Source organism: Phacochoerus africanus, chromosome 5 (genome assembly GCF_016906955.1).
Source record: "Phacochoerus africanus isolate WHEZ1 chromosome 5, ROS_Pafr_v1, whole genome shotgun sequence".
In the NCBI taxonomy this organism is placed as follows: Eukaryota; Metazoa; Chordata; class Mammalia; order Artiodactyla; family Suidae; genus Phacochoerus; species Phacochoerus africanus.
In genome coordinates this window covers 8,754,650-8,825,222 of record NC_062548.1, presented here as the reverse complement: position 1 = coordinate 8,825,222, position 70,573 = coordinate 8,754,650, and the positions used below count along the sequence as shown (strand labels likewise).

Here is a 70,573-nt window from a genome sequence, read left to right as displayed (position 1 = left end):
TAAGTCACCTAGTGTGTGGTATTCTGTTAGGGCAGCCCTAGGAAATTAATAGGGGCAGGGATGAGAGTGAGTGGTGCTGAGAGGTCATGGGGCAAATACCCCGCAACCTCTGCTACAGGGGCCACCTCAAGTCATCAGATTCTCAAGGGGGTGATGATCTCCCAAAGTTAGAGTCCCAACATAGAGATTTCATAATTCAGGGTGGAGAGAGAAAGGTAGCAAGTGCCCATTGCCCCAGCCTCTGAGGCTGCTCACCTGGACCCAGCGAGAGGAAGAGAACCCACTAGAGGTGGTGTGTGGGGCAGAGGCTGGACGGTAAGCAACCCAGGGGCTGCAATGTGAGGATGTGAGCGCATTTGGGAAGTAACTGCATAAAGGAAAACCCTAGGAGCCTTGATCGTCTGAGGCTGATCATGCGCTGTGTGTATTTGAGTTATCATGAACTTCATCTCCAGACTGGGAAGGGGAAAATGGAATAAAGCAAGGCTACCTGGGTGGGGGGGAGGGTAGTCTTCTCCTCTTCTGCCCCTTCTGGGGTCGCCAGGGCCATGGCGGAGCATCTGCCGAGGGGGCTTCAGGGAAAAAGTTCAGTTGGATTTCCTCGGTTTGGGCTGGCCGCCTGGGGTTTCTCCCTCTCTGCCTGCTCTTGGTATAAGAATGATCGAGAGCAGTTATTACCGCCCACGGGGAGAGTATGTCCACTTCCTGGAGCTCTCTTGCCATCGGGGATATTAATCCAGCCACCTGGGCTTCGTTCGATTCACGGGAACCCACGGATTTCCGGACACTCCAGCGGGAGGAGACCCCGCCCAGGTGAGCGCAGCCCGCCTGCACTTTTGTCTTTGGACCACAAGGAGGCGACGTGGGCTCCGCTGAAGCGCGTCCGAACGGTTGGCTTGGGAAGCGAGGCTGGTGAGAAGGATCGGAGGGTTTGCAGGCAGGGTCAGGCCAGGTGAGGAGAGGATGCTAAAAGTGGGGCGCGGTTGGGAACTTAGCCTGCAGCTCGGGAGAGAAGGAGAGAAGACAGAGGTCTGAGCTGTACGAGCGAGGAGGAGTGCAGAAAGGAATGGCATGCATTGGACTGGAGGCTGATTCTGGGAGGAGCTGCTCTGGGAACCCTAGCAATGACTAGTGGCACCGGAAATACCTTGGGGGTGGGTCGTCTTGATCACTCTTCCGCCGACAAGCAGGGAGTTGCTTTTTCTTACAACAGGGCCAGGGTCAGAATATCCCAGTCTCTCTGAAGCCACATGGCCTCCTGGTCCCGAGGACTGGGCTGTGGCTTTGTGTGGCAGCAGGAGGGGGCAGTGGAGGGCTGGGGGTGTATTGTGGAAACAGGACTCTCAGACTTGGTGATGTACTGGGATCACTGGGCAGGGAAAAGGCGAGCTTAGGAGAACGTTTAGATTCATGGCTTGGAAGAGATGTGTGGGCTGAACATATAAATCTGGGAGCTCTCAGTGCACTGATGGTTTCAGATCCATGGGAATGGAGTGAAAATTGTGGAAGAGGGTGGGCACAGAAAATAGAGGAGGGTCGCATGCATTAATCATGAAAGGCAAACTCAGTTACAAAAAACCCCTCTGCTTCTCAAAGGCTTAACAAAATGAAGGTGTGTTTCTCTTGCTTCACGATGATGGGAAAGGGAGGGGGACTCCACACCACACAGGTAGTTGGGGAGCCTAGAACCTTCTGCCGGGTGGTTCTGCCACTTTCTAGGTCCTGAGAGTCTTTTTCAGAAGATGAAGGAGGAGAAAGGGTGAGAATATGCAAGATTAATGGGGGGTGTTAGAGGCCAGGCCAGGACGTGGTGTATGTCACCTCCAGTCACAGGGCATTGGATGGATGGAGATGAGTGGATGGAGATGATGTCTAGCTTTGTCTAAATGCTGGGGGCCTGGGGAACATGGCCATCCTGTGTGTCTGTGTGGACAGTGGATTGGTTTGGTGGACACACAGCATTGTCTCTGCCATGGTCAGGACTGGGCTTCCATGGGAGGCGGCTGAGGCAGGAGGCCTGTGTGCACCGTGATGGACCACAGAGAAGGAAGCTGCAGACAGTGGCCCAGAGCAAAATCTTGGGATACAACCTTTAGTCATCCTTTTCCCCCACAGCAAACTCAGTGCTCACGGATCCATCAGCACATTCTGTGGGCTTGATCCTCAGAGTATGTCCTAACCTGGCTGCGTACTACCTTCTCTGCTGCTGCCGCTCCGGTCCAAGCCCTTTGCCGGGGCTTAGATCCAGTTTCCTTGTCCCCACCCTCTTGTCACTGTGGTCAGTTCACACAGCAGCCAAAGGGATATTTTAAAAATCAAATGTTTTAAATCAAATCGTACTGCCATCTTGGTTAAAAGCCACCGGGAGAAGCAAGAGAAACTCCTTCCCAAGGCCTGCAAAGCCCTGCCTGATCTGGCTTTTACCTGCCTTTTTTTCCCTTTTTTTCTTTTTCAGTTGCCCTGTGGGCATATGGAGCTCCTGGGCCAGGGATCAGCTCTGAGCCACAGTTTCCACCTACACTGCAGCTGTGGCAACACCAGATCCTTTAACCACTGTGTGTGGCTGGGGATCAAACCTGCATCCTGGTGCTGCAGAGACACCGCTGATCCTGTTGCATCACAGCAGGAACTCCTTACCTGCCTTTTCTTTTTTTCTTTTTGTCTTTTTAGGGCTGCACCTGTGGCATATGGAGGTTCCCAGACTAGGTGTCGAATTGGAGCTGTAGCAGCCAGCCTATACCACAGCTAGAGCAACACCAGTTCCAAGCCACATCTACACCGCAGCTCACGGCCACGCAGGACCCTTAACCCACTGAGCGAGGCCAGGGATCGAACCCGCAACCTCATGGTTCTTAGACGGATTCGTTTCCTCTGTGCCACGATGGGAACTCCCTCCCATCTTTGATGTCTTCGCTTTTCTTTCCCTTTCTTTTCACTTGGGAAGGAACAGACAAAGAGATTTGGGGATTGGTGGTCTGGGGTGGCTCGTGACATCCTGAGAGGGCATGGAGATTGGCTTCACTCAGATGTCTTCTTGAAATCTCCGCTGCTGTTTCAGCCTGAAAGAAATCTCAGCATGTAGAGTTCATGTTGGAATTGGTAATGGTGGAAGGAGGTGAGACCGGAGCTGTGTCCCAACAGTATGTACGGTTTCAGGAAGCAGAGTTGGGGGAACCTCCATGCAGGAAGGGGTTGATTCTCCTGGGTCTGCTGTGCTCAGCAGAGTCCCAAGCAGAACACAGCTACTCAATATATAATTCCTGAATGAATCCACCCATACGTGAGCCAACGAAATAGAAAACACTGACCGTGTCTGGTGAAACGATAAGGTCTGCTTGGCTGGAAGAGCAAGTTCTAGTGGGAAACAAGGTTGAAAACGCAGTGCTCAGCCAGACTTAGGAGGTCATTAGCAAAGAATATATTGAAGTCCCACATCCAGTTGGTGTCTCCTGTGTAATTGAGAACACGCTGCCCCTCCAGACTACCTGGTGAACGATTCCCAGAGGAATCCTCCACTGAGAGACAGGGTCGTTTTAAGGGGCTGAGGGCTTCAGAAGGAGATCACTTGCAGCATGAGCCCCTCTCACAGTGGGGAGCCCTCAGACTGCCCTTGACGTTGGTCCTGCTTGCAGGAGACTCTGCTGGGGGTTCCATGCTGGGAGGGCAGGAGGTGACCACAGAAGGACCCCCACTTGGCCCTCTGCCCCCCCCCACCCCACCCCCCCCCCGCCTCCTCCCTGGCCCAGCCCCACCCTCAGCTGCTTCCCTTGTCAGGACCTTGCAATCTTGACCTCTCACTGTCTCACACCCGATGGGTCAGGAACAAGCTTCTCGCCTCTTCTTGGCAAGCTGTCCTGGGCCTCCTTGGACATCTGAATCCCTCCAGGAAGTTCCTCTGGGTGTCTGAGTGGCTCTGTGCCCTGGCCCTGGCCCCATACCGGCCCAGCCCGGGACTCAGGTCTCTGGAGGCTCCCCCCAACCTTGCCCGCCCCCGTCCACACCACAGCCTCTTTCATGTTGTGGGCGAGGAGGACTCTCAGTCCAGCCTGGCCCAGGCCTGGCCTCTTCCCGTGGCTCTGGGGTTCCTCAGTGATCTGACTTCTCCCCTGGCACGTGTTAGTCTTTATTTGTTCACAGTCTCATAAGGTTTTGAAATATCAATTGCTGTATTTTTCCCTTTTGACTCTGGATTTTCTCTGTAGCCTCCTACTGGTCAGACAGGACTTTTTTTTTTTTGACACATAAAGAGGCTATTTCTTGGCTTTGATTTTTAAATTGGATCGGAGTATTAGAAAAAGTATGTGTGAGACAGTGATAATTTTAGGTTACCAAGAAAGCTGAGAGAGTCGTCTGGGAATTCTGAAGGCAGGGGACGCCATCTAAGGAGTAATGCAGAGTGAGAGGCTGAGGCTGGGATGTGAGAGAAGGTTTTAGGTAGGAAGGACAAACAGTCACAGGCAGGCGAGGCTTCATAAAAAGGTGACATGTGAGAGTTCTGCTCTGTCTTTGGGGCTTAAACCTGTGGGTGGGGATGGATGACACAACTGAAAAACACATTGGGAGTTCCCATCGTGGTGCAGCAGAAACAAATCCGACTAGGAACCATGAGGTGGCGGGTTCGATCCCTGTCCTTGCTCAGTGGGTTAAGGATCCGGTGTTGCTGTGAGCTGTGGTGTAGGTTGCAGACGTGGTTCGGATCCCCCGTTGCTGTGGCCGTGTTGTAGGCTGGCGGCTACAGCTCCGATTAGACCCCTAGCCTGGGGACCTCCATATGCTGTGGGTGCGGCCCTAAAAAGACAAAAGAAAAAAAAAAAGAAAAAGAAAAACAAAAACGCACTTGAATGAATTTGGAGGGAGTCTAAGAACATCAGAGCTGATCCCTGCTTCTTGGAAGCATATCTTGGAGTGTAGGGGAAGCTCAGGGAGCTGGGACCCAGGTGGGGCTGGTGTTTCACAGGGAGCTAGGGACTGCTGGGGAAACTGAGGTACAGCAGAGGCTTGGGTTTGTATTAAAGAGGCTGCAGAGTCCTCGGCCTCATGACCAAAGGGGACCGTGCCCAAGGAAACGGGTGGTCCAGGCCACCCTATGGTGGATGCCTCAGGTAAGATGCCTAGTAAACACTGCATCTAGCGGATACCAAGAATTTCAGGGGCATCCAAAGTTTGGGGGTCAGGACACATGATAAAACCTTACATTTCTACAGCATTTCACAGTTTAAAAAATACCTTTCTAGGGGTTCCCTGGTGGCCTAGTGGGTGAAGGACCCTGCATTGTCACTGCTGTGGCTCAGGTTTGATCCCTGGCCCAAGAACTACATGCTGCCAGTGCAGCCAAATAAAGATAAAACACAAAAAACCTTTACATACGGTGTTCTAGGCCATGCAATGACCGCTGATTGATTTTACTCATAGATAATGGGATTTGGGAAGGCAATTTAGCAGTGATGGTGCCCAGTGCTGGCACTCTTCTGGGAATCCACCCCCCGGCCCCCTGGGCCTGGCTGCTCACCTTGGCTGGCATTGCCAGAGTTCACATGGCTCCTGTCCCACAGCAAGGGTACCTACTGGGCCGGAGTCCCAATGTTGCCTCCCACCCTCAGTTCTTGCAGCCCCGCCCAAGGGACAGTGAGGGGCTGGGCCAGGCTGCTGTGTTCCACGTGGCAGGAGTGAGGGGCTCTGTCCTGAGGGGGGACCCCCACCACCACCCAGGACTGGTAAGAGCCGTTTCCACTAGGAAGAATGTCTCCCCCAGACTCAGCCTCTTGTGCTCCACCAGCGCCAGTCCAGCGCAGACCGATTCTTCCTGGGTAGAAGTCATAGGCCAGGCACTTGAGGGTCCCGTTCTGTCCTGGGGTCACGTGGCGGGTGATCGACACGGAGGGAGGGGCTGTGGGGGGACAGAGGTCGCTCAGCGCACGGCTCCCCATCCCCTCCCCACCCGGGGGTGTCAGGGCTGCGCAGGGCCTTGAGCTCCGCGTCCGCCTGCAGGGAAACCTCTGAGGCTCGGGGAAGGCAAGGGCCTCCCGCGACCTTCCCCGTCGGATCATGGGCCGACCTTCCCGTCGGATTATGGGCCGCCGGCCCCTTCCAGCATGTACTGACTTGCCACTGCCGCTGCCGAGAAACTGAGCGCCAAGCATTTTTCTATTTTCCCACCAACCTCTGACCCGGCCCGGGGGGTGGGGGGGGGCGACGGGGGAGGGGCTCCACTTCCCCCCATCAGCCCCGCCCCTTCGCTAGGCTGCCGCTGGGTCTGTCTGTCCGTCCATCAGACCCTTCCCTGCTCCGGGCCCCGCGACCCCTCCCTCAGAACCTCTCAAATTCAGTCTCAGCCTGTGCCACTCCATCCCGCCCGCCACCTGGTCACGCCAGTTTCCATCCTGGCAGGGCAGGCATTTCACACACACCTGCCTTCCCCCGACAGCCAAGCCAGGTGGCATCGTCACAGAGAGAAAGGACGACCGGATGTGCCTGAGCCGGTCCCCAAGCTCCCAGCCTGAGATCCCCTGGGTCTTTCTCAGCTGAGGGGGTGGGGGGAGGGCAGGAGGCGACCAGGGCGTAGGAAGCAGCGGGTACCTTGCCGGTCCAGGTGGCCCCTGCCGTGTTCCAGGTACCTCCGCAGCATCCCCGGACACTCCTCCTCCAGGTAGGCCTTGGCCCGCTGCAGGTAGACTGCTTCGGCCTCCCACTTCAGCTTGGTGTTCACGGCTGCTGGGTCCAGAGCCACCCAGGCTGGGATTTCTTTGTTGAACTCGATGAAGTCGCGACCGTCGTAGGCGTACCTCCAGAACGCTGCCTGGCGCTGGTCGTTCCGGAGCTCACAGCCAAACCTGCCCTGAAAGGTGTGCGACCCTGCAGCCTCCCCCGGCCCCCCGGAAGGCGGTCAGCCGGGGTCTTCTGAGCTCTGCCTCCCACGCAACCCGACAGCAAAAAAGGCCTTTGGAATCTACGCCTGCAATCCCTTTAGGGAGGCACATGGGGTCAGACACACTCAGAGAGTCCGACACGCCCCGGACGGAGAGGGGGACCCTAGGTGTGGTTTGGTGTTGGAGCCCAGGCTGAGAGGAGGTGACTCTTTCCACCTCGGGCATCTCTGAGAGCTGCAGGCCTGGGACAGATGTGCCAGCCCCTCTGCATCATTTCATGTAAGGACCTTTGTGTGAATATACGGTGAGCCCTGGACCCAGCCCCAGCCCCACTGAAATTCGTCTCCAAGTTAAGCAGAAACTGTTTGTAGTTTTACACGGGTTACAACATTTCTCCTTTTTTTTCTGAGTTCTCAGTACAGTCGATGTCAGCACCTGAGTAAACATACTTTGATCACCCCCTTTTCCTGTGCTTGAAAACCTTAGTAGGAATCTCTAAAGCCCCGCCTCCCTTCCCCAGGGAAGGGGGACACAAGCTCTTTGTTTTAACTATGAAAGCCGGTGTTTACTGGATACTGACCAGTGGCTCTGACCTCCGGCTATATGGGCTCCCATCCCAGGTCTCTCTCCACCCCTGCTGGGCTTGTTGCATGAATGGGAGCCATTGCCCTCTCTGTGCTTCAATTATGTCACCCCTGAAATGGCAATGGCAGCAGTGCTGTTGCAGAGGGTTGCTGTAAGCACTGCATGTGTTGGTACACGTGCCTGGGGCATAGTAAGTGCTCAATAAACGTTAGCTACTATGATTTCTAATACTCTGTGTTCCTCTCTTTATTCTTCCTTTTTTAAAAAGGTTTTTATGGTTTGGCTGTGCATGTGGCATGTGGAAATTCTTGGGCCAGGGATTGAACCTGCGTCATAGCAGTGACAATGCCAGACCCCTAACCTGCAAGGGCACTGGGAAACTCCCCTCTCTATGCCCATTATTCATAACTACTCTCATCAACATTTTTATGCCAGTCAATTGGAATGTCTCTCCATGTTCTTCCAGGCACATGTGCAGGATCTTTTCCTATTTCTTTTCTTTCTCTTTGTTTCTTTGCCTTTTTAATTTGTTATTTTAGGGCCTCACCTGTGGCATATGGAGGTTCCCAGGCTAGGGGTCGAACTGGAGTTACAGCTGCCGGCCTGCACCACAGCCACAGCAATGTGCTCTCCAAGCCATATTTGCGACCTGCACCACAACCCACGGCAATGCTGGATCCCCGACCCCCTGATTGAGGACAGGGATCGAACCCGCATCCTCATGGATATCACTCAGATTTGTTTTGGCTGCACCACAACAGGAACTCCTCTTTCTCTTTCTTAAAACATTTTTTCTTTTTTTTTCCCCCTCTGGGCACCTGTGCAGGACCGTTTCCTGTTTCTCTTCTTTCTTTCTTTTTTCTTTAAAAAATTTTTTTGGAGTTCCCACCATAGCTTAGTGGGTTAAGAACCTGACTATTATCCATGAGGATGTGGGTTTGATCCCTGGCCCTGTTCAGTGGATTAAGGATACCGTATTGGTGTGAGCTGTGGTGTAGGTTGCAGGCGTGGGTTGGATTCCGTGTTGCTGTGGCTGTGCTGTAGGCCTCAGCTACAGCTCCGATTCCCTATCCTGGGAACTTCCATATGCTGCAAGGAGGCCCTTCCTTTTCTTTCTTTCTTTCTTTTTTTGGCCATGGAATCAGTGGCTTGATGTGGAATCTCAGTTCCCAGACCAGGGACTGAACCTGGGCTGCAGTGGTAAAAAAGTGCTGGATACTAATGACGGGACCACCTTTCCAGAAATAGGAGACTCCCCTTTTCCTATTTCTGACACAGCCCAGGCCACCTTCCTTACCAGGGCTTCCCATCCCACCCACATCCTTCAGGATTCTGCATAACTCTTGCTTCCTTCTGCAAACTTGCAGATTCTACGTAGCTTCCCAGGCATTTCTGTACTCAGAAGGCCATCTTCTGACTCTCACCCTTTAGGGTGGGCAGTGGGGTTCAGGAGAAAGAGCACTAGGCTGGGAGACATGAGAAGTGGCCCCTGTGCTCAGCTCTGCACTGGCTCCTCATGCCACGAGCTCAGCTGACCCCTTGGAGTCTGCTCATTGTGGGCGGGGATGGGGGTGGGGGAGACCCCTGTGAGTCCCTGTGACTCTGACAGTCTCTGGTCTTGAATTCAGAGCTTTCTGAGCTCTGAGTATGGGCCACGGTCTATGCCAGGTGCCTCCTGTCAATCATCCTGCAAATTCCACATGAGCAAGTAGCACTGGCTGGCCTAGGTGATGGCGCTCTCGGGCAGAGCAAGACAGACTACGGTTCTAGCCTTTGTGGAATTTACTCAGGTAAGATTTACAGTCTCTTGGAGGCAGGTCTCAAGCCTCCCATTTTTGCAGATTCACACCGATAACTAAGAAATGTGTTCCCTGTCAAGTAGCAAGGGATTGGTGGAGCCACCATGTGAACCCAGGGCAGGCCAACTCCAAGGTTATCTCATTCTCCACCCGCATCCCTGGACAGGGGTGAGGCTCTCACCTTCTTCTTCTTCTTCTTCTTCTTTTTTTGTCTTTTTGCCTTTTCTAGGGCTGCTCCCGCAGCATATGAAGGTTCCCAGGCTGGGAGTCTAATCAGAGCTGTAGCTGCCGGCCTACACCAGAGCCACAGCAGCCAGATCCGAGCCACATCTGCAACCTACACCATGGCCCTCGGCAACGCCGGATCCTTAACCCACTGAGCAAGGCCAGGGATCGAACCTGCCACCTCGTGGTTCCTAGTCGGATTCGTTAACCACTGAGCCACGATGGGAACTCCTCTGTGTATTTCTACTTGTGCTTTTCTTTTTTTTTTCTTTGTTTCTTTTTTTGCCATGCCCACATCATGTGGAAGTTCCCAGGCCAGGGACTGAACCCACGCCATAGCAGTGAGCTGAGCCAAAGCAGCGACAGCGCTGGATCCTTAACCTCTAGACACCAGGGAGCTCTTCCCTGTGCTTCCCAGTCCTCCTTTGGGAGGGATTATTTCCATCCTGCTCACACCTGAGCTCTTGAGCTAAGACCCTCCACCCCGGCTTCCAGCGACCACTGACCTTCTCTGTCCTTGTAATAGTCCATGATGTCTCTCAGGGTCACCATGAAGATGTCCTCCCTGGCCTTCTGAAGCTCGCTCTCCTTTTCCCAGTCCTCCATTCCTTCCACCTGGCTCCAGGGGCCCAGGGGCTCAGCCTTCCTGCCCTCGCTCTCGTAGCGGAAGAAGGGCTGGTCATTGAGGTAGGCCATGGCCTGAAAGCTGGGGAAGCCTTTCCCGGGCCTGGACAGCCCGGTGTAGAGGAAGCTCAGAGTGTAAGGCCCTGCAAAAGGGGAGCAGACTCAGAGGAGTGGGGGTCCATTGCAGGCGAGTCTTCATGTGGGGCAGTAGGGGGCCTCGAGGGCAGGGAGAGGTCGCTGGGCTGCTTCTCCCTCAGCTGTCTCCACCCCGCTGTCAGCCTCAGGCCCCCTGAGCCTCCCCCGAGTGGAAGGGCTCTATGTCTCTGCTGGGCGTGATATTTCAGAGCCCATTCTGTGCCTTCACTACATCATGTCTTCTAGGCATTTAAGAAGAGAGAATTCTCAGCCTCCTTGTAGGTATATTGCAACCACGTGGTTGAGTTCTGTCAAGAGGAAATGTGAGTGAAGCGATGTCTTTCTTTTGCCGTGAGGCCCTACGAGCTCCTTTGCTCCATTTTTCTCTCTTCTCTTTAGGTGATGACTGTGGATATCACAGAATGAAAGAGAAGAATCCTGAGATGCACACAGCCTGGATTCCTGCGTCACCCCATGGAGGAGAGAAAAGTTGTCTGATCTGTATTCAACTTCACATGAGTAAGAAATAAATATTTGAGGGGTCAGGGCACCAAAAACTTTGTTCCTGGAGCATAGCCTAGTCTAACCTGACAAACATATACGTTTAGAAAGTATAGGAAGGAGAATTTGCGAGAAGACTCAGGAAATGACCTAGAACAGCTTGCCATAGGGTAAGGCCGGGATGGATCTCAGAATTTCCAGGGCTGTACCTTGCATTTTGGTAATGAGGCAGGGAGAGGTAATTTGATAAGTGGGAGACGGGGGCATATTCCCCAAATTCATAATTAATTCATCATATAACTCCCATGGGTATTTGCAGTGTTATGGGTCATACGGCTGATTCCTAGTTCAGGCAATGAAATTATTTTTGCTAATGAGTTTCTTTTTCCTTTTTTTTTTTTAAAGAATCTATTCTATAGGTAGTTATATTTATTTATTTTTTAAATGATTTTTATTTTTTCCATTATAGCTGGTTTACAGCATTCTGTCAATTTTCTACTGTACAGCAGAGACCCAGTCACACATACATATATACATTCTTTTGCTCACATTACCCTCCATCATGCTCCATCATAAGTGACTAGATATAGTTCCCAGTGCTATACAGCAGGATCTCATTGCTTATCAATTCCAAAGGCAATAGTTTGACATGAGTTTCTAAGTGTGATAGACATTTAACTCAGTAGACCTCAAGTAAAGCAGATTACCCTCTGTAATGTGGGTGGGCCTCGTCTAATCAGTGGAAGGACATAAGAGGAAAGACTGAGGTCCCCCCAAAGAAGGAATTCTGCCTCCAGATTGCTTTTGGATTCCAGACGGCAGCCTCAGCTCCTCTATGGTCTCCAGCCTGTTGACCTACCCTGCAGATTTCTGATTTGCCAGCCTAGACCCACGACTGTGTGAGCCAATTCCTTAAAATCAATATTTTTCTCTAATGTCCTATTAGTTCTGTTTCTCTGGAGAACCTAATACTGATTTTGGTGTAGGGTGCAATTAACATTCTAAATGTGATGAATTGTTATAAAACTAACAAACATATTTCTGACAGTTCACATGTAACAAATTTTAAGCTCGCACAGTTTGGCTTATGTTTCTTCATCCTGAAAATCTGTCTGCCAAGAGACAGCATCGTTTCCCTCTTCTAGAATTGGCCTGTGTTCTTCCCAAGCTTCTGCTGGCTTCTATCCTAGTCACTATCCTTCCAGGCTGAGTATAGTAATGTCTGACTCTGGAATGTGGAAATGAGTTTCCTTCTAGAACCATCTCTCCAGTTGACTTGCTTTCACATCTGCCTTCAAGTTCCCTGAAAGTCAGACAGGGACATCCAGTGGTTAGAAGGAGGGAAGGAATGAGAAATTCTGCTTGTGTGGTTTCTGCTCTGTCCTGGCTCTGTGACCCTAGGCAAGTCACTCTACCTCTCTGGGTCTTAGTTTTATTTATCTGTAAATTAAGAGTTTTGGATTCTGATTCTTTAAGGTCTTACTGTGCCTTAAAGTCCAGAGGCTCCCTGAGTACATCTAGAAGCGTGTGGGTTGAGTTAGTTGACAGCCTTGGCCATCCATTCCCACAGTACACTTGGGAATCCCAGCTGCATCTAGGCCCTCCTCCCAGCCTGTCTGTCCAGTTCCTTACCTCCCCCTCCCTTCTTCTCCAAACCCACCTCTTGCTTCCTACTTACCAGCTTGGGTCTCCTTGGGGACTGCAGGGCCCAAAAGGAGCAGCAGGGGCAGCAGGACAGGTGCCATTGTGCCCATGGTCCCTGGCTGGAAGGTTCCAGACTTCCCCAGAGCCTGGAGCTCGGAGCAGAGGATGTGGAGATCGAGCCAGGTGTAGTTATGGGAATGGCTGGGCTTTGAGCCCAGTCCAGGGGCGGTGAATCCACAGGCCAATGAGAGGTGCCCAGATGGCGGAGTCTGTGCTCAGTGAGTCTGCAGCTGATCTGCAAATTGAGAGCTGAACCAGCCGGTCTGGGGACTGGGACCGCTGCCTGCCCTGGGTGGAAGAATGCCAGGGAGCTGCGGGTATGTGGCAAGTGGCTGAGGCCTGGGATGTGGGTCACCCTTCCAGGCTATTGTGACATCCCCTCCCTGTGGTGAGTGGTGGGGTTTGGCTGTTGTCCAACCATACTTCACTTCTGCCCTCGAGAAAAGCTCACAACATGTCCAGAGGCTGGGCCCTGGCTAGGGTGCAACCCTCTATCTCCCACATGCTGCTCCACCAGAGTTCTGTCTGGGCACCATTCACATCTCTGCCTTCCTCCCATCTCTGCCTGGGGAATTTCCATCATGGAAGCGGATGGCCAGACACCCCTCTTGCAGCTTCCCCTGCAACAGAGCAGCCTCCCCTGCAAGAGAACAGGAGCACGCGGCTTGGGCTCAGTGAAGCAGATGCTTGTGTCTGCTGGACACCCGGACACTGAATCAGGCATCAGTGAAGCAAAGAAGCAGGTGCAGTGGACAACCCTTTCTGGTAGTCTTTGCAGCTTCTTGGGACAGTGGGGCAGATCTTACCTGGGGAGGGGGTGGGGGAGGCGCACCCAGCATCCCCTGGGTGGTGTCACTGGTCCACCGTGGCATCTGGTGTCCCTGGTAGCAGCAGATGTGTTTACAGGACTAGCTCTGTAGTTCAGCTCCTGGCAGAAAGAAGACAGCCTATAAACACGTAGAAAAACCAATCAGTGGATACATGAGCAAAGACCCAAAGAGATGGACTCAGACCGACTTGAGGCTCATTGAGGTCAACCTGGTGGAAATGGGGTTCAGGAAGAGAACTAAGGGGTTGGGCAGGTGGGATGGTAAATGCAAAAGGGAAGTTGGAGTCAGATTCGGGGCCCCTCCCATCCGATGAGCGCCCAAGATCCAACAAACGAGGCACATTCCAGCCCGTGTCTTTTCCTCCAGCCTGTGTTCTCTGCACTTCCCACCCCTCCAGGTCAGCAGGTCTTAGCTTTTTTTGCCATCTACTCCCTTGCCAGTTATTCTCAAAATCATTTTTATTTTTTAATTAAAAAAATGGATTTTTTTCTTTGGTTTTTTAGGGCCACACCTGCAGCATATGGATGTTTCCAGGCTAGGGGCTGAATTGAGCGGCAGCTGCCGGCCTACACCACAGCCACAGTGACGTGGGATCTCAGCCGCATCTGTGACCTACACCACAGCTCAGACCTCTCACTGTCTCACACCCGACGGGTCAGGAACAAGCTTCTCCCTTCTTCTTGGCAAGCTGTCCTGGGCCTCCTCGGACATCTGAATCCCTCCAGGAAGTTCCTCTGGGTGTCTGAGTGACTCTGTGCCCTGGCCCTGTCCGCATACCGGCCCAGCCTGGGACTCAGGTCTCTGGAGGCTCCACCACCGCCCCCACCCCCTCACCGCTCCCTTGCCCATCCCGCCGCATCCCTCCTATAGTTGGGGGCACGGAGCTCACAGTCCAGCCTGCCTCAGGCCTGGCCTCTTCCCGTGGCTCTGGGGTGTCCTCATTGATCTGACTTCTCCCCTGGCACGTGATTTTCTTGATTTATTCAAAGGTCAGAAGTTGCTTTGAAATTTTGCTGGCCGGATTATTTCGTTCTGAGTTATTTGGTTTTTCTTCCATGAAAACCCAACTAAATACTGAAGGCAGAATTTCCATGTATTGTTCACCTAATACAAAGCAAGAAAAAACCAAAATACTTGTATGAGAGAACTCTAGGACCATGGGGCCTGGCCAGGCCAGTGTCTCCCTGGGGAGCTTGGGGCAAGGACAGAGTCCACACTTAGGCTCTTTCCTTGAGTCTGAGGAGTGGGCTGGCAGTGTCCCTCCCTGTCCCCATCCTTGTCCTGAATCTGGAGCTTTTGAACCTGGTACTTCCAGTGGGTTAAGTAGGATTCTGAGGAGCACTAGTCCACACCTCTAAGCCTTCCTATCTCTCTTCCACTCAGTCGTCTACCCTTTCATGTCTCTTTTCCGCAAGGTTCCCAGGTTCTTCTCTTGCTCAGCACAGGTGAGTAGAATGTAAGGAGCCGTGGACACTTAGTCCAGGTGGCGGGCAAGCGCTCTGAGCATCTCAGGCCTCCAGACAGGCTTCCCCTAATTCCCTAGGTGCGATCTGCTTCCCACTTCCTTATTTTCTTTTATTTTTTTCTTTAGGGCCACACCCATGGCATACGGAAGCTGCCAGGCTAGGGGTCGAATCGGAGCTACAGTTGCTGGCCTATGCCACAGCCATAGCAATGCCAGATGAGAGCCATGTCTGTGACCCACACCACAGCTCAGGGCAACACTGGATCCTTGACCCACTGTGCGAGGCCAGGGGTCGAACCTGCATCTTCATGGATACTAGTTGGGTTCTTAACCTGCTACGCCACAGTGTGAACTCCCGGGCTTCCCACTTCTGATTGGCATCTAGGACGACAGGGCCCAAGGGGACCCAGGCTAGGATTGCTTTGCTGAGCCTGTCCGTTGTTGTTGGACCTCCAGAGTGCCGCCCTGCTTCGTGTTTTCACTCCAGAACTCTCGAGCCAGCATTCCCTGGAAGGTCTGAGACCCAGATGGTTTGGCCTTCTAGGCCCCACACACAGTCAGGCAGTCTGGCTTCATTGCTGGCTTCATTCATGGCATCATTTCATCTCTGTTTTCTTTGAGAAAAAAATTTCATTTAGCTGCACCTGTGGCATTTGTAAGTTTCCTGGTCAGGGATCGAACTGGCTGCTGCCCCCACTGCACTGGGGTGCCAGGGGACACTGCATACATTCTCCCCCCACCTCCAAACTCACACAGAAGGGTAGGTCAGGGGGCCACTATAGCCCAGAACCCTTCCTGTATCCCACATCTATGAGTCACCAAAGATCAGGGTAGGAGCACCTTTCTGATGCAGTCTTGTCCAGCGGGAATAATCAGCTTGTGAGTCATGGAGCTGGTGGGTCCCCACACAGAGATGGGGGTGGGGGAGGGGGGAAAGAGTGGGGGAAGGAGCCTTTGCCAGGGGCAGTGGGTCTTGGGTCTTGAACTCCCTGCATTTTCTGGGCTTGAGGAGAAGGTGAAGTCCTGTGTGGTGTTTCCTCAGGCCATTTCTCAGGGTACTATTGGCAGCACCCTCCAGGGATGAGGTGCTGATCCCTGGTGGAGAAAGACCAGGCTTGTGATGGCTTGCTCTCATTCCCCGAGCTCTATGTCTTTGATGGCACACCAAGCCTACTGCCTCTGTGGCATCCGCAGGGGTCCTTCGGAGCTACTGTCTGGGGTTTTAGGGGCCCAGCGGAACCCTGGCCATCGCGGTGTCCATGCTGCTTGCTGTGCCACGACCATCAGTTCTTTGTCTCTGTTCCAGAGCTGTCCTGTCTTCTGCCAGCATCCATGAAACAGTAACAGGATCGGCTGGCAAGTAGGGTTCAATTTCAGAGTCTGACAAGCACCTGCCTCAGGGGTTGGTCCCACACCCCTCCCCCTCCTCTGCCGGCACTTGATTCCCTGCTGGCAGAGGGACCTCTGTGTGCCAAGCACGTCAACCTGCCTGTGTGCTCCCCAGCCGTGGGGGAGTGGGGTTGAACAGTGAAGGTCCTTCTTGCATGGATATGCCAGTGCCCTTTTGGGAAACCAGGCCCACTGCTCCAAGGAAAAGAGTCAGGAAGGTCCAGCCCTTGCTGCCGCCTCCTGGGACTCTGAGGGTAACACCAGACGTGCTTGCTTCAACGGGGTCCAAGCCTGATATTTACACTTGGGTTGGTGTTTTTTCAGTCTTAGAGGTAATATCCCGTTTTGCCACAAGGGGGAGCCTGTCAGCGGGCTGGGAAAGCAAAGTCAGCTCTCCAGGCGCTCCCGAGTCGGTTGAATAGCACTTCTCTCTTTCCTGAAATGTCGTTAACGTACAATATTGTTAGTTTCAGCTGTACACAGAATGACTGTACACTTGCCTGCATTATTCAGTGATCGCAATAAAGCTAGTAACCTTCTGTCCCCGTGCAAAGTTATTACAATGTTATGGACTACATTCTTCTTTATGCCGTGTGTTATATCCCTGGACTTAGAACTGGAACTTTGTACCTCTTAATCCTCTTCACCTATTTTGCGAACTCCTGATCCCTTCCCTTCTGGCAACATTTGTTTATTCTCTGTATCTACGAATCCGTTTTTGCTTTGACTGTTGGTTTTCTTAGATTCCACTTATAAATGAAATCGTGGTATTTGTCTTTCTCTGACTTGTGTCACTTGGCACATCTTCTAGATCCATCCATGTTATCACAAATGTCAAGGTTTCTGTCTTTCTCTCTCTCTCTCTCTTTCTTTCTTTCCTTCTTTTTGTCTTTTTTAGGGCTGCACCCACAGCATAGGCATATGGAGGTTCCCAGGCTAGGGGTGGCAGCAGAGCTGTAGCCGCTGGCCTACGCCACAGCCACAGCAATGCTGGATCCAAGCCCCATCTGCAACCTACACCACAGCTCATGACAACTCTGGATCCTTAACCCGCTGAGCGAGGTCAGGGATCAAACCCGAAGCCTCATGGTTCCCAGTCAGATTCATTTCTGCTGCGCCACAACAGAAACTCCTCTTTCTTTTTAAATAGTGAGTAATATTCCATTTTTTTCCATTGTGTGTGTGTGTGAATAGACAATGACACCACATTTTCTTCGTCTATTCATCCGTCAATGGATCCTTAGATGTCTTCCATATTTTGGCTATTGCAAGTAAGGTTGCAATGCAAAGCAGAATGCAAATAGCTTTGTGGATTAGTTTTCATTTTCTTCAGGTAAATACCCAGCAGTGAAAAATCCTGGGTACTAAGGTAGTTCTATTTTTATTTTTCAGGGCCGTAACCATGGCGTGTGGAGGTTCCCAGGATAGGGGTCAAATTGGAGCTGTAGCCATCGGCCTACACCACAGCCACAGCAATGCAGGATCTGAGCCAAGTCTGTGACCTACACCGCAGCTCACTGCAATGCTGGATCCTTAACCCACTGAATGAGGCCAGGGATTGAACCTGCGTCCTTGTGGATGCTAGTCAGATTCGTTTCCACTGAGCCACGACGGGAACGCCTATTTTTAATTTTTTGAGGAAACGCCACAATGTTTTCTGCAGTGGCCGCACCAATTTCCATTCCCACCCACTGTGCATGAACGTTCCCTTCTGTCTATATCCTTGCCAACACTTGTTATTTGGTTTCTGTCTGATGACAGCCATTCTGACAGGTGTGGTGGATTCCTGTGGTTTCAATTTGCATTTCCCTGATGATGAGCAGTGTTGAAGAGCTCCTGTGAGAGCTGAGGCTTGGGATGAGGATGGCGGAAGCCACGGGGAAAGGAGGAAAGCTGATTCTGGGGGGTTGGGAGGATGGGGAATGCCTGTGTAACTCTGGGGGCTCTGGTATTTCCTTCCTGCTAACTCCCCTTGTCGTGCCTCCTTGGGACTGGCCCTTGAGCTTTGTGAAACCAGCATATTCCCACCTTCCACCCACGGCCCTCCATCCGCTGGCCTTTGTGTCCTTGGAATAGACCATGTGGTCTTTCAAGGTCGCCATGAAAACGGCCTCTCGGGTCTTCTGAACTTGGCTCTCCTCCCATCCTCCATCCACCCGACTGTAGGGTCTCAGGGGCTTCCTGCCTTCACCATTGTAGAGATAGAAGACCTGGTCAAGGGGGTGGGAAGTGGCCTAAAACTTGGGGAACACTTCACGGGCTCTGGAAAATCTGGTGTACAGAAAGTCACAGGGTAAGGACCCACAAACTGCAGAGAGCCTCGGAGTTCCTGCTGTGGCGCAGTGGATTAAGAACCGACTGCAGTGGCCCAGGTTGCTGAGGAGGTAGGGGTTCGATCACTGGCCTGGTGCAGCGGGTTAAAGGATCTGGTGTAGGTTGCAGCTGCAGCTCAGATTTGATCTGTGGCCTGGGAACTTCCATATGCCACCGGTGTGGCCATTAAAAAAAAAATAAAATTTAAAAAGTAGAGAGCCTTTGAGGTGTGGGTCTGCTATGAGTCCCCTGTGGGGCAGCAGGGGGTCAAAAGGAGGACCTGGTCATTGCGATCAGCAGCTGCCCAGAGCCTCTGGTCCCCCGCCTTTTCTTCCGGTCAGCCTCCCAGCATTGCCTGCTCACAGGAGCAAGGATTTGCCTTTATCTGGTAGAGAGTGCAGGAAAGAGAAATTCCCAGAAATCGAGGTAATAAGCCAGCTAGGACTGCTTCCGTATCACCAGTCCTTTGAGTTAAACTTGTTGCTAAGTTGAATCTTTGCCATATGGGTGGGAAACGCATTGGCTGACTCTCTGTACGTGTTACAGATTTTACACCTGCACAATCTGAGACATCATTGGTTTATATTTCTGTGTCCTCCAGATTTTCATGTGATGGTGGGCCCAGGATAGCTTATCTCCCTTCTCTCCACGTCGTGTAGTAACCCAGGCCTGGTGCCGTCAAACCCATGTCTCTGGGGAGACGTTTTCCTTGTTGTTCTGACTCTTTTTTTTTTTTCTTTTAGGGCAGCACAAGCAGCATATGGGAGTTCCTAGGCTAGGGGTCCAATCAGAGCGGCAGCTGCCGGCCTACACAGCAGCCACAGCAATGCGGGATGGGAGCTGCGTCTGCGACCTACACCACAGCTCACGGCAACGCCAGATCCTTAAGCTACTGAGTGAGGCCAGGGATCAAACCTGCAGCCTCATGGATACTATTGGGTTCATTATGGCTGAGCCATGACGGGAACTCCGGATTGTTCTGACTCTTTCCTTCTATTGACCCCCCTATTCTCAACTCTGGTTCCTGGTGGTCTCTCACTCTCCCTAAAACCAGATGAGGGAGGGAGCGAAGAAAGATTTCGCCTCGGTCGCTGTGCTGGTACCAAGTTGCCAGGGCTCCTGGCTTCTTCCCACTCCTCACCCTTGGGTGATCCCTGCGCCCTGGGTGCCCTGCTGCTCCAGGTCTTGGCACATTTCGACAACATCTGGCCGTGGGAGGAGGCGACACAAAGAGGGTGCTGTTTGGTGTAATGAGGAAGTGGGCCGAGCGTTCTCTTTACCCTGGGGGGCTTCGTTCCTGGCACCCGTCCTCAGCAACTTACTGTGAAAGAGAAGTTTGTCTTGGGGCTTTAGGGTCTGGGCAGAAGCTTAGAAATCATTAGGCAGAAACTCCTTCCCCCACAACCTCCAGCACCAACCTTAACCTCCTCCCTGATCCCCACGCTGACCCGGGCGCTGGGGACGTTTATAAATGGAGCCATTGAGGAAGCAGGAGAAATCCGGGCAACGCCTGAAAGATGTGCCTGTTCCCCGAGGCCCCGTGTGTCTCCCCACTTTCCGCCCCCGCTTCGCACATTTAAATGAGGTCTTTGGGTGTGCGTAGCCCTGAACGGCGGGCTCACAGTTCTCTGTCTCCCAGGATTGATCACAGCCATCAGCAAAGATGTGCGGAAGGCACCTGACTCCGTGTCTCCTCCTTGAGCAGCGGCTTAGCAGAGGGGGAAGGGTCGGACCCCGGAGACGCCCTCGTTCCCATCCTGCCTCTTCCACTCACTGCCTGAGGGACCTTTACAAATGCTCAACCTTTCAGAGCCTTAGTTTCCCTACTTATCACCTCTGATGTGAGCTCTGTCATTAGGTGTGGAAGTGTTTAGGATTTGATGAATTGACCCCTTTGTAATAATAGAATGACCCCTTTATTCCCGGTAATATTTTTGCTATGAAATTTCATTTCATTTGTGCGTGTGTGTGTGCATCTGAGGCAACCACAGCAGTGACAACACTGGATCCTTAACCCACTGAGCCACGAGGGAACTCCTAATTTGATATTAATATAGCCGCGCAGGCTTGCTTTCTTTTTGTCTGTCTGTCTGTCTGTCTTTCTAGGGCCATACCTGTGACATACGAAGGTTCCCAGGCTAGGGGTTGAATCAGAGCTACAGCTTCTGGCCTACACCACAGCCACAGCAACTCCAGAACTGAGCTGCATCTTTGACTTACAGCGCAGCTCACTGGTAATGCCAGATCTTGAACCCACTGAGTGAGGCCAGGGATTGAACCTGTATGCTCATACTAGTCAGATTCGTTTCCCCTGAGCCAGAACAGGAACTCCAAGCTTTCTTTTGATTAGTGTCAGCAGAGAATATTTTCTCATCATTTTAATTTTTTTTTCTTTTTGACCTCCCTGTGTCATATGGAATTCTCAGGCCAGGGACAAGATCTGAGCTGCAGTTGCAATCTACACTCCAGTTGCTGTAACACCAGATCCTTAACCCACTGTGACCTGCTGGGGATCGAACCTTCATCCCAGTGCTCCAGAGACACCACTGATCCCGTTGTGCGGCAGCGGAAACTCCCCATCCTTTTACCTTTCACCTGTTTGTATCTTCATACTTAGAGTGAGTTGTTTGTCGGGAGCATATAGTTAGATCTTCCTTTTTCACTCGGTCTGTTGCTCTGTCTATAAACTGGAGAGGTTTGAACACATATATTTGATGTGTGTATGTCTATGGTTAGATTTAAACTTCCCACGTTGCTATGTGTCTAATCTGCTTTATTTGTTCCCTTTTCTGCCTTCTTTTGGATGAAATGATCTTATGTTTATAATTCTATTTAGCCTCCTATTATTTTTGATTATTTTGTACTGTACATCTTTATCTTATCACAGTTTACCCTAAGTGATATCGTTCCATTTCACACACAGTGTAAGAATCTTACAAAACACACACCTATTTCTTTCCTTCTGGCCTTTATGGGGTCACAGCATATTCTACCATCCTCTCACCACAGGTGAAGGTCTTTTCTTACCAAAGCCAGTCTATAAGGTCTGGAAAAGGAGGGGACATGTCCAAACTCATTTCGCAAGGCCAGCATTACCCTGAAAACAAAGCTAGATGAGAATATTGCAAGAAGAGAAGACTCTAGGCCACTATCATTGATGAATATAGATGTACAAATTCTCAACAAAATACTAGCATCCTGAATTCAATTGCACCTTAAAAGGATTATACACTATCTGGAGTTCCCGTCGTGGCGCAGTGGTTAACGAATCCGACTAGGAACCATGAGGTTGCGGGTTCGGTCCCTGCCCTTGCTCAGTGGGTTAACGATCCGGCGTTGCCGTGAGCTGTGGTGAAGGTTGCAGACGCGGCTCGGATCCCGCGTTGCTGTGGCTCTGGCGTAGGCCGGTGGCTACAGCTCCGATTCAACCCCTAGCCTGGGAACCTCCATATGCCGCGGGAGCGGCCCAAGAAATAGCAACAACAACAACAACAACAATAACAACAACAACAAAAAGACAAAAAAAAAAGGATTATACACTATCATCAAGTGAGATTTATCCCTGGGATACAAGGATAATTTAACATGTGCAAATAAATAACTGTGATATAGCAGATTAATAGAATGAAAGAGATAAATGAGGATCATCTCAATAGATGCAGAAAAAGCCTTTGACCCCAAACTCAACATCCTTTAATGATAAGCACTCTTAACAAATGAAGTATAGAAGAAATATATCTCAATATAATAAAGGTCATATATGTCAACTCACAGCTAACATCATGCTCAATAGTGAAAGAGCGAAACTTTCCTTCTGAGATCAGGACTAAGACAAGAATGCCCACTCCCACCATTCCTATTCACATAATACTTGAAGTGGTAGTCAGAGCAAGTAGGCTATAAAACAAATAAAAGGCAAACAGATCAACGCGGAGCAAATGAAAGTGTCTGTGTTTGCTGATGACATGATCTTGTAAATAGAAAATCCTTAACACTATACCAAACAATTGGACAAATGAAATGGACGTACCAAAATCCATTGTATTTCTGTATAGTAACAACACATCTAAAAAAGAAATAAAGGAAACAATCTCACTTACAATGACATAAAAAACATCACACTTAGGAATACATTTAAACAAGGAGGTCAAAGATCTGTACACTGACAACTACAAGATACCAATGAAAAAGATTGAAGAAGGCACAAATAAATAAAAAGATATCCTGTGTTCATAGATTGGAAAAGGTAATGTTAAAATGCCCATATTATCTATATGTTCAGTGCAATCGCCATCAAAATTCCAATGGCATTTTGAAATTAGAAAAAACAATCTTAAAATTTGTATGGAACCACCAAAGACCCTGAATAGCTGAAACAATCCTGAGAAAGAACAAGGCTGGAGGCACCACACTTCTTCATTTCAAACTATATTACAAAGGTACAATAAGCAAAACTGTGTGGTACGGGCATAAAAGCACACACAGAGCAACAGAAAAGAAGTGAGAGCCCAGAAATAAACCCATGCATAGATGGTCAACTAATATCTGACAAGGGAGGCAAGCATACTCAAAGGGAAATGATGGTCTTTTCAATAAATGGTGTTGGGAAAGCTGCATATTCACCTGCAAAAGCATGAAATTAGACCCAGATTTTAACATCACTCACAAAGATTAACTTGAAATGGATTATGGCCTTAAATGGAAGACCTGAAATTGTAGAAATCCTAGGAGAAAACATAGGGAAAAATCTCCTTGACATTGGTCTTGGCAACAATTTTTTTTTTTTGGATGTGATACCAAAACCATGAGAAACAAAATCAAAATGAATAGGTGGGACCACATCAAACTCAAAAGTCTCTCCACAGCCAAAGAAAAAAAAATCAATAGAATGAATAGGTAAACTATGCAATGGGAGAAAACATTTTCAAATCATGTATCTGATATGGAGTTATTACCCAAAATATGTAAGGAGCTCATACAACTCAGCAGCAAGAAAATAAACAATATTCGTCCTACCAAAACAACAAAGTAGGTCTATCAGAAAACATATTTTGTGGAGTTTTAATTTAAATAAAAATTAATTATACTTAGATAAATTAAAATATCCAGTTCTTCAGTTGTACCAGCCCCATTTCAGATGCTTAATAGCCACATATGGCTGTGGTTACCATATTGGACAGTATAGACATAGTTCAAAGTACAAGAATAATCTACTGCTCCCATAGAGTACACTGTAATCAGTCATAAAGGAAAAAATATTATTTTTGAGCATACATGAAGTATATAAGAAGAGTGAACACATATTAGGCCCTAGAATAGGCCTCATTGAAATTAAAGAGTGGTACTACAGATTATCTTCTTTTGGACTATAATGCAATGAACGTAAAGAAAATAAGTAGAAAACTCCTGCACACACAAAAAAGAAAAATCCCATGTATTTGGAAATTTAAAAACATACTTCCAAAAAAAAAAAAAAAAACCTCTTTTCTGGGCTTTTTAAGGCCGCACCCGTGGCATATGGAGGTTCCCAGGCTGGGGGTCGAGTTGGAGCTGTAGCTGCTGGCCTGCGCCACAGACACAGCAACATCAGTTCTGAGCCTCATCTTCGACCTACACCACAACTTATGGCAATGCCGTAACCTTAACCCACTGAATGAAGCCAGAGATGGAACCTGCATCCTCATGGATGTTAGTCAGATTCATTTCTGCTGAGCCCCGATGGGAATTCCTGAAAATATACTTCCAAACATTTCATGAAACCCAGAAGAAATAATGATGGATATTTTAAAGTATTTTAAGCTGAATAATAAAAATTCTATAAATCAAAAATATCATAGCCAGATAGGGAAGCATATGTTAAGATACATAAAATACACAATATAGCCGGCAGCTGCAGCTCCAATTCAGTCCCTAGCCTGGGAACTTCCATAAGCCATGGGTGTGGCTAAAAAAAAATCTCCACAACAAGAGTGAAATCTGAAATCACTTAATGGAAGAAGGTATTTGTAAAATATATAACTGACCAAAGAGAGTACCCGTTGTGGCTCAGCAGGTTAGGAACCCAACTGGTAACCATGAGGATGCAGGTTTGATCCCTGGCTTTGCTCAGTGGGTTAAGGATTTGGTGTTGCTGTGAGCTGCGGTTAGGTTGCAGATGTGCCTTGGTTCTGGCATTGCTGTGGCTGTGGCATAGGCCTCAGCTGCAGCTCCAATTCAACTCCTAGCCTGGGAACTACCCTATGCCTTGGGTGTAGTCCTAAAAAGACAAAAATGCAGATATACATATATATCTGACCAAAGAAAAATATACGCAAAATATAGAAGACTCCTACAAATCCTTAAGTAAAAGAAAAGTCAAGAACAGGCACTCTATTGATTTCCTATTGCTGCTTTAACAAATTGCCATAGACTTAGTAGCTTAAAACAACACAAATGTGGAGTTCCTGTCGTGGCTCAGTGGTTAACGGATCCGACTAGGAACCATGAGGTTGTGGGTTCGATCCCTGGCCTTGCTCAGTGGGTTAAGGATCCCGAGTTGCCATGAGCTGTGGTGTAGGTTGCAGACGTGGCTTGGATCCCGAGTTGCTGTGGCTCTGGTGTAGGCCGGTGGCTACAGCTCTGATTCGACGACCCCTGGCCTGGGAACCTTCATATGCTGCGGGAGCAGCCCAAGAAATGGCAAAAAGACAAAAACAAACAAACAAAAAACCCCCAAAAACCCCACAAATGTATTCTTTTGCAGTTTTGTAAGTCAGAAGTTTAAAATCAAGGTGTTGGCAGGGCTGTGTTCCTTGTGAAGCTTTCGGGAGCAAGAATCTGTTTCTTTGCCTTTTCCTGTTTCTAGAGGCACCTGCATTCCATGCCTCATGGCCCCTTCCACGCATCACTCCAGATTCCTGCCTCTGCCATCCCACCTCCCACTGTACTGGTTCACCTCCTGCGTCTTTCTTCTAAAGAACTCTGTGATTGCACGGGGCACATCCAGACAATCCACGATAATGTCCTCATGGCAAGATCCTTAACTTAATTGTATCCACAAAGTCCCTTTTTCTTTTTGACTCCTTCCTTCCTTCTTCCCTCCCTTCCTTCCTTTCTTTTTTAAGCTATGCCTGTGGCATGTGGACCTTTCTGGGCCAGGAAGTGAACCTGAGCCACAGCAGTGACACGAGCCACAGCTGTGACAACGCCAGGTCCTTACCTGCTGAGCCACCAGGGAATTCCACATCCCCTTTTCACATAAGGCAACAGTCACAGGTTCTGGGGGTCGGGATGTGGATATCTTGGGGAGCCTTATCCAGTCTACTACAGGCAAGAAAAGGAAGCACAAATGACACCCACACATATGAAAAGTGGATCAACGGCATTAATACTCAGAAAAACACAACTTAAAATCCAAATGGGCGCAATCGCAGAAAGCTGTTGGATGATGCCTTATAGGCTTGGGTATATGCCAGCCAACATATAACGTACAGCCTAGAAATTCTTCAAAGATGAAAACTCTAAAGAAAACCTTGTACATTTCTGGCAGATGCAGAAATGTGTAAGAATAGTTATAACAACGTTGGTGAAACAGCAACACCCAGAAACCACCCAAGTATCTATCAATATGAGAACACACAGATAACTGCGGTAAATTTAAACAATGAAGGACTCCATAGCAGTGAAAATGAATGGGCTGCAACTGCAGGCATGAGCATTACTTATATTCATACCCATATTAACATGCATGAGTCTAAAAATATACAGCACAGAGGCAAATAGGAAGTCACAGAACTATATAATTCCACTACACATAAAAAAAGTAAAAGCAGGTAACATTGAAAAACATTTTTAACAAAGTAGATATGTGTTAAAAATATAAAGAAAAATAAAGGTATGATAAATACAAATTTTATGAAGATGGGTACTCTGGAAGGTTGGGAGAATAAAGTTTTTAAAAGACACAAAACAGAATCACTTAAGCTATTCCATTTATTAAGATCAGTGGTGAGTACATGAGTTTTCATCTTTAAAAATTATATTTGGCGTTCCCATCATGGCTCAGTGGAAACGAATCTGACTAGCACCCATGAGGATTCAGGTTCAATCCCTGGCCTCGCTCAGTGGGTTAAGGATCTGGTGTTATGGTGAGCTGTGGTGTAGGCCACAGATGTGGCTCGGATCTGGCACTGCTGTGGCGTAGGCTGGCAGCTACAGCTCTGATTAGACTCCCAGCCTGGGAACCTCCATATGCCGTGGGTGTGGCCCTAGAAAGGCAAAAGACAAAAAATAAATGAATAAAATATATAAAATAAAAATTATTCTTTAATTGTATATATAGGGAATTAATGCCTTTATAGATAGGAAATAAATGCCATCCAATTGCTTTCAAGTTAAAAGTAACAGATGTGACCATTGTAGGATATTTAAAAGCAAACTCATAACTAGACGTATTGCGATAAAAGTATAAATACCGAAGACAAAGATAAAAATTTGAAAGCAACTAGAGACGTAAATGACAATTGCATAAAGGATTGTCAATCAGACTTTACACCCACTAGAGAGTAGAAAGCAATTAAAGAATATCTTTAATGTTCTGAAGGAAAATAATTGTCAGCCTAGAATTTTATGCCCAATTAAATAACAATTCATGATTGAGGAGGAAATGAAAGCATTTTTTTTTTTTGCCTTTTTGCCATCTCTTGGGCCACTCCAGTGGCACATGGAGGTTTCCAGGCTAGGAATCCAATCGGAGCTGTAGCCACCAGCCTACACCACAGCCACAGCAACGCGGGATCTGAGCCGTGTCTGTGACCCACACCACAGCTCACAGCAACGCCAGATCCTTAACCCACTGAGCAAGGCCAGGGATCGAACCCACAACCTCATGGTTCCCAGTCGGATTTGTTCACCACTGCGCCACGACAGGAACTCCAAAATGAAAGCATTTTAAGATGACAGAGGATCACATGAGTTTACCCCTTGATACCGTACGTAAAAGTAAGTAGATTATAGATTAATCTATTTATATATTATTATATTAATCTATATAAATAGTAATAGATTAAAGTCCTAAATGTAAGACTGGAAACCATAAAACTCCTCAAAGAAAACACAGGTGAACACTCTTTGCCATAAATCATAGCAATATTCTTCAATCTGTCTCCTGAAACAAAGGGGAAAAAAAGCAAAAATAAACAAATTGGACCTAATTAAACACAAAAGCTTTTGCAGAGCAAAAGACATCATTGATAAAATGAAAAGACAACCTACTGAATGAGATCAAATAGTTGCAAATGATATAACCCATGAGGGGTTAATATCCAATATATATAAAGAGCTCATACAACTCAACATCAAAAAACCCCAAACAACCCGATTAGAGAATGGGCAGAAGACCTCAATAGAATTTTCCCAAAGAAGACATACAAGCAACAGCACATGAAAAGATGCTCAACATTGGTGGTCATCAGAAAATGCAAATCAACACCACAATATGATGTCACCTCACACCCATCAGAATGACTTTTCATCCAAAAGACCACAATTAACAATTGTTGGCAGGTATGCAGAGAAAAGGGAACCCTAGTAGCCCTAGAATAGAACTACGATATGACCCAGCATTTCTACTCCTCGGTATATACCTAAAAAAAAAATGAAAACTCTAATTTGAAAAGATACATGCACCTGAACATTCATAGCAGTATTATTTACACTGCCAAGAAAGGGAAGCCAACTAAGTGTCCACTGACAGATGAATAAATACAGAAGATGTGGTGTATACACAGACACACACGATGGAATACTACTCAGCCATAAAAAAGAATAAAATTTTGTAACAACATAGATGGACTTGGAGGGCATGATGCTAAGTGAAATAAGTCAGAGAAAGATAAATAGTAGATGATATCACTTATATGTGGAATTAAAAAAATACAACAAACTAGTGAATATAACAAAAAGGAAACAGACTTACAGACATAGAGGACAAATCAGTGGTTACCAGTGGGGAGAGGGAAGGGGGGAGGGCTAAAATAGGGGTAGGGAATTAAGAGGTACAAAATACTATGTACAAAGTAAATAAGCTACAAAGACATATTGTACAACACAGGGAATATAGCCAATTTTTTTTTTTTTGCCACACCCATAGCAGATGGTAGTTCCTGGGCCAGGGACTGAATCTGCGCTGCAGACACCATCTGTGTTGCAGCTGCAGCAATGCCAGATCCTTAACCTACTGTGCTACAGTAGGAACTCCAAGAGCCAATATTTTATAATAACTATAAATGAAATATAAGCTTTGAAAATTGTGAGTCATGGAGTTCCCTTGTGGCACAGCAGGTTAAGGATCTGGTGATGTAACTGCAGCAGCTTGGGTCACTGCTGTGGTGTGGGTTTGCTCTTTAGCTGCGGTGTGGCCAAAATGAAAAAAAATTGTGAATCACTATTTGTGCATTGTACACCTGAAACTTATATAATATTGTATATCAACTATATCTTAATAAAAAGAAGAGAAAGAGAGAGTTGACCCCTAACAGTTCCCAAATGAAGGTTGTATTTCAAGAAGAAAATTTAGCATGCCTGCGTTCATGGTGGCATTACTCACAATGGCCAAGAGGTGGAAGCCACCCAACTGTCCATCAATGGATGAATGGACACACAAAACGTGGCACCTATATGCACACAATGGAATATCAGTCAACCTTAAAAAGGAATAAAGTTCTGATAGATGCTACAACATGAAAGAACCTTGAAGTGATTCATTAGTCTGAGATGCAATCTTTCAAAGGAAACACCAAATAAATACCAGTTATGTCGCTCTGCAACTCCACACCCACACCTAAGGTGTAGGAAAGGGCAGAGGTGTTGGACATTAGAGGGACAGAGGATTAACTCTGGAGAGAAGATACGCTGTAGAGAGATGTGCTGGTAGTTCTCCCCAAGGGAAGGGGTGAGGAGGGGGCTGCCTCCTGCATCTCATGCCTATTGAGAGGGGCTCCGGCGTGCTGACTCCTGACTCAAAAAGGCAGGAGACAGGACATCCCGCAGATGAACAGGAGGTGTGGCTGCGCTGGAAACGGCCTGTCTGCCCCCAGCTAGCTGGCCCTAAGGGTACATCAGCATTTCCCGTGGACCAGATGTGCACATGCCCAGAGTGCCTGTGTGAGGTTATTTTACATCTTGCGGAGGAGTGTCCCCCAGAGGAGTGAACAGGCTTCAAAGGTAAAAAGAAAATCAAATCACTGGAGTTCCCTTTGTGGCTCACTGGGTTAAGGACCAGATGCTGTCTCTGTGAGGATTCAGGTTCAAGCCCTGGCCTCGCTCAGGAGGTTAAAGATCTGTGCTGCTGCCACCTGCAGCATAGGTCAGAGATGCAACACAGATCTGGATCCAGTGTTGCTGTGGCTGTGGCGCAGCCCTGCAGCTGCAGCTCAGACTGATTTGACGCCTACCCCTTCAATCTTAAAAAGGAAAAAAAAAAAAAAAAAAAGAGAGAGAAAAAAAAGATCAAATCACTTGCAAGGGGAAGACTGCCAATCTGGACTTGTTCTTCTCCACAACAATATTAAATGCGAGAAAATAGTGGCACCCGGATATCCTGGGGGGCAGTATCTGGTACTGATGCTCGCACCCCATCTCCTCCTTGAAGTTATAACATTGGCAGGGGAAGGGGGTTGTTGCAGTCAAGAGTCAATAGACCCTCAGCCCTTGCTGGTGAGTTACTCTCCCACCCTCCCAACCCCTGCTGGTCCAGCCCAGCCCCTCCCACTCTCTAAGGCTTCTCTGGGGGGTGGGGGGTGGATGGTTCTCACTGGGCCTGGTGGGGAGGGGCTGGGTTCCCTGGGTGGCTGAGGGAGCAGGGAGCAGAGGCCCGTTGTGCCGAGGGCAGATCCTTGATACTTCTTTTGTCTTTTTAGGGTTGCACCTGTTGCATATGGAAGCTCCCAGGCTGGAGGGTGAATTCGAGCTGCGGCTGCTGGCCTACGCCACAGCCACAATAAGACTGGATCCAAGCCAGGTCTGAGACCTATACCACAGTTCACGGCAATGCAATGCCGGATCCTAACCCACTGAGTAAAGCCAGGGATTGAATCTACGTCCTCATCCTCACGCATACGGGTCGAGTTCATTAGCGCTGAGCCACACTGGGAACTCCAGCCTGAGGGAATTCTATGTACTCTTGCCTGCAAGCCTCACCACTGGAAACAGAGGATCTAAAAGTGCACTCAGAAGACAAACCCCTCACCCTCCACAACAGGGCTATTCTCCAGAGCCCACTCTTCAGCCTCAAGGCTGCCTGCCCCTCTGGCTGCAGTTCTCTTCTCTGGCACTGAGGCTGCCAGGAATGAAAAGGGGAGGGGGAAGGAGTGGGAGGCAGGCCTGGGGGAGAGCTGGGACCCTGCAGGCTCCAGCCTGAGGACTCTCCTCTCGGCTTCTTTCCCCTGTTGTTGGTGCTTCTGCTCTGCCAGGTGAGTGCTGCTGCTGAGGAAAGCCGGGCTGGCTCGGGCCCTGGGGTGGTGGTGGTGGGGCTGCCCAAGGCTCTGGACTGGCATCTGCAGCTCTAAAGCACACACCCGTGCCCTGGGGTTACTATTAAAATTCAGACCTCATTTGCTAAGCCTGGGCTCTGCACACTTGGTGATGCCAGGGTGGCTGCACCATGGACCACACTTTGAGTGAAAGGTCTAGAATGGCTTCCAGGCCAGGGGGGTTGCGATGGGGGCAGGGAGTTGGGTCCAGCTCTGTCCTCAGTGGATATCCTTCCCTCACACCTTAACTCTCTGGGCTGGATTCTGCCACCAATGGGATCCTGAAAATTTTCTCCCAGAGAACAAGAGATGCTTAGAAAAATTCTTAATATCATGATAGAGTTAAAAAAATTTACATATTTGAAAATCCCCTCGAACTCTAGGCTTTCAGCATACGGAGATCCTAGGCCAGATATCAGATCTGAGCTGCAGTTGGGACCTACACTGTGGCTGGGGCAAGGTGACCTCTGGGCCTGGGATTGAACTTGGAGTCCCGGTGTTGCAGAGCGGCTGCTGATCCCAATCCCGTCGGGCCACAGCAGAAACTCTTTTCTCCCAACTCTTGAGCTTGTCGGGTATTGCTTCTAAAATCTTGACAGGGTGCAGGTCCTGCCAACTCCCTCCCAAACAAGTTGATTTGCAAACTATTTCTCTACTCCTAGAGTCAGAGCCTTGTCCCTTGAGCTTCCCCAACGACGCTGAGCCCTCTGCTCCCTTGGTCTTGAAGTTTGGCTTGGGGTCCTTGGCCCCCTGTGGGTAAAGCTGCAGATGCATTTGTGGGAAGAGGATGCGGGTCTCAGAGACTACAATGGGTGGCTTGGGGACAGCTGGGGCAGATGGGAGCCACCAGAGTGTCCCAGGGAAGCAGGAGATGAGGGAGGAGGGCCGGCCGTGCTTAGGCTCTGGATTATAGGAAACCCTGGCTGACTTGGGAGAGGAAGGCGGTATTTATTGTCTGTGCCCTCGAGGTCCTGCAATGTGTGTCGAATAAGCGCTGTTTTGTGATAACAGCTGAGGAGCAAAGGACACGGAGGGGAGCTCCAACCGCAGGGGTTCTCAGGCGAGCCCTCTTGTCCTGCTTTTTCCGCTGGCTCCCTTCCAAACCCCTGAAACTCTGCCACGAGCTCTGGAGACCTCAGCTTGGTTCTGAGCACCCCTCAGACAACTGCGTGTCTAGCTATGGGTCTGGGGTGGGCCCGAGAGAGAAGACTCAAGGGAGCGGGCCTCTGGAAGCCCCTCAAACTCCAAACCCTCAGAATTTGACAAGGCTGCTCTGAGTTAAAATCCAGGTCTGCTGGGGTCGCCCTGGCAACGCTTCTAGGGCGTGCTGGGCCTTCGCTTTGAAATGAGACGAGGCTGAGAGCAAGACTTGAGAATTTACCGAATTAGCCTTTAGTTTGGTGACTCACAGGAAAGCCAGGGCAGAAACCCACAGAGTGAGACGCCTCCCACCAGCCCCCGCCCCCGCAGCACAGGGACCCTTTAAACTTATGAGGCTGGAAGGGGACTGCAGGTGTCCTCAGAGTAGGATCTACAACCAGCATGGAAATGGGCTGATTATCACGCCCTACAGAATCCCTTTCCAAACGCTCTGGTACAGACGTCTTGCTTTACAGAGCTGGTAACTGAAGCCAAGAGTGGAGTGGGGACGGTCAAGTGCTACCCTAACCCCCTCAACCAGGGGTGAACTGAACACCCGTGGACTCTGAGCCACGTCTGGAGAGAGTTGTGGGAGGGGCGCAGTGTGCTACTGCCATCTAGTGGGTGGAGGCCAGGCATGCGGCTAAACATCTGGGCGCCCACAACAGCATCCCTCCTTCCCTCAAACCAAAATGATCCAGCCCTAAACGTCAGTAGTGCCCAGGCTGAGAAACCCAGGACCAGCCTTGAAACTTGACCTTTCTTTTGGTCCTCTGTGGAGCTCAATCTCTCACCAAGCAAAACGGAAACATTTATTGTGAAACCACTTCTTTCCCAGGCATTTAACTCATCCCAAAAGTAAACTAGTGATTTTGTTTTATTGTCTTGATTTTCCAAATTAGGAAACAGATTTTGTCCCTTATCTACTTACTTTTTATTATTATCAATTATTCATCTTCTTCCTTTGGATTCTGGAAGAATTACCCAATATGCCTTCTAGTGCCCTGACTTAATTTCCTCCAGAATCTGGCCTATTGCTTTCAAAGATCAAAATGGCGATCTGCCTCCTGCTCTATTTGTAATGAGTGTACACACGTAAAGATTCACTTACTCTCATTTTTGAGGCGTCTTGAGGATGAGAAGGGGTAAATCTTTATTTTCAATCTGTCATCTTTAAACATGGGACCAATTTTGCATATTTCTAGAGGATGGAAATAAATTTCTTGTAAACACTTTAACCCAATTTTAGAGAATAAAATTTCCAGCAGCCTGATATACTTTAGAGTTTTCACAGTCTATGATGAAGAGGAAACACAGGGACTGAGGGGCAGGCAGAGGTTCAGACTCTGATTCTTAGTGCCTCAAAATATGGTTTTTCACTGTTAGGGGACAGTGGTGACATAATTCTCTGGTTAACTGAGGCCCTTAGAACTGTCCCTTGGAAGCAGCTAAATCCATCCCTTTCAATTGCATGAAAGTGACACTTTTGCCTAAGTTTTGGCCCATGGCCTTTTTTTTTTGTTGTTGTGTTTTTGTGCTGTGGAAGTTCCTGGGCCAGGGCTAGAAACTGCACAATAGCAGTGACCCCAGCCGCTGCAGTGACAAGGCCAGATCCTTAACCTGCTGCACCACAAGAGAAATCAAACACTAATACCCATTTTAAATTGTTTTGTGCATCTCTCAGGTATTAAAATTGGGAAACTGATACAAGATAAATGAGCTGTCATGTTACCTTAGAAATTCAAGTTATTATTATTCGACTTAACAGGAAGAAACCTAAGCAAGTTCAAGGTCAGAGAGGAAACAAGAAGGGTCTGAATGACAGGCAAGGTAATTTGGGGGTCAAAGGCCTGAAGAAGTTGTAAAGAGCAACCCAGGACACAGATTTGAAAGGGAGCATGGCCTTGGAGAAGGGAAAAGATGCTTCTTTCCCTAAGCTGTAGAGTAGGAAGAGACTAAGAAGAGAAGAGAAGAAGTAGATGCAGGGTTTTACATGGAAGAATCTATTTTCTCTGGAGTGAGAGGTTTGCCTGGTCTTCTGAGAGTGAGGGGAAGCAGCCTGGAAGAGTCTGGGCTGTGGGGGGAGGGCCGGAAAGAGCAGCTGGGCACTGGGGAGGGCTGCTGAGCACAGGGATGGAGATGGTAACTGGGCTTGTAGCATCTGGCACTTTGTCCAGAGGGGTGAAGAATTTCTGAAGCCTGTCCTTGACCATGGGGACACAAGGGAGGACACTGCCCAGGGAGCAGTGACAAAGCAGAGTCCAATTTTGTATTTCTAGCCACTCAGCTCTGGCTTTGGCCCGCACCCCGTTACATGACATAGGGTAGATCCTGCGGGATTTTCTCCCAGGCACTCTCCTTTCCTAAGCTGGTTAGGTCTAAAGAACATAAGACTGAAGAAGCCTTGACACTCACTCTGCTCACTGGATCCCCATCCGGCCCCCCAACCCAACCTCATCTCGGTCTCACCTCTGTGATGGGAGCAGAGGCCAGACCGACACACCTGTGAGCGCCTGAGGGCCTGGAGGCGGAGAAGAGCAGGCAGACCAAAGAACACACATCCTTGCCAAGGTCAGCACTGATTTCCTTCAGGTGACAATGACTGTAGCACCAGACTGGGCAGCCATCACCGGAAGGAGCAACAGTTTTGGGGGCACTCTGGTCTCTGATTATTTAGCCTTTGGGAGGGAGGGAAAGAGACAGACAAAGACCAACCCTGAATGCCCCCCCCCCCCACCCAAATGCCTGGAGTTCCTCTCCACTTCAGCAGTGCAGAAGCAGGGACAGGTAAGACGGCCACGCCCATGTCCTATGAATATTTTACATAGATGATTCCATTAACTATAAAAAGGCACAAATTCTTGGTGTTTGATCCACCAGGTCCTAGGAGAGGAGGAAGGAAGCCTGCCTTACCCATCCTTGGATCAGGAGTGAGGAGGTGCCCCGGAGCTGCTAAAGGACAACGGCGGCTCGCCCACCCTCACCACTGCCCTCTGCTCACAGCAGGATGTGTGGCAGGTTCCTGAGGCGGCTGGTGGTGGAGGAGAGCCGGTACTCCACCCCTGTCGGGCGCCTCCTGCTGCCTGTGCTCCTGGCATTCCGCCTGGTGCTGCTGGCCGCCGCTGGGCCTGGGGTCTATGGCGACGAGCAGAGCGAATTCGTCTGTCACACCCAGCAGCAGGGCTGCAAGGCTGCCTGCTATGATGCCTTCCACCCTCTCTCCCCGCTGCGCTTCTGGGCCTTCCAGGTCACCCTGGTGGCTGTGCCCAGCGCCCTCTACATGGGGCTCCTTCTGTATCACGTGATCTGGCGCTGGGAAGAATCAGAAAAGGGGAAGAAGGAAGAGGAGACCCTGACCTGCCAAGCGGGGGAGAGGGGAGATGCCTTGGGGGCTGCAAGCCCCTGGCTGCTCTGGGCCTACCTGGCACAGCTGGGGGTGCGGCTGGCCCTGGAGGGGGCGGCCTTGGGGGGGCAGTACCATCTGTACGGGTTCAGGATGCCCAGCTCTGTCACCTGCCGGCGGGAGCCGTGTCTCGGCAGTATCAGCTGTACGCTGCCTCGCCCCTCTGAGAAGACCATCTTCCTAAGGACCATGTTTGGGACCACCGGGCTCTGTCTTCTGTTTACTCTTTGGGAGCTGGTGCTCCTGGGCCTGGGGAGATTGTGGAAGGCCTGGAAGCACAGGTCTCCCTCTTCTAACTACTCCCCAACTTCAGGGAGCTCCAAAAGGCACAAGGAACCAACTGGTACCTCCCCGGCAGTGGGGACAAAAGAACAGCCTCAAGAAGCAGGTGCAAGGGGCGCTGATGTGCCTCCTTCTACCTGCCCCTGACGAATCGGCCCTCATCCCCTCCCACGGCAGGTCCCTCGCTCTCGGGGAAGTTCAGGGCCCACGAGGTACAAAGTAGAAAACCAGGTTCCAGGCAGATGTGTTCTGACCACTGCTCCCAACCCATCTCCCCGCTGCTATCCCCGTCAACTTGAAGGTTCCTTCCAAGGAACCAGGACCAGAACGCTCCGTCGGTTGTACCTCTAGCCCTTCCATTTTGGTCTCTTCCCACTTAGAAAGTCTCAGCTTCGGCTTGATTCTCTATTTTGCAGAGTTACAAAGCCACCTGGCTCACCTCTGAAGGAAACCCAATGACTGGATCTTCTTCCCAGGGTCCAGTGGGTGGGAATTTATCTCCATGGCAACTTAGAGGCTGTTGAAGCATATCTAGGAGCCATGGGGGAGGCCATGCTGTCTGAAGCTTTTTCTTGGAGAGCTCCTGCTTGTGTCTTCTCACCAGCATCCCCTGGTGTCAGCATTGCAGTTTTCATGGTCTTGGTTCCAGCGTCAGCCAGCAAGCCTCTGTAAAACTGTACCTCTCGCGGTCTTGCGCAGTAAACACCGACCACTGTTGGTGACATTCCTATTGCTGAGGACAGCTTTCCTTCCTGTCTGAATGACTCCACTTATTTCTCCTGTTGTTCACATTTTCTGCTCCCTACCACCACCTTCCAAGTTCTGTAACCTAGGAATGCCCTCAGCCCCACAGCGTATGTTATTTTCAGAACTCTGGCCTTCCAGGCATATGGAACCCAGTGTCCTTGTATATAGAGAGTCAATGTATTCTAACACCCAGCTCCACTCTTTAGGGCGATTACTGTGCACTTAGAGGCTTACGACCACTGGACCACTGACAGTTCTGATTTTTGCTCAGTCCTCATTTTTTGCTTTGGGCATGGCAATGGCTCCACTGTTTCCAGCACAGAAGCAATTCATGTTGGGGAGGGGGAAAAAGTCCCTACTTTTTAAATTCATACCCCTCAATACCACACAGAAAAGACAGCAGAGTCCTACTGCTGATTCAGGGGCAACCGTAAGGGACAGTCATATCACAGTGTGATTCAGCAGAGGCTTCTCTTTTCTGGAGTCCCTCAGTCACTTCTCTCAAAGAGCATCCTCGCCTTCCACCTTTCCACGGAAACACCTCTCTTCCCAGTTCTTCCTTGCCCGCTTAAATGCTCAACAAAGAGCATTGCCTAGTTTTGTTTTCTCCTCTGAATCCCAAGTGAATGACGAAGGCCCATTCCCAAGGAAAGCTATTTGGTTCTCCAAGAAAAACAGGTAAAAAAATCATTTTTTCTTTCTGCTACCCAGAGTTTCTTAAAGAATCTCCTATCTGTCATTGCCAAGACCCAGACAAGTGACCAAGGACAGAAAAAAAGCAAATGGCATCATTCTGAGTTCCTCCTTGATGGCGTTGCTTTTTAAATAGCTTTATTGAGACATGGTTTACACAGCATATAATTCACCTACTTAAAGTATACAATCCGATGGCTTTTAGTACAGTCACAGAGTTTGTATCCGTTAGCATGAACAATTTTATTTTATTTTATTTATTTATTTTTGTCTTTTTGCCTTTTCTAGGGCTGCTCCTGCAGCATATGGAGGTTCCCAGGCTAGGGGTCCAATCGAAGCTATAGCCACCGGCCTACACCAGAGCCACAGCAACATGGGATCCTGCTGGAGGCCAGCTCCGGCGGCCAGGGAGCGTAGGCTTTTTCCCGAAGAAGATGGACGGACGTCAGCTTTTGTATCGGAGACAGCCCCTCTGTCCCTTCTTTCAGGGCGCTGGACTGCTCACACTTTATTGGCAACAGTGGTTGATTATATAGACAGTTTTTCACTACAGATTACATCACGGTGTTAAAAGTACATCGGTTAACTATTACATGGTATAGCAGCTATGCATCCTGTTTTAAGATCTCTATGTTAACTGAACTTAGTGAGTACTTTGAAGAGGCCATAAAACACAAGAATTTAGCATTTACAAACTTTGTTTGTAGACTGGTGCTTATCTCCAAAGCGTTATGGCAGGGAGACAGCGTAAGTAAATATAAACCAACTTAATTAAACTAGCTATCACTAAAAAGCTTTTAAAATCAAAGACAAAACTCACAGCTAGGTTTTTTGGATAAGATACGGCTAACTTCTATGGACCTCATTAAAATCCTAACTCTGAAGTTACTATATAACTAGTTAATAGATAAACACTGTGTTTTAACGAAGTTGGATTTAAATAGGGGAAAAGTCCTTCAGGATGAAATTTTTATTATACTATTGTTGTAATTTTGTTAAGTCACAAATCACCACAGAACAATAAGAATGGGAAATAAGAATAATAAGTAAATAATCGGGAAAGACTGAGAAAAACTGAATAACAAATAAAACAGCAGGAAAGACTTAGTCACCCGAGAAACAATCCATGTTCTCCAGTGCAAACATGGAAATTGCTTTCCCAGGAAAGCCCCAATTCTTTCCCATCAACATCAAAATGAGAGCTGTGTACCTGAGGCCTGCCCTCGGCTTGTACCGTGTAGGCAGGCTTTTATCCTGACCAGAGGCCCACCTTCGGCACGCACCGTTCAGGTGAGCTTTTTTCCTGACCAAAAGCCCACCTTCGGTTTGTACTGTTCGGGTGGGCTCCCCTTCTTGGTTAAGAACCTGCCTTCAGGTTTTCTGCTATCAGGCAAGGTCCTTTTTTTGAGTGCCTGCATTTTCTTGGCTCCCTGCAGGATCCAAGCCGCTTCTGCAACCTACACCACAGCTCACGGCAATGCCAGATCCTTAACCCACTGAGCATGGCCAGGGATCGAACCCACAACTTCATGGTTCCTAGTCGGGTTCGTTAACCACTGAGCCACGACGGGAACTCCAGCATGAACACTTTTAGAACATTTAATCAACTCAAAAGAAACCCTAACAATACTTAGCTATTACCCCTAATCCCCTATACCCCCAAAGAAAAGCAACCATGAATCTATTTTCTGTCTCAATAGATTTTCCGAGGCTGGGCTTTTCATACAAATGGAATCATACAATACGTGGTCTTTGGTGACTGGCTCTGTCACTGGGCATGATGTTTCTGAGGTTCATCCCTGTTGTGGCGCGTCAGTACTTTCCTCCTTTTATGAATGAATATTCCTAGTATTGCTCTTCCACATTGTATGGATTCATTTTTCAGTTGGACATTTGCATTATTTCCACTTTGGGGTTATTATGAAAAACGGTGCTATGAACACCAGCTCTTGTGTGAACATAGGTTTTCATTTCTCTTGGGTAGATACCTAGGAGTGAAATTTCTGGAGCACATACGGTAACACTTTAACTTTTTGAGCAAGTGCCACACCTTTTTTTCCCACAGCATTTGTACTAATTACTCCTTTACATTCCCAGGAGCAGTGTACAAATGGGTTCCAAGGTACCCACATTACCCACATTTTTCGTTTGACTTTTAAATTCTAGCCATCCTAGTGGGTGAAGTGATATTTCATTGTGGCTTTGATTTGCATTTCCCTAATGACTGATGACATTAGGCATCTTCTCATGTACTTATTGACTATCTGTATAGCTTCTTTGAAGAAACGTCTACTCAAATCCTTTGCCCATTTTTAAATTGGGCTGTTGGTATTTTTGTTGTCGAGTTCTTCATGCATTCTGGATACTAGATCCTCATCTGAGGTATGAGTCCAAATTTTTTCTCCTGTTCAGCGGATTGTCTTTGAGTTCATTAACGGTGTCCTCCAATGCACAAAAGTTTTACACTTTGATGAAACTGAATTTATTAATTTTTTTATTTCACTGCTTATGATTTTGGTGTTATAGTTATGAAATCATTGCATAATCCATGACTGTGAAGAATACACCCATTTTTCCAAGAGGTTTATAGTTTTAGCTTTACGTTAGGTCTTTGATTGAGTTTGAATGAACTTTTGTGCGTGGAATGATATAAAGGTCCAATTTCATTCTTTTGCATGTGGATGTCCAGTTGCATCGTTACCACTTGTTGAAAGGCTAATTTTCCCTACATATAACGGTTTTGGCACCGTTGCTGAAAACCAATTGCTTGTAGATGTACGGCACTGTTGCTGTACTCTCAATTTGATTTCCATTGATGTATATGTCTATTCTCATGGCAGCACTACATTTTAATTACTGTAGCTTTGTAATAATGTCTGAAATTGGGAAGTGCGTGTTCTCCTACTTTGTTCTTCTTTCTCAAGATTGGCCACTTGGCATCCCCTGAAATGCCGTATGAATTCCAAATGAATAAAGCTGTCAATTCAGGAGCCACAACATTTTCAGTAAAGAAGGATGTTCATTTCAGGAGTATGGCACCATTGAAGACAAACACATTAAGAAGATATACTTCAATACACAGGCAGACATATAAACATATAGACACTTGCATATAAAACATTCATGGGAAACATAAATAACCGATAAGAGTACCTCTTCCTGCTTGGTCTATATGAAGACTCAGATTTCTTCTCAGTATAGTATTCCAATTTACAAAGAAAACACAGCTATCAGATGCAGAATTTAAACATTTAAATATAGCCATTCTGTGGAACCTTCATCAAACCCCCAAAACAGTGACCCCGAGAGCTCCCGTTTCAAATCCCCTAATCAGCATATTATGGGAAAGGCAGTATCTGATTTGGGGACACAAGAAGAATTAAAAATTTCTTTCATAAGAAACAGAACAGAGTGCGAAGAATTTAAGAAAAAAAAAAAAAACCTCAGAAACACAAGATAAAAATCCATTGGAGAGAAACAGATAACACTGTGAAACAGGCAAGCATATTGTTTGTTGAAAGGCTCAATGGATGACACATGGGATGGCAAGTGGTTCAAGTTGAGTACCAAAAGACAATGCATCTACGCTTCTGAATCTTAAGCACTTCCACTTAAAACACCTGATTTCCTTCCCACCACTCTCAGAGTGTTGCTCTGACAACGTGGTCCTAGTCTTCTCAGGTAGGGGGATCAGGAACTGCTCCAGCACCACCAGCAGCAGCAGCTACAGGCTCTGCTTCTTCCCAGAATCTTAGACGACAGACACTCCTGGCAGATCACCCAGAGTCCTTTAGACCTCCTGGGCGCTGAACCGCTTAAATACTAGTGGGAAGTCTCAAACCTGAGGAAGACCGTCTAACCCTAGATTCTTCCCCCTAACTTAACTATTAGAACCTCTATCTACACTGGGCGAGTGTGCCCCATGGTGAGAATGGGCTGCCTCTATCTCCTACGCTATGGAAGAAAGAGAGGGAAATCAGGGTGGCAAGGCGATCAGAAAGCTCCCTACTACGTCGTGGGGGCTAAACATTCCTTTTCCTGCTCGCCCGCCTCCCGAAACTTAGCTGGCCTGTTCGCCCGGCTCCTCGAATCGCTGGAGAGTTGGTGGGCTTCGTGGGGGCATCAGGAAATCCTGCCTTTTTAGGAATTCAACTAGAACTCGGGGGTTCGAGGATGAGAACAGATTCCTTTCCTGGAGAATGAGGCTGAACAATAAAAGGGAGACTTCGGGAAGAGCCAGCCTAAGGGGAACGGCGCCTCCTTAGCCCCTGCCCCGGTCCAGGCTCAGGTGCACAGATGCCCCCGAATCCTCCTAATCCTTCAGGCCGTAGGCTGCACCTCGCCTAGAACTTCAGAACCTAAATCGTCCGGAGCGGCCGGCCAACACTGACCTCACCTCGCAAACCTGAAGGAACTAGCGAAGTTCACCAGCTCCTCCCCACGTTGCCCCACCAGCTACTGCTGCAGCTGCGCGGTCGCCTCACGGCCGCGCGCTCGGCAAACCTGAGGTCCTCGCCTCCTCTCTAGGCTTCCCGAGGGGGGGCTTCCGCATCTCTACTGTCCGCCCGGTGGGGGCGCGCCCTCCCGACATGCCCCGCGCGCCGCCGGGGCGCGGAAACCTGCCGTGCGCGCGCTCGGCCCCCTGCAGACGCGCCGGGAAGGGCCTCCTCCCCGTCCCCGGGCCCCGCCTGGATCCCGGTCCCAGGAAGAGATGGCACTTAGCCCTTCGGCGGGAGGCGGCGGCCGCAGGTCCGAAGGCCATCGGCCTCGGGGGCCCGCCTGCAGCCTGCCGGCCTTTCCTCCGACCCCGCCCCCGGATCGGGGGCAGAGGAGCAGCATGGAGGCCGAGGACCTCCAGGAGGAGCTGACCTGCTCCATCTGCCTGGACTATTTCGAGGACCCGGTGTCCATCGAGTGCGGCCACAACTTCTGCCGCGACTGCCTGCGCCGCGGTTTGGCTCCGGGCTGCAACCAGTTCCCCTGCCCCGAGTGCCGGCGGCCGTCGACGCCCTCTGCGCTGCGGCCCAACTGGGCCCTGGCCCGGCTGGCGCAGAAGGCGCGGCGCCGGCGCGAGGGCCCCGCGTCCCGCGGGCTGTGCGACCGTCACGGGGAGCCGCTGCGGCTCTTCTGCGAGGACGATCAGCGACTCATCTGCATGGTGTGCAGGGAGTCCCAGGAACACCAGGCCCACACCATGGCCCCCATGGACGAGGCCTTCGAGAGCTACCGGGTGAGCCGGCCGTTGCAGGGTTGCCGGAATTGCGTGGGCACTTGTACTGTTTACACTAGGTGGCCGCTTTTGCCGCTGGAAGCATGAAACGCCCCCGTGGCCCCCTCCCAGGCTCAAAAAAGTTAAGCTACTCACCGATCTCCGGGCTGGAGTTAAAACAGGGATTGGGAGGGGCGTGTAGTCCTCCTTGCAGAATTTTCAAGGGACTGGCCTCCTGGAGTTTAAGACAAACATTGTAGAAGGTTATATACCAGTGGTGTCCAATAGAAACAAAAAACACGAGCCACGCATGCTACTAAAGTGTTTTTCAGTGGTAAAAAGAGACAGGTGATGTTAATTTCAATATTTTTTTCAACTACATCAGTAACATTTTATTACTTAAGAGAATTTTTAAGATAAGCAGACGAAAAACCACGGGAAGAGCAATAAATAATATATTTTATTTAACCCTCTTTTTCCAAAATATTATCATTCGGTATTAACTGATAGGAAAAATTATCAGTGAGATCGTTTACTTTTTCTTTCATGGTAGGTTTTTGAAATCTGTGTTTGCTTCACGTTGACCGCACACACCAATTGGGACTAGCGGTATTTCAGATGCTCCCGTGGCTGAGGTCTGCTCTATTGGACGATATGGTTTATACCTACAAATATCATAGACCACGGAGGATTTGAGAAAAGCCTGGCTGAGGGGATGGATCAGGATTTTGTGAACTAACTTCTTTCATCAGTTGGGAAAATGAGTGTTAGAATTTGGAGATGATCTGTTCTTCCCATCTTAGGGGTTAAGAAGCTTCGCTTGAATAAATCAGTGTGTCATACGCTACTCCAGCCACATTGGCCTTCTTGCTTTTGTTTCAAGCCTGTTCTCTCTCTCTACCCATACTTCCCATCCTTTAGATCCTTTTAGAGTTTAGCTTGAAGACCTTCCTTGCGCATCCTTTCCAGAGTAGCCCCACCCCCTTCCGTTACTGACGGTGTCACTCCAGTGGTCTCCATCTGAATGGGTTTCTAGTAAGTACTTGCTGAATACACGAATTTCATGACAAGTTAAAGTGGATTGTAAACCGTCAAATGCTGTACAGTTTTTTTATCAACTGACTACAAACAGGAAACAGGTGCGGTTAGACTAGAAGGGGGACATTCGTTTCTTTAGTCAGTCATCTTTACTGATGCTTACTGTATGCGAGGCATTGTTTTAGAATCTTAACAGAAATGGATGAGAAAGACACGGGCCTTGTCTGGTAGGGGACTTAGGCAGGCAGACCAATAACTTCAGCGTGTGTGAGAGTTACCAAAGTTGGTACCAGCCCACAGAAGGTTTGAGGTTAGCGCGATCAGACAGGGGTGAGGCGAGGCTTCCCAGAGAAGTGAAACATGAGTTCACCCTTGAAGGATGTGAGCAGCAAGGTAGGGGAGAGGATTGTCAGGCCAAGGGAACAGCATATTCAGTGTGGAAGAGCATGTGATAAGTAAGGGAACCAGAGGATGTTTGGGAGTGGGGCCCACGGGAGAAAGGAGGGTAGGAGTTGAGGCTGCAGAAAGAGGCAAGGGCCGTGTCACGGAGGATCTTGTTCCACCACACTAAAAAGACCGAGCTTTCTCTTTCAGGGGATGGGGAGTCATGGAAGGATTTCCAGGCGGCGGGGAGGACATGAGCAGTTCTCTTGTTTTAGCTGAGAAGGCTTCTTGGAAGAGGTGGGATTTCAGGATTCACCAAAATGGGCCGGCAGGTAGGGAGAGCGTGGGTAAGGGTACCACTGGGGTGGGTGGAGTGTCATGAGGCTGACTGGCCAGGTGTTTAGAAGGCAGGTCATGAGGCAGAACTCCTCAGTATCTCACCTTTTCTGACCCTCCTCTGCTTCGTCACTGCTCTGTTTACCCACCTCCGCCTCCACCCCCACCCCAAGCTGGCCAGAAAAACAATAGGTTGCTCGGGGTGGAGCTACCGTTTCCACCATCCTGCTACCAGCACTTGCTTAGATGGGTGCACCATGTCTTAGACGTTTGGAGTTGCCTAAGTCCGTGGAAACCATCTCCCATCCTCTCCTCACACCCGAGCCCTGCAGACAGTGTGCTAGGTGCTTCCGCTTAGGATCTGGGCCCCTGAGCCGTGCATCCAGGAAACCTACTTTGATGCCTTCCCAGCCCACTCTCCTTGCTCTCTTGGGCCACACCAGGGATAAAGGACACATATTGGGACTACCTGGAAGCACTTTTAAGAAATATTATCCACTGCTCCCCCCCCCTCCGCCCCTGACCCGGGGTTTCGATTCAGTCTGTGGGGTTCTTGGCGTCAGCATTTTTCAGAGTTCACTAGGTGATTCGAATGTACAGATAGGATAGAGAACCATGGACCTGCATGCATCTTAAGACCTTCACAAAGGGAAATCTCAAAAAATCTTTCAGAGCAGAAGTTGTTTTCAACAGAGTCATTGGTGATGGGGAGAAAAAGAAAACAGAGAAAGAGAAATAGCTTCGTAAATTTCAGGGGGCAAATTGTTTGCCTGAAAAAGAGCTTCCTTCCCTCACGCCAGTGTGTAGTCTGCTGACTCTGGGAGCTGATCCCTGCATTGCTATTCGTTCCTTTAGCCAATATTTCTTGAGCCACCCGTTTTGTGTCAGACGGTGTTCTGCCGTACTAGACCCAGCACTGGGAATACCGTGGTGAAAAAGCCATGGAGCTTATCGTCTAGGCGAGCTGAAGGGTAGGAGGTAAACGATAGACCAAGAAATAAAATAATCGCAGTTGGCGACATGTGCCGTGAAAGAAATCAGCTGCCACGCCAGAGAAGTGACCAGGGCTTTAATAACAGGATCGCCTTCTCTGAGGAGATGACATTTCAGTTGAGACTTGATGGGTAAGGAGTCAGCCATCCGGCAACTGTGGAGAGAAGGTCACAGCCGGGACAGCAGATTCAAAGACCCTGAGGCTGAGACGAGCAGGACGTCTTTATGGAAGGGAAAGGTCTGTGTATCACGTGCAAGGGGAAAGGTGGCATGAGATGAGCTGGGAGATGCAGGCGAGAGCGGGGTTACGTTGGACTGTGTGTGTTTGCATTTTCCTGGTGGTGAGAAGAGCCAATGGAGAATCTTAAGCAGGGGACTGACATGAGTTGACTGGTTTTTAGAAGGTTATTCTGGCTGCTCTTTGGACATTGGCTGGGAGAAGGACCAGATTGGAAGTAGGGAGACTGGTCATGAGGTTGCTGTCATTGTCTAGGCAATGGGTGATGGTGGTTTGACCTAGGAGATGGTAGTGGGGACGGCAGGTAGGCAGATTTGATGTGTATTTTGGAGGCAGACCTACCTGCCTTGATTGGATGTGGAGGTTACAGCGACTGAAATTCACAGAACCTAAGAGCTGGGATGGTGTTTAAGAGACCATCCCATCCAGGTGTCATCTTCTAGGTAAGGAAACTGCCACCCAGGGGATGGGTGAGGCTGACTTAATCACAGATCCATAGCTAGTCTGTGAAGGTCTAGACTGAAACTCAGATCTGATTTGAAGTTTAATGTCATTTGAACTCCTTGATCACAAGTCAACAAACGTCTTCATTCTATAAGTGCACGCTCTTTTATTTTTGTTTTATATACACACAATTGTCTGTTAAATGAAGAGAAAGTGGTTTTTTTAAACTAGTACCCTAACCAGCTTTGAAATGCTCAGTGTTGCTCTCCTGCCACCTTGTGGTGACTTCTGTTACTGCAGGGAAGAAGAAGTTTTCTAATCTCCCAGGAGAGTTCCTAAATTTACTCAGGGGTCCTCTTAAGATGCTTACTATGGCAGGATACAAAAAGACTTAGATATGATGGAAAAGGATAATTCATACATACTGGAATTGTTAAGGGCTTTTAAAAGTTGGAAAGTTCTATTTAAAATACATTTATTTATTTATTTTTTGTCTTTTTGCCTTTTCTAGGGCCGCTCCCATGGCATATGGAGATTCCCAGGCTAGGGGTCTAATCGGAGCCGTAGCCACCTGCCTATGCCAGAGCCACAGCAATGAGGGATCTGAACCGCATCTGCGACCTACGCCACAGCTCACGGTGACGCCGGATCCTTAACCCACTGAGCAAGGCCAGGGGTCGATCCCGCAACCTCATGGTTCCTAGTCAGCTTCGTTAACCACTGCACCACGACGGGAACTCCAAAATACATTTATTTTTATTAGCAAACAAAGGTGAAAACTTAGAGCATTCAGAGGAACTGTTTATCTCATTATAGGCTTCACACATACATCAGATTTGACAGTGATATATTTAACCAGTCTGCCTCTGTCTCTAAGGTCATGCCTGACATTCTGCTATTTTTTTTTTTTCAGCTTTAAGAAATGTATTTTTTTATTGAAGGATAACATACATAGAGAAAAGTGCACAGATCTGAGCATAAGTGGGATATATTTTTACAAAGTGAGCATCCAGGATACCCCAGCAACCAGCTCAGGAAAGAGAACTTGCTAGTACCTGCAGATCTTTCCTCATGCCTTACCCCAATCTTGACACACTCCCACCTCAAATGTGACCCCTGCTCTGACTTCTGTAAGCATCGCTTATGTTTGCCTGTTACAGAAGCCAAGCAGAATGTTTTTGTTTTCTGTTTTTGGCTTGATTTCTTTTGTTTGGCCTTAGGTTGGTAAAATCCATCCATGTTGTTTGGGGTGGCACTGCTCTGGTCAGTCTTGTTGTGTGGTGGTCCAGCAGCTGTGTAGTGGTAGACACTCAAAAATGGCAGCCAAAAGGAGATGCAGGTGGCCCCTAGCAAAAGAAGCTGCCTGGACAGCTGTTATACATTCTGCTGTTAAGTGCTGCCCCTCTGCTGCCTACTTTGTTGATTCTAATGCACCCCTTTTTTTTTTTTTTGGCTTTTTAGGGCCACACCTGTGGCACATGGAGGTTCCCAGGCTAGGGGTCGGATTGGGGCTGTAACTCCTGGCCTATACCATAGCCACAGCCATATGGGATCTGAGCCTCGTCTGTGACCCACACCACAGCTCATGGCAACGCCGGATCCTTAACCCACTGAGCGAGGCCAGGTTTCAAACCTGTGTCCTTACGGATGCTAGTCAGGTTTGTTAACTGCTGAGCCAAGACGGGAACTCCTAATGGACTCAATTTTAAAAAATAACTTGTTTGGGTTTTTAAATTAAAAAAAGAATGTATTCCTCTTGTAGAAATTCTGACAAAACAGAAATTTATAGAATTTCTGGTTCTCCGCTTCCAACTTCCAAGCCATTCCCATCCCCCCGAAATAAGCAGTGCTCATACTCCTTAGGCACATATCCTTCCAGATTTTCTTCAGTTCAAATACAAACATGCAGACATGCACAGACATACGTATATTCTTTTCAAAACAGAATTCTGCAGTATATGTTGTTTTACAGCCCAGTTTTAATTTAGCATGTGAGTATACAGAGCGCTACCCGGGATTGAGGGAGCGTATCAGTATACCGTAATAAGTCCCCGCTGATGGATGATGAGTGATGCTGCAGTGAACATTCCTATACATTGTAGTTTTGCTAGTGCTTTGTTGGGTATTATTATCATAAATAGGATTATGCACATTTTAAATTTCGGTAAATCCCACCACTTGCTCTTCAAAAAGACAGGACCTTTTTTCTCTTCTACTCTTAATGCCTGTGCCAGGTAGATATAACGCTCGAAATAATTTCTAGCTTTTTCTCTACTTCATAGGCAAACTGTACATATTGTTTTGATGATTTGAGACCAGAATAGTTATGCACTGGCCTGAGGTCGTCTTCAGCATTTTCTTAACGTCAGCCTCTGTTTGGATTAGGTGACTTTTAGCTCTTGAACAAAGAAGATACTTGGAGATGATTTCTTGCTTAGATGTGTTTCTGCTGGCAGGGAAAACTTCTGGAGGCTCAGTGTCATCTGACGGCCAAGTTGGAGAAAGCCATTGGTTTGCAGGACTTGGAGAAGAAGAATACTGCAGAGTGGAAGGTAACAGTAGATGTGGTTGGGTATATCTTTTCTTCTCTCTCTCTTTTTTTGGTCGCACCTACAGCATGTCGAAGGTCCTGGGCCAGGGATTGAACTTGCACCACAGTAGTGACAATGCCAGATCCTTAACCTGGTGAGCTACCAGGGAGCTCCCAGTTGGGTATTTCTTGGGTTTTGCTGGGAGGAGCTTGCAGGGTCTCAGCAGCTGTCAGGCCCCTTGCAGATAAGTGGCTAGAAGAGGAGGTAACTCTCTGCTGACCTGTGGCTCTGGGCAACTTGAGTTCCGATACACTTCATCCTGTTACCTCACTTGGCTCCTTAGGTTGGAGTTGATTTGGGCCCATGGCATTGGGGAAAGCAAAGGGGACCTTGCTTCCAGAGATGCTAGTCTGGGTGGATGGCATGACATGGGCGCACACAAGCACATCTAAGACTTAACTAAATGGCTCTGTGGTAACAAACCTGACTAGTAGCCATGAGGATGCGGGTTCGATCCCTGACCTCGCTCAGTAGGTTAAGGATCTGGCGTTGCCGTGAGCTGTGGTGTAGGTCACAGGTGCGGCTTGGATCTTGCATTGCTGTGGCTGTAGGCCGGCAGCAGCTGTAGCTCCAATTCGACCTCCACCCTTAGCCTGGGAACTTCCATGTGCCACGGGTGCAGCCCTAAAAAAGCAAAAAAAGAGAAAGGCTTAACTAAATGATAGGTGTTGTGAGAGCTAAACGCAATAATAGATGTGCAGATGCATTTTAGTTTAAAAAGTATTCAAGCCTGAAGGGATCTGGGAAGGCTAACTAAGAACATGCCACCTGATGGCCGTATGTATGCAACGGGTCACTTTGCTCTGCAGGAGAAATTAGCAGAACATTGCAAATCACCTTTGCTTTAAATAAAAATGATAACAGGTAATTTCAAAATGTGTATAAACAAGGCATTGCTATCGGCAGTAGAGACTCAAATGTTAGGAAGAATGAAGTAAGACTCTGAAGACTAGGACAGAGATGTCAGGTCGGTATGGAGAAAGGAGAAGGGGAAATTTGTAGGGGGCGGGCAGGGGCTTTTCTGGAGGAGGCGATTGGGATGGAAGGATCTTGGAGTTGGGGGGAGTCGTGTGCACGGAATCTAGGCACCAGGGGCGGGCAGAGCAAGGACTGAGCACCTCTCCTGGGGCTGCAGGAGAAGATGAAGAATCAGCGCCTGAGACTCAGCGCGGAGTTTGCAAAGCTGCGTCTCTTCCTGACTGAGGAAGAGCAGTTGTTTCTTCAGAGACTGAGCCAAGAAGAAGAAGAGACGAAGAAGAAACAGAGTGAGAAGACGTTCAGGCTCAGTCAGATGGTCAGTGCCTTGAAGCAGCTCATCTCAGAGGTGAAGGAGAAGAGCCAGGGCCCCGAGCTGGAGCTGCTTCAGGTGAGAGGCTGGGAGACGGGGTCGCCAGCTTTGCGGGGTTTTCCTGGCCATCACTCCCCCAGCTCCCTCTTGTCTCTAGAGCTGCATGTCCTTCCTGGTGAGTGGGTTTAAGAGAAGGCATGGTTTCCCTCTGTTGCTGTTTGTGGTATCATTGCCATCACACAATTAAAGAGGCAGAGATTCACCATTCAAAGGCGATTAATGTGACACGCGATACTTAGATTCTCTTGGTCTAATAGTTTATCCAGGACACAAAGCACAGCTAAGACTCTTCCATTCATCTTATGTATATGTTTGTCATTCTTAGTTAAAACCACAAAACAAAGCAGACATAAAACCACAAAGTGGACAGTTGTATCAATGGTTTTTAAGAAATTTTTTTCTCTTTAATTTTCTTTAATCTGGAACACTTCCCTAGCCATTTTTTCTTACATGGATGAGTTTTAAAAATTTTTTAAATTTAAAAAATTTAAAAATTTTTTATCACTTAATGAATTTTACTACATTTACAGGTGTACACCAATCATCACAACCAAATTTTGCTGTGTCCAAAATTTTGTATCAGTGGTTTTTAAGAAATTTTTTGTCTTTCTTCTTCTTTTTTTGCTTTTTAGGGCTGTATCCAAGGGATAGGGAAGTTTCCAGGCTGGGGATCAAATTGGAGCTACAGCTGCCAGCTGTGCCACAGCCACAGCAATGTGGGATCTGAGCCACGTCTGCACAGCTCATGGCAATGCCGGATCCTTAACCCACTGAGCAAGGCCAGGGATTGAACCAGCAACCTTGTGGTTCCTAGTTGGGTTCGTTAACCACTGAGCCACGATGGAAACTCCCTACTTTCTTTTTTTTTTTTTTTTTCACATTATCCTCCATCATGTTCCATCACAAGTGATCAGTTATAGTTCCCTGTGCTATACAGCAAGATCTCATTGCTTATCCTCTCCAAAGCAATAGTTTGTGTCTACTAACCCCAAACTTCCAGTCCTTCCCACTTCCCTCTTGGCAACCACAAGTCTGTTTTCTGTGTCCCTGAGTTTGTTTCTTTTCTGTAGATAGGTTTGTTTGTGCTATATGTTAGATTCCAGATATATGTGACATCATGTGGTGTTTGTCTTTCTCTTTATTTTATTTTATTTTATTTTTGTCTTTTTGTCTTTTTGCTATTTCTTGGGCCACTCCCGCGGCATATGGAGTTCCCAGGTTAGGGGTCGAATCGGAGCTGTAGCCACCGGCCTACACCAGAGCCACAGCAACGCGGGATCCGAGCCGCGTCTGCGACCTACACCACAGCTCACGGCAGCGCCGGATCGTTAACCCACTGAGCAAGGGCAGGGGCCGAACCCGCAACCTCATGGTTCCTAGTCGGATTCGTTAACCACTGCGCCACGACGGGAACTCCGTCTTTCTCTTTCTTACTTCACTCAGTATGAGTCTCTAGTTCCATCCATGTTGCTGTAAATGGCATTATTTTGTTCTTTTTTATGGCTGAGTAGTATTCCATTGTGTATATGTACCACATCTTAATCCATTCATCTATCTTTGGACATTTAGGTTGTTTACATGTCTTGGCTGTTGTGAACAGTGCTGCAGTGAACATAGGGGTGCATGTATCTTTTTCAATGAAAGTTATGTCTGGATAAATGCTCAGGAGTGGGATTGCTGGGTCATATGGTAGTTCTAGATTTAGTTTTCTGATGCACCTCCATACTGTTCTCCATAGTGGTTGTACCAATTTACATTCCCACCAACAGTGCAGGAGGGTTCCCTTTTCTCCACACCCTTTCCAGCATTTGTTATCTGTAGTCTTACTAATGATGGCAGAAATTTTTGTAAAAAACATTTATTTATGTATTTTTTGTCTTTTCTAGGGCTGCTCCGGTGGCATATGGAGGTTCCCAGGCTAGGGATCCAATATGAGCTGTAGCTGCTGGCCTGCGCCACAGCCACAGCAACGCAGGATCTGAGCCGTGTCTTCAACCTACACCACAGCTCACGGCAACGCCAGATCCTTAACCCAGTGATTGAGGCCAGGGATCGAACCCTCAACCTCATGGTTCCTACTCAGATTTGTTAACCACTGAGCCATGACAAGAACTCCGAAATTTTTTTTCTTAATTTTTTTTTTTTTTTTTTTTGCTTTTAAGGGCTGTACCCACGGCATATGGCTAGCGGTTGTATCAAACCTGTAGCTGCTGGCCTATACCACAGCCATAGCAGTGCAGAATCCGAGGTTTGTCTTTGACCTAATAGGGGTCGAATCAGAGCCGCAGCCGCCAGCCTATGCCACAGGCACAGCAACATGGGATCCGAGCTGCATCTGCGACTTATACTGGTGCTTATGGTTGGGTGGATCCTTAACCCACTCAGCAAGGCCAGGGATCGAACCTGCATCCTTATGGATACTAGTTGGGTTTCTCAACCCACTGAGCCATGAAGAAAAGACGATGTTGTGTTAATCCATTGGCTTTGGCAACGTGAGATCATGTGTGACACTGACAGAAAAATGCCTGCTTACGGAGTGAGGGACACATCTCAAGGGGAAGGTATATGACTTACTTCTTTCTTTCTTCACAGAATCCAAAAGATGTGTTGACCAGGTACGCGCTCTTGCTTTCATCTGGAGGCCTGAGTAAATGGGGAGAGTGGAAACAGGGCCTGGGCTCAACCTGGGCCCTGGCGTGAGGGGCTGTGGATGGAGGAGGAATCCTACTCGTCGCTCTGGCCACAGGAGGAATGGGAGAGAAGCAGTCTGAGCTTTGGGCCTGGGACCTCCAGGTGGGAGTTGGGGGTCTTGGCGGTCCTAGTTGTCTCCTAAGAGCAGCCTTCTGGACTTTTCTTAGGTGTGAGAACCAGGACGTCAACTATTCCCTTGAAGTTCTGCATGTGAAGACTGTGTGTCAGCTTCCAATGGTGAAGGAGCTGCTGAAGCGATTCCAAGGTGAGCACAGTTCAGGCGGGTTGGAGCTCCCTAGACATCTTTCAAGTCAGAGAAGGAACAATGGGAGAAGTCTGGAAAGGAAAGAGAAAACAGGGCATGAGCTGACAGGAGGATGAGGAAAATGGTACCAACTCCTTAGGGATACGTGGATATAGCTTCATTCAAGAGACATCCGCTTAACACACACTGTGTGTTTGAAGGGAGTGGTGCAACAAAAAGAAAAAGGCTTAGGCTTCCCGAGAATACGTATGCAAATTGGAGAGACAGACACATGTCACTTACTGTACTAGAGTGGGATCCAGTGTTCTTTGTGCTGTGAGTAAAACAGTAATGGAAGAACAGAGGAGGGCCTCTGTTGGGGGTGAGGTGGGAAGGTTTTCACAGCAGAGGGGACAGTTGTTCAGGGATGTGAAGGATGAGTAGGGGTTTGCCAAGTGGAAAATGAGGGTATCCTCTTCCAGGCAGAGGCGGCAGCCTGAGCCAAGGTGTGGAGAAGGAGCGGGAGGGTGTCTGGTGTGACTCAGCCCTAAGGCGCCTGTGGGGAAAGGCAGGAACTGAGGTGTAGGACACACTGCAGATAAGCCTTGTGGATCTCGGGCAAGTGCCAAGGCCCATACAGGCTGTAAAGCTCTGCACTCAGCTCTCAGGTCCCATCCCTGCTTCGGAACCACGTGTGGACGTCCGCTTCCAGCTCAACTGAAGTGACAGCGACTGGATTTACTCTTTTGCCAGAGACTTCGTTGAGTTAAAAATAACCCCAAACACAAACCACACGAACCAACACTTTGTAAAACCCTGGCCTTCAGGCAGTGGGCCGTGACCCATGGGAAGTGTGAGGTGAGGTGAGCCCTGTGATGGTCCCAGCCCAAGAAGATTGATGGGAATTTAAAAAAAAAAAAAAAAAGAACATCCAGCAACGTTAAATCACAGTGTCTAGCGTACAGTGAAAGATTACCAGGCAGGCAAAAAGGAAAACACGACCCACGACGAGGAGACTCATCAACTGAAACCAACCCAGGATTGAGCTGGATGCTTAGAATAAGCACAGACGTACATAACAGTTATTATAATTATTTTGTCAAGAGGCCTATAGGGGCATGGAAGATATAAAAAAAAATCCCAGGTCCGACTTCTGGAGATGAAATCTGTGGTGACAGACGAAGAATGAACTGTTTGGGCTTAACAGGGGATGAGACAGTGTGTACAAGAAGAGCTTCGCGAACGTGAAAAGGTGGAGCACTGGAAACGATGCAGAATGAAACAGAGGAAGAAACCTGAACCAGTGGAAATGGCATCAGCGAGCTGCGGGACGACTGCCTGCAGCCTTCTGTGCTGGGCTCCCTGGAGAAGAGGAGTGGAATGGGGATGAGGCAGGAGAAACATTTAAGGAAGCAATGACCAGCGGCTTTCTAGATTTGATGGAAGGTATGAGTGCACAGATCCAAGAAACTCCAAGAATCCTCAGCACGAGAAAGATGATGAAAACGCCACCAAAACCAGTGATAAAGACAAATTTCAAATGCAACAAGTGTAAGAGGCTGTGTTACTTAACAGTGGAACCAAGATAATGATGCCACGTTACTCCCTGGAAGCTATGCAAATGGGCACAATCTTTAAAGGACTGAAGGCAAAAGCTGTTAATCCAGAATTTAATTCCTGGCAGACGTACCCTTCAAAAGTGAAACAAAGATGTTTGCTGATATCCAAAAACTGGAAGAGTTTATCAGACCAGCACTGCAAGAGATGTTACTGGAAGTCCTTCAAGCAGAAGGCAAGTGATACCAGATGGAAGTCAGGTCTATACAAAGGAGTAAAGGATCTTCTGAAATAGTAAAAAAGAAATACATATTTTTTCATTATTTAAATCTCATTAAAAGGTAATAGGGATTGTTAGTTTATGTGTTAATTTGACTGGGGCACCAGGTGTCCAGATTTTTGGCCAGACATCATTTTGGGTGTTGCTGCAAGAGTGTTTTTGGATAAGGTTACTATTTAAATCAGGAAACTTAAGTAAAGCAGCTTGCCCCCCGCCGCCCCCCGCAAAGCTGGTGGGCCTACTCTCATCAGTTACAGGCCTAACTAGAACAGAAGGCTGCCCTTCTCCTGATCAAGAGGGACCTCTACAGTAGACTGCCGGTAGAGGCAGTTGGACTCCATCTGCAGCTTTGGTTCTTTCTGCCTGGTGGCCTTTGAACCGGAACATCAGGGTTCCCTGGGTCTCGAGCCTGCTGTCACGTCAGTGGATCTGGACTTGCCAGTCACCATGATACATAAGCCAGTTCCTTCTACTCTCTCTCTGTACATATGCATACATCACATTCATTCTGTCTCCCTGGAGAATCCTGACGAACACCATAACTGATGTTTAAACACAGGAAATAACATATTTTTATGTTAGCAACATATTTACAAGTAAAATGCACAGTAATAGCATGATTGGTGGGGGGAGGAATGGAAGTCTCCTCTTCTACAGCTCTGACACGTGAAGAGGTATAGGAAGCACTGGAAGACAGGCTTTCAGGTTAAAGGTGTGTGTTAGAAACCTCACGGCAAACCGCCAAAAACATGACAGCTCGTAAGTCAACAGAGGAGATAAAGTGGAATCATAAAACTACGTACTTGGTTAATCAGAAAGAAGGCAAAAAAGAGGAAAAACGAATAGGACAAATGGAAAACCTAAGATGACAGAAGTCATACTAAGAATCATATTAAGTATAAATGGTCTGAATATCCTCCTCAAAAGGGAGAGATTGGTTAGACTGGGTTAAAAAAGCCAGACCAACTCTATGCTGCAAGAAACAGACCTTAAACATCAAGACCCGTGTGTGTGAAGAGTAAAACGGTGGAAAAAGATACGCCATGCAAACAGTGAAAAGAAATTTAGAGTGGTGTTATAAATATATAGATTTCAGAGCAAAGAATATCACCAGAGATAAAGTCAATTCCTAATGATAAAGGGGTCAGTTTATCAGGACATAACAGTGCCGCACATTTATACACCTAATAACAGAGCTTCAAAACGTATTAAGCAAAAACTAATAGAGCTGCAAGCAGAAATAGACAAATCCACAGTTATAGCTGGGATTTTCAGTGTCTTTTTAAAATAATTTTTATAACAAGTAGGCAGAAGAGCAGCAAGGATTATCGACTGAATAACACTATGAATCATCTTGGATAACACTGTCAACCGAAAACTTTCCTGGTGGCTCAGTCGGTTAAGGATCTAGCCTTATAACTACTGTGATGCAGGTTCAGTACCTGGCCTGGGACTTCCACATGCCAGGGGCATGGCCAAAACCCCCAAATTAAAATAACGCTGGCAACCAACTTGACCTCACCATTAACATGCCTACCCCACCCAACAGTAGCAGAATACACTTTTTTGAGTGTACAATGGAACATTTCCCCAGGTAGAACAGCGAGGGCCACGAGACATATCTCAGGCTTCAAGCCGTGCAGAATCTGTCCTCCGACCGCAGTGCCTTTGAATTGGAAGTCAGTAAACAAACAAATCTTTGAGAAATCCCCAAATGTTAGGAAGCTAAATAACACACTTGTCCATAACCCATGAATTGAAGGTGAAATCAATAGGGAAATTAAAAAGTACCTTGACCTGAATGAAAAGGAAAACACAGCATGTCAGACTTGTGGGCTACAGCTGAAGCAGTACTCGTGGGGAACCTTCTAATGCTAAGCACCTCATTGGAAAAGAAGAATGTTCTTAAATCCGTGACATCAGTTTCTGTCTTACGGCGCTGGAAAAAGAAGAGCAGATCCCCAGAGAAGCAGAAGAATGGAAGTAATAAGAATCAACATAAATCGTTGCAATAGAATATAGAAAGACAACAGAAAAAATGGTTGGAACCAAAAGCTGTTTCTTTGAGAATATCAGCTTTATCGCTGTGCTTTAAGCAGAGGGACCAGGAAAGAGAAGACATAAATGACTAGTATCAAGAGTGAGGGAGGCACCATCGCTGCAGCTTCTGGAGACATTAAAAGGATAGTAAGGGAATATTATGAGCAACTTCATGCCGATAAATCTGACAACATAGACCAAAGCTGACTCAGGAAAAAACAGATAACTGGAATAAGCTTATTTCTATTAAAGACATTCACATTATAGTTAGAAACCTTCCCAAATGGCTTCACTGGTGAATTCCCCAAACATTGAAGAAATACCTCTTCTGCAGAGTCTCTTAATAAGCTGTTGAAGAGCCTGTTCCCCATTTGTTCTATGAGGCCTGCATTAGCCTGATACCCAAAGCAGACAGAGATTCCAAGAGAAAAGAACTCCAGGTCGATATCGCTCATGAACAAAGAATTCTAAAGAAAATTTCAGCAAATCGAATTCGACAATGTGTAACACATCACAGCCAAATGGGATTTAGCACAGAAAATCAGACTTGGTTTAACATGTGCAAATCAGTGTAACAGGAGCAAATAAAAGAAAACTAATTGATCACTTCAGTAGATGCAGAAAAAAAAAAAAAAAAACCTTTGTCAAAACCAAAACACACAACAAACCAAAGAGCCATGGAGAGCATGGGAGGGGAGTGAATTCGGAGGCAGGAAGTGAGGTGCTGAAGATCTGAGCAAAGACAGGGGCGGTGAGAGGGCCGAGGGAGAACTTGAGTGGTGGCGGTTGGGCGGTGGACTGGGTGGGACTTGGTGGGTCATCAGCTGCCAGGGCCGGAGGGGGAGAAGGATCCAACAGCGCCAAGGTTTCCAGGTGTGTTTGGCTGGAGGGAGAGAACACAGAAAACCAGTCATCCGAGTGTGAGGGAGGATTAGTCCCGAGGGATGGAAGGGGATGCAGGATGCCCTGATTTACATGCTGAGTTACCTGCTGGGGGCTTTCGGACGTGCCTGGTGAAAGAACCAGTAAGGAGTCCTTGTTCATGCGACCTCTGCGTGCATCTGTAGGAAGCACCTGATTCAACAAGGCAGCGTCTCTTACGGGTTCTGTACATTTTATGCTGATAGTGAAGACGGGGGGCTGTGAAGTAATGGGCTCCCAACCTTCTGGGCCTCGGTCTTTTAGAGCAGCAGAGAAACGAAGATTTCAGGTTGCTGAAGGCCCTGCTCTGGTCTCTTGGGCCCAGCTGAGGATCAGCGGCGAGACCCGTCCCGAACAGCACTTGGTGGGACGAGAGGGGCGGCACTGAAGCCGGGAGGGCCGGGCATTTCTGGGGGAGGGTTGGTGGGAGGCTGTCACGGCTCAGCTCAGTTCGGCTCAGCTCTCATTTTCTCTGCAGTGCCTGTAAATCCCGCTCTGGACACAGCTCACCCCAAACTTGTCTTCTCCCAGGAAGGGAGATACATGAAAAATGGAGCAGCAGCAGCCGGCTCTTGGCCGTTGGCTACCGCCTGGAGCTACTTGGCTGGATGGAGGAGTCATCAGAAGACCGCAGGCTTTGTGGAGAGGTTTCGGCACCTGCCCTGTGTTTTGGGACAAAATGTTTTCACTTTGGGAAAATACTACTGGGAAGTCGAGAACCGAGGTGACCTGGAGGTCGCGGTGGGGGTGTGTCGGGAGGACGTCATGGAGGTGACGGAGGACTCCGAGATGTCCCCGCTTGTGGGCATCTGGGCCATCTGCTGGAGCTCTGCTGGCTTTCGGCCCCTCACAAGCCCCCCTGCGAGTCCCACCAAGCGGGAGCCAGCTCTCCACGGGGTGGGCGTTTTCCTAGATCAGGGGGCCGGGGAAGTCTCCTTCTACAGCGCCGCGGAGGGGGAGCACCTGCACACTTTCTCCTGCCCTGTCTCCAACCTCCGGCCGTTTTTTTGGTTGAGCCCATTAGCATCTTTAGTCATCCCACCGGTGACGGGTGGGAAGTGAGGCTGTCCTTCTCCGGCCCTCAGCTCCCACACATATGCACCCTCCGTGGTGCATCGGTGGTGTCCAGATTCCAGTTTCTTGTTTTGTTCAGCTCCCTGGACGTCCTGTGCCGACACAGATACGGGGACGCTGCCGGGCACCTTTCCAGGAGCCGCTGGCCCGCTTCTCACTTCTTCTGGTTCTTTCCAATTGAACTGCTCCCTGTACACTCTCTGGGTGCTTCAGGCCCATGTGATGTAGTTCCGGCCAACGAGTTACTGAGAAGGTCTCCCAGGGGCTTCTAGGGAAGGTCATGGAGCCCTTAGAAAGGGATGTCAGTGAGACACGGCCCCTCTCCTGCCGTCAGCAGCTCTGCTGAAACTGAGAGGAGCGCAGGGAGGATGAGAGGAAGGAGGCACGCGGGCAGTGTTGGCCGCATGAAACGGCTGGAGTGCCCAGATCCCAGATTTCTTACTGCGTGAGATTACTGCTCCCTTTTCGTAGAAGGCAGTTTTACTTGCGTTTTGATCACTTGCCGTCTGAAGTGTCCTGACCAGTGTTGCAGGCCCACAAGGTGGACAGCTCACTTTTTTCTGAAATTGGACAGACTGATAGCATTGCTTTTTTTCAGGCATGTAATTCCTCTTCTTTCCAGTAAGTACTGAGGTCCCTTCCTTGCCTGGGTTAGAGAATCATGGCAGACTTTCTTTACTCTTGCCTGTGCTGCTGCCCGACCATGTCTCTGCTCTCACGGGCTCGTCGTGTTCTGCCTTTGTCAAGTTCATGTATTGTGTGCCCGGGGCCATTAACACCAGGGCAGAAACGTTGGGAAACACTCAAGTATTCACCCGCTGTTAGCCTCTTCACATAATGCTTCTGCATGACTTCCAGTCGCCCAGTGAAGTGGACATTAAAATCCTGTCCTTACAAAGGAGAAAACAGACCTTTAGCATAACTCTAGCCGTACTGCCCAGCTGGGCTTGTTGAATCCAGGTCTGTCTGAGATGAGGGCCTCTGCTCTTTTCTCCTCCACGTGTACCTGTGAGCATTTGGAATGCTGACTCTCACTCACCAGCATCTGCATTTCGGGTTTTAACTCTGTTCCATGTTGTTATCCTGTGTATGTTTTTGCTCACCTTCCCGCTCTAGAACGTGTGCATTTAGAGGATTTTGACAGTCACTGGGTGGTTATTTAAAGATGGTGACTGTTTCTCTCTGGTTATAACGTCATGCACTTACTGTAGAAAATTTGGAACATGTAAAAAGTAAAGAAAATTAAGTTCCCAAAAATCCCCCCGCTACCAACCTGTTAATGTGCTTCCTCCCAGACATCCAGGAGACTTTCTGGCAGTAGTTTAACAAGGCTTCTTGGAAAACTTCTGGCACCTTTCCTGACCCCTCCTCCCCCTCCTGTGTCCCAGCCCATCCTGGGCTCACCTTCCTTTCGCCTGAGCAGTCGCCCTCATTCAGAGATTTCTGCTGAGTGCTTAATCTCCAAGATGCCTGCTGTTGGAGATGAATTCTGTCCTCCAAAGAAAAAGCTCTGTTGAAGTCCAGCAGGGGACGCTGACCTCACTCGGAAACTGAGATGTCGACCTTAGGATGGGGCCGCATCCAACGTGACGAGGAGCCTTATCCCCAGAGGGAATGCTGTCCGCACGCATACATGCACACGGAACTGCTGCGGGAGAGGTGCTGTCACAAGCCAAGAACCTCCTGATTTCAGACGTCTCGGCTCCAGAACTGTGAGACAACATCTCTCTCTTGCTTTCAGCCACCCAGTTCATGGTACTTTGTGATGGCAGCCCCAGGCGTTCCCTTCAGTACGGTGAGGTTAAACTCATATATGACGGCAAGACAAAAAGTTTAACAAAAATTTTTCCTGCCCTTTGGCCTCCTCTCTCCCTGCCCACTCTGTGCCTTGTGTATCTCGTGCATCAACCGAACCTTCCCTACCAGCAGGCACACCTGCTCAGCCGTAAAGGGCACCATTCCCCCAGCATCAGGCCAACTCCTTAAAGATAGCATTCCTTCTTGATAAGGAGTCACTTGGTGCTTCGATCTGGATTGTGTAAACGGTCAATAATACATCCTTTCATGTACAGCCTTCTGTCTCCAAAAACATAGACCTGCCTTCGCTTCTAACAGGCATCTCAGGCCTTTCTGAGATGCTCATCCCAGGTTATCCTCAAATTTGACTCAAATCAAATTTCCCACTTCTTAGATGGACCTGTTAATTTTTTGTTGGCAGTACCTATGTTGTTAATTTCCAGTCCTTGGGAAACTCACCAGTGCATTTCCTCTACTCTTCCGTCGTCGGGGGTGGAGGTGGGGGGGTGTTGAACCAGGTTGATTGGTTCCGCTACAGAGTCTTTGCTGTCTGACCTCGGGGAGGCTTTGTGAGCTGCTGGGTAAACAAAACTTGATCTTTTCAGCCTTGGCATTCCCTTTACGTTTTCTGTCATGGAAGTTGATTCCAAACCTTTCCCTCTTAAAGCAAAAGCCTTCATACTCCTGTAGGGGAGGTAAAAAAAGGTCCCTCCTACTTCCCTGAGATTTTTAGCTGGGATGCTAACAAAAAGGCAGATTAAATGAGAAAAACAGTTTTATCAATGCACATGGCACACATCACCCAGGAGAAACATACAATGAAGACTTAAAGCAGTGGTGAAGAGTTCTGGCTTTCCTTTGCATCTTCAACAAAGAACAATATAGGTGTGTGGAGAAGTGTGAGGACACAGGAAGGCAGTTTGAGGCTTCCAGGGGTTGCAGACTGGGAGGGGAAGTCTATGCAAGGAAAGCAGCAGGCTCTTCTGGCGCTGCCTCTGGGCTGAGTGTGTCTCCGGTGAAGGGGGAGTTTGTATTCTGCCTTTAGGATGTCTGGATTTGCTGCTTCATAAATGCCTTCAGCTCAAAATAATTTTTATATCAAAGAGGCATATTTTGAGGTGACATTCTGGTTTCCTTCACTGCTTCTTATTGCCAAGAACTTGCATCTGAGAAAAAAAATTTTTCTTCGCACTTTACCCATCTGCTTAATGCTTCTTTGCCTCTTTTAGGGGCTTGATATTGGACCCTCTCTCACCTCCTCAGGTATGGGGTGGGACCCAGGTGTCATATTTGTTAAAAATCAACTCCTCTAATACATCTGATGTACAAACGGGATTAAGAGATGTGTCATAGTTTCCTATTTTCCTTAGTTTCTCTGAATTTTTTACTCTGTTAGTGTGATAAAGAGTTTTTTATAGCTTTTCTCAAGTTTATTTCACCAGCAATGAAGACTCCCCAGGAGACAGTTTGGCAACCACTGTTTATCTTGCACTTTCTTTTTTATTTGTCTTTTTAGGGCCGCTCCCATAGCATATGGAGGTTCCCAGGCTAGGGGCCCAAGTGGAGCTATAGCCGCCGGTCTATGCCACCGCCACCGCAACTTGGGATCCGAGCCGCGTCTGCGACCTACACCACATCTCACTGCAACGCCGGATCCTTAACCCGCTGAGCGAGGCCAGGGATTGAACCTGCGTCCTCATGGTTTCTCGTCGGATTCGTTTCCACTGAGCCACGACGGGAACTCCTGCCTTGCACTTTCTTGAAGTGATCTTGACCGTCTCACATTTCAACCTAGATTTGGGCCCACAGCCCCCAAACTTGGTGGGCACATGCTTTAAGCCACCCGTTCTGTGTGGCCCTGGATTAGGTTCTGCTAAAGTCTCCTCCCCTGGAGACCAGGCTTTTGTTAAGGAAAACACAGGCACATTTTTTTTTTTTTTTCCTCAGGGTTTTCTATTCTTCCCCTCCCTGCCAGAGTCATAAGGTTTCTCAGCTTTTCACTCTGAGACTTTGGTGGGGTTCCTGGAGGTAAAACCCGTCAAACTATGCAACTCCCCCAATACTGAAGCCCCTCTAAGTTTCTTACTTTTAAGCTAGCCCACCCTCAACCTTCAGCAATTCATCACAACTACCGTTTAAGTATTTCAACTGGTTGTTGGCTCCAGTGGACTTGGCTTCCAAGTTGAGCAGACTCAGCTTCAACTCTGCGAATGTGCCTGTGTATCCAGATTTTTGGGTGGCAGTTTGTCATTAAACCTCAGTTCTCTGATGGGTCCAAGAAAAGCCACTGATTTTCAGTGATCTTTTTCTTGTAAGGATGTAAGTAAGTTATGATCTCCAGATTCTTTACATGTTGGAGCTGAAACTGGAAGTTTTCTTTTATAATATTAACATAGCTTTCTTACAGAGCTCTATAATGGTTAATTTCATGTGTCGATTTGACTGGATTAAGGAATGCCCAGAGAGCTGATAAAACACCTCTGGGTGTGTCTGTGCGGGGCTTTCCAGAAGAGGTTAACATTTGAATCCATTCCCTAGTGTGGGTACACGTCATGCAGTCTGTTGAGACCCTAAATAGAACAAAAAGGCAGAAGAAGGGCACATATGTTCTCTGTTTGAGCGAGGATATCCATCTTCTGCCTTTGGATTTCCGTGCTCCTGGTTCTTAGATCTTTAGGCTTGACTGGGACTTCCCCCATTGGTCTCCAATTTTGGGGCCTTTGGACCTCACCTGGAACTTACACCATCAGCTCCCCTGGTTCTCAGGCCTTTAGACTTGGCCTGAATTAAACCACCAGCTTTCCTGGTTCTCTAGCTCTCTGCGGATTGTGGAACTTCTTGGTCTCCGTGACCACATGAGCCAATGGCCAGTGACTCTTTTATTGATTCTGTTTCTCTGAAGAAGAAACTTGACTAATTTCACTTCATATAGTTGGGTCTTGGTTTTTTCCTGTACGGCCTGTAAATTCTGAACTGTTATTCTAAACCCACTCATCTTTAAAGTTACTGTTTGTGTAGTTGCATTAAAATATACTGTCTTGCTTGCTGTTTTCCATTAGCTTTATTTCTTGTGTCTTTTTTCCTTTTTCTGCCTTCTCTAGTTTTATTATTTAACAAGTAAAATTCATTTTATCTCATTTCCTTATTATTTACACTTCTTTTAAAAACTCTTGAGTCACTGCCCTAGAATTTACAATGTACATTTTGAGACATCGGAATCTACCTTCAAAGAGTATGTTATTTCATGTGGTAGGGAAAGACTTTCTAACACTCTGAGCTTGCTTCCCAGTCCTTATTCCATGGTTGTCAAACATTTCACCTAGGTATGCAGCAAACACCCAACACATGATTACTGTGAATGCTTTAAATACTTACTCGTATCTGGTGTGTTGAAAAATGTTAGGAAAGATAATTGTTATAGAATCCCCATGCCAATGACTTAGAAGCTATAGGCTACGTTCACATAGCCAAGAGACCTTCTGAGGAAAGAGAAAAAAATCAGAGTTTCTCTGGAGTCTGGATGCAGAGGGCTTAGCTTTTCATTCTGGGTAACCTGGGCCGTTTCCAGGGTTAAAAGCAAGCATGCAGGAGATGGGCGATTCTGAAGTGGGAAGGGTTTCCAGAGTCAAAGGGACGAAGGTCCTCTGAATAAACCTGAAAGTACAGCTTCTCTGTTCTTCCTCACAGTTGTACCATCACAGGTGTCATGGTGTAGACCTACAGAAGGCTCACCGATAGGTCATCTCATTTTTGTTTCTCAGCAGGGTACACACTTTCAGGTCTTGTTTCTTTTTCCCTTGTAAAAATCTCTGGCTTTAAATCTGAATCTACTTTCAGACAGTATATCACTTCATGTGTAGTGAAAGACTTTAGTCCATTTATACTTAATGTCATTGAGTTTAAATCTGTCAACTTGGTTTTTAAAAATTTGCCCTTTTTCTCTTCTATTACTCTTTTCCTACCTTCTTTTGATTTAATAAACTATTTAAAATTTTTATTTTATTTAAGCTATTGGATCTTTACAATGCTATGTGTCCTTTAAAAGTATTTATAAATTTGACATTTTGGTTAGCTATTCTTGAACAAAGGTGACAAGAATACACAGTGGGGGAAATTTACAAGGCTTTTCAATAAGTGGTTTTTGGAAAACTGGATCTCCACATGCAAAAGAATGATATCAAATCTGTATCACACACCATACACAAAAATCAACTCAAAATGGTTTAACTAATTAAAGGTAAGACCTGAAAGTATAAAACTCCCAGAAGAAAACATGGAGAAAAAGCTTGAAATTGGCCTTGGCAATGATTTCTTAAATATGACATCAAAAGCACAGGCAATAAAATTATGTCAAATGAAAAAGCTTCTGCACAGCAAAGGAAACAATCCACAAAATGAAAAGACACCCTATGGGATGGGAGAAAATATTTGCAAACCATCATCTGATAAAGGGTTAGTAACCAAAATATATAAGGAACTCCTATAATTCAATACCGAAAATTAAATGACCCCATTAAGAATGGGCAAAGGATCTGAATAGACATTTTTCCAAAGTAGACATAGAAATGGCCAACAGTTAGAAGAAAAGGTGCTCAGCATGACTAGTCATCAGGGAAATGCAAATCAAAGGCACAAAACTCACAGCTGTTTGGATGGCAGCATATGGAAGTTGGAAGTTCTCAGGCTAGGGGTCAAAGTGGAGCTGTAGCCGCCGGCGTACACCACAGTCACAGCAGTGCGGGATCTGAGATGCGAATGCGGCCTACACTACAGCTCACGGCAACGCTGGATCCTTATCCCACTGAGCGAGGCCAGGGATTGAACCTGCATCCTCATGGATACCAGTTGGATTCATTTTCTCTGCGCCATGACGGGAACTCCACCTCAGGGTGTTTTATACAAAATACTCTCTTGTTTTTCTTTTGATTTATCCTTTGACAATGGGTTATTTAGAAGTATGCTCTTTAGTTTCCATATAGTTGGGATTGTCCCATGTATTTGGAGGAGTTTCTCTTACGATTTCTAATTGTGTTCTGAGAAAATATTTTGCATGATTTAAATTCTTTCTAAATTTATTTATACTTTAGTATGGGCCAGAATATGGTCTGTCCGAATATGCACTTAAGAGTGTGTATTTTCTGGAGTGTTCTCTAAGTGTCAATTAGGTTTATTTAGTTAATAGTTTTCTATTATTTCCTCAAATATTTTCTCCATCTCTTCTGTCTCCTCTCTTTCAGTATTCCAGTTATATGTGTATATATTAGGACATTTGAGGCTGTCCTAAAGCTCACAGATACTGTTCATTAATTTTTTAGATTTTTTTTCCCCTATCTTTTCATTTTGGAAAGTTTCGATTGCTGTGTGTTCATGCCTCAGTATTTTCTTTTGCAGTGTTCAATCTGCTGCTCATTCCTCTAGGCTGTTTTTCACTTCAGACATTGTAGTTGTCAACTCTAGAAATACTTGTGTGTATGTGTGTTTGTATCTGTTTTATATTCTTTGTCTTTATTAACATGTTGGATCTTGCCTCTAGCACTGGGAACATGTGGTATATGTTGTAATACGTGTTTAATGTCTTTGTCTTCTGTCTGATCTCACCAACATAATCACTAAAATAGCTCACATTGTCTATTGAGTATCAGTTCTCAGTAGACTTCAAGTCACTGCTTTTTCTATTCATCATGGTTAATCGCATGCCTGGTTATTTTTTGTTGATTACTACACACAGTGCATTTTATCTTGTGTGTTGGATATTTGTGTTTTGTTTTGGCTACGCCTGTGGCATGCGGAATTTCCCAGGCCAGGCATCCAACCTGTGTCACAACGGTAACCAGAGCCACAGCAGTGACAGTGCTGGATCTTTCACCTGCTGTGCCATGAGGGAACTCCTGGATAATTTTATATTCCTGCAAATATTCATGTGCTTTATTCTGAAATGCAGTTATTGGGAATCTGATCCTTTTGGACTTTGCTTTTAGGATTTGTTAGGCAGAACCATAGCAGGGTTCAGTCTAGGTCTAATTCTTCCTCACTATTGAGGCAAGACTTCAGAGTATTACGGCCAGTCCTCCAGTTTGGGTTTTCCAGTTTGGCTGGTGGGAACAAGCACTGTTCCTGGCCTGACCCAGGTCCAGGTAGTTCTTTTCCTTAGCCTTGAGTGGTTTCATCAAGCACATGCGCTGATCAGTTCTCTGCTAACTACCTGGGGAGCTCCTGCATTCCTCTGGTTTCTCTCTCCGTGCAGATTTCTTTTCTTTTCTTTTTAATGTCTGCATACCTGGCCTATGGAAATCTCTGGGCCAGGGATTGAATCCAAGTTTCAGCTGCAACCCATGTGACAACACTGGATCCTTTAACCCTCTGCAGTGGGCCAGGGATTGTACCCATGCCTCTGCAGTGACCAGAGCTGCTGCAGTTGGGTTCTTAACACACTGTGCCACAGAGGAAACTCCTAAGCAGCTTTCTTTTCTTCACTATTCTGCCCTGCAAATTCTAGTAAGCTTGACCTTCGCAGATACTCAGCTTCCTCCTCAACCCAGGGAAGTGGTTTGGCTGTATCTGGCTTCTTTCTCCCAACGCTGCAGCCTGAAAACTCTAAAGATAAGAATATAAGACACTGTAGGGCTCATCTCATTTTCTCCCAAATTTCAGGTATCACTGTCCTATTCTGGTCTGATGTCTAGTGTCTTAAACTGTTATTTCATACATTTTGTGCAGTTTTTAAGTTGTTTTAGGCAGAAAGGAAAAATCTGTGCACACCCCCCCGCCCCATGTTACTCCATCTTGGTCAGAAAGCAGAAGTCCTTACATGTATGTTTTAAGTAATTAGAAAAGGATTTTTTTTCCTCCCACTCAAATCTTCTCCTTCCCTCTTGTTCTGATTCGATTTTCTCTGTACAGTATGTTTCATTTAATTGGAATTCCTGAGTACATGAATACTTGTCATATTCTATTTAAAGTACATAACTTTATTGTGTAACATACACCATTATAAAGTGAATTATGATGCGTCTCTATGATCAGAGGAATCTAAACAAATGTGTTCAACTTCTGGTCTGTTTCCTAACCATTCTTGGTAATGTGGTTATGTAAAGTTTCGTGTGGTCAGACAATTCAAATTTTGTTTAAGGCATTGCGAAGGTGTCAGTGAAGAAAAACACAAAAGAAGAAAACAAACCACTAGTCTCGTGGCGTGTACATTCTAGTGGATAAGACTGGCTTACTCTTACGTAAGGTAGCACTTACGGAGGCGTTATGGCACTACCTTGTGTGCTTGAAATATACTGACGCATCAGATTCACACAAAACCCTATGAAGTATACATTATTTTTGTTGTCATTTTAAACAGAGAACATAATCATAGGTGGTTGAAGTAACTTGCCTGAGATCACCTAGCCAGTAAGTAGTAGATTGGGGATTTGAACTCAGTGTCTATGGCCCTATAATCCTTTGCTTGCTTAATTATGCCAACACGTAGACCAATGAGAGGTATCTTACTGATTATGTTGGTTAGGTATCTCTTTCTTTTCAGTTGTTATGTTTTTGTCCACTTAAATCTTTCTTACACACAGAGAGGTATATTGAAGTTTTCTTCCTCCAATGAATTTCTGTTTCTCCTTATAGTTTCTATAATCTGCTTTATTCAATGTTCCTGCTGTGTCAGTGTTTACATTTTCATAACTGCTGTATCTTCATTATAGATTGCACCCATTTTTACAGTCTTGTATGGATTTTAGTTTTCACTATATACACTTTAGAGACTGTCCTTTTAGCATTATAATATTCCCTTGTCTTCCATGCATTTGAAATTAAATTCTAATTTTTCAGATGATGAGATAAAAGTCCTTTATTTTTTTTAACAATTTTCATTTAGCTCTATATTTTAATTTTTAGCATAATGAAAAAATTATGCTAAACTTTTAAAAAGGGATCCATTCTTTTATACTGTATCAAGTTCAATATTATTTGGTGACCTAATTTGAAAACCTCTTTCTGTGAGAAATGAGTTAAATCCATTTATATTTATTAATACTCAGGTTATCTTTGTCCCAAATTCTGCCATATTGTATTCATAGGCTTTCTGCTCTTATTTAAAAATATTTCTTTCCTTTTTTTTTTTTCTGTCTTTCTGCCATTTCTTGGGCGGCTCCCGTGGCATATGGAGGTTCCCAGGCTAGGGGTCTAATCGGAGCTGTAGATGCCAGCCTACGCCAGAGCCAGAGCAACACAGGATCCGAGCTGAGTCTGTGACCTACACCACAGCTCACGGCAACACCGGATCGTTAACCCGCTGAGCAAGCCCAGGGATCGAACCTGCAACCTCATGGTTCCTAGTCAGATTCGTTAACCACTGCGCCACGACGGGAACTCCTAAAAATATTTCTATATAAAAAATATTTCTATATGTAACTATTTTCTTTGCCTTTTAATAGTTCTGAAATTTAAGAAAGTTGTATATGTTTGTCCTTGAATCTTTCATAAATAATTTTACATGGTACTCTTAATCATCTGTTTTTATTAAAGCAGTTTTATTAGTTTCCTGTTATGAGATCCCCTTTTGCTCAATGTTTCATGTTGTATCAATCATTTGACTAGGTTAGTGACACCCTCCCAAAATGTCTTGAAATTATTCACTTCTACAATCAGTCCAAAACACTACTCTCTTTTCCTTGGATGGAGCAACAGCCTCATAATTGGCCACCTGGCCTCCACTGTTACCCAATAATATAAATCCACCAACATACATCATGTAGTGTGAGCTGTAAAACATGTAAATTTTATCATGATACTCTCTTACTTTTCTAAGAAATCACATTCTGTTTTGAATAAAATTTACTAGAACTTGCTCCTCTTCCTTCCTTCTTCCTCCATCTCCATTTCTTTCTTTTTTCCCATTTTCTTCCTTTCCTCCTTCCCTCCCTCCCTGTACTATGTTATAGTATATTTGTTTATTTACTCTATCTCTAGGTCTCCCAGAGGAAAGGACAATACTTGCTTGTTTGTCACTGGACACAATATGCTTGGCACGTAGCAGATGACCATCAAATATCGGTCAGAGTAATAATGCATTATGTAAATGCCGTAACTGCCTTAAATGGAGAGAGATTATATTCTGGCAAGAACAAGGGTACCAAGTAAATCACTAGACAGATGTTTTGAAGAAAATGAAGATGAAGTGAATCTACTCAAAGAATAAACAAGATAAACTCAGTGAAGTAAGACATTTTAGTATCCAAGTTGAGATCCAGAACCAAAGAATAGCTCAGGAGATCCTTTAATGGAGAGGAAGAGTAGGGTATGAGAAGGACATGGGAGTAAATAAGATGTACAGATACACCACTTTTTTTTACTTCTGTATCTGAAATCTTTTCACCTATCAGTGTAGTCTAGAAGATTGCAGTATGACCAACAGCAAGGATGGGTGATACTGGTGGTAATGGTTTGACTTCTTGTGTATGATATGGCACATGGGGAAACCCTCCACAGGCTCCTGTGGACCACAGAGATCAGATCTTTCTCAGACTGTCTTCCAAAAGGATAGATGGAAAGGAGCTAAATGCTGATGAAAAAAATCAAAGATAACACAAACAGATGGAAAGATACACCATGTTCTTAGATTGGAAGGATCAGTATTGTCAAAATGACTATACTACCCGAGGCAACCAAAAGATTCAGTGTAATCCCTATCAAACTTCCAACTTCTGCATTTTTCACAGAACTAGAACAAAAAATTTTTAAATTTGTATGGAAACACAAAAGACCACAAATAGCCAAGGCAATTTTGAGAAAGAAAAACAGAGGCTCCCTGACTTCAGACCATACTACAAAGCTACAGAAATCAACACAGTGTAGCAGTGTCACAGAAACAAATATAGATCAATGAAACTGGATAAAAAACCCAGAAAAACCCCATGCACCTATGGTCAATTAATCTATTACCAAGGAGGCAAGAATATACAATGGAGAAAAGGTGCTCTCTTCAATAATTGGTGCTGGGAAGACTGGACACAGCTATATGTAAAAGATGAAATTACAACTTTCACTAACACCATACACAAAAATAAACTCAAAGTGGATTAAAGACCTAAATGTAAAACCAGATACTACAAAACTCCTAGAGGAAAACATAGGCAGAACACTCTTTGACATAAATTGCAAGAATATCTTTCTTGATCCAC

The 70,573-nt window shown here is 47.2% G+C and overlaps 3 protein-coding genes across 4 annotated transcripts; 2 read left to right on the top strand and 1 right to left on the bottom strand.

The window, feature by feature from the left end:
* Nucleotides 1-5,364: 5,364 nt before the first annotated feature.
* On the bottom strand, nt 5,365-13,058 carry AZGP1 (alpha-2-glycoprotein 1, zinc-binding). Its single transcript, XM_047779624.1, has 4 exons — nt 12,414-13,058; nt 9,982-10,242; nt 6,577-6,852; nt 5,365-5,887 (listed from the first exon to the last, which is right to left on the bottom strand). Exons 1-4 carry the CDS (start codon nt 12,487-12,489, stop codon nt 5,562-5,564), a joined length of 939 nt encoding a protein of 312 aa, XP_047635580.1. The 5' UTR covers nt 12,490-13,058; the 3' UTR covers nt 5,365-5,561.
* Nucleotides 13,059-30,644: 17,586 nt separating this feature from the next.
* GJC3 (gap junction protein gamma 3) lies at nt 30,645-37,450 on the top strand. The gene is made up of 2 exons (XM_047779625.1): nt 30,645-30,885; nt 34,966-37,450. Exon 2 carries the CDS (start codon nt 35,093-35,095, stop codon nt 35,915-35,917), a length of 825 nt encoding a protein of 274 aa, XP_047635581.1. The 5' UTR covers nt 30,645-30,885; nt 34,966-35,092; the 3' UTR covers nt 35,918-37,450.
* Nucleotides 37,451-41,785: 4,335 nt separating this feature from the next.
* On the top strand, nt 41,786-61,965 carry TRIM4 (tripartite motif containing 4). Of its 2 annotated transcripts, none has more exons than XM_047779602.1 (6): nt 41,786-42,440; nt 48,309-48,404; nt 49,579-49,809; nt 52,384-52,406; nt 52,650-52,747; nt 58,056-58,401. In XM_047779602.1, the coding sequence occupies exons 1-6, from the start codon at nt 41,922-41,924 to the stop codon at nt 58,250-58,252; spliced, it is 1,164 nt and encodes a 387-aa protein (XP_047635558.1). In that variant the 5' UTR covers nt 41,786-41,921; the 3' UTR covers nt 58,253-58,401. The 2 variants fall into 2 exon arrangements, with proteins under 2 accessions (XP_047635558.1, XP_047635556.1); XM_047779600.1 differs by having other exon boundaries at nt 41,789-42,440; nt 58,003-61,965.
* The last annotated feature ends 8,608 nt before the right edge of the window (nt 61,966-70,573 follow it).

Coding starts and splice junctions, on each gene's coding strand:
- TRIM4 (XM_047779600.1), top strand. CDS start 41,922: ATGGCACTTAGCCCTTCGGCGGGAGGCGGCGGCCGCAGGTCCGAAGGC. Junction 49,810..52,383: donor CCGAGCTGGAGCTGCTTCAG/GTGAGAGGCTGG, acceptor CTTTCTTCACAG/AATCCAAAAGATGTGTTGAC. Junction 52,748..58,002: donor GCTGCTGAAGCGATTCCAAG/GTGAGCACAGTT, acceptor TTTTCTCTGCAG/TGCCTGTAAATCCCGCTCTG.
- GJC3 (XM_047779625.1), top strand. CDS start 35,093: ATGTGTGGCAGGTTCCTGAGGCGGCTGGTGGTGGAGGAGAGCCGGTAC.
- AZGP1 (XM_047779624.1), bottom strand. CDS start 12,489: ATGGGCACAATGGCACCTGTCCTGCTGCCCCTGCTGCTCCTTTTGGGC. Junction 6,853..9,981: donor CTATTACAAGGACAGAGAAG/GTCAGTGGTCGC, acceptor GGGAGGCTGCAG/GGTCGCACACCTTTCAGGGC. Junction 5,888..6,576: donor GGGCCACCTGGACCGGCAAG/GTACCCGCTGCT, acceptor GTCCCCCCACAG/CCCCTCCCTCCGTGTCGATC.